Source organism: Macaca thibetana, chromosome 2, assembly GCF_024542745.1.
Source record: "Macaca thibetana thibetana isolate TM-01 chromosome 2, ASM2454274v1, whole genome shotgun sequence".
Classification (NCBI taxonomy): Eukaryota; Metazoa; Chordata; class Mammalia; order Primates; family Cercopithecidae; genus Macaca; species Macaca thibetana.
In genome coordinates, this window is record NC_065579.1 from 84,533,084 (window position 1) to 84,605,172 (window position 72,089).

At 37.3% G+C, this 72,089-nt stretch overlaps 1 protein-coding gene and 1 pseudogene across 1 annotated transcript; both read right to left on the minus strand.

The window, feature by feature from the left end:
- Window positions 1-23,302: 23,302 nt before the first annotated feature.
- Window positions 23,303-23,937, minus strand: LOC126948392 (60S ribosomal protein L17-like). The gene has a single exon (XM_050780149.1). The coding sequence runs from the start codon at window positions 23,855-23,857 to the stop codon at window positions 23,303-23,305; it is 555 nt and encodes a 184-aa protein (XP_050636106.1). The 5' UTR covers window positions 23,858-23,937.
- Window positions 23,938-58,080: 34,143 nt separating this feature from the next.
- Window positions 58,081-59,291, minus strand: LOC126948387 (E3 ubiquitin-protein ligase RNF13-like; annotated as a pseudogene).
- Window positions 59,292-72,089: the final 12,798 nt, after the last annotated feature.

Here is a 72,089-nt window from a genome sequence, read left to right on the forward strand (position 1 = left end):
CAGAACTAATTTTAAGCAATAATTTTCTGCTGCCTAGGAGCGAAATATTTGGAGGTAACATTTATAAAAGTGCTAAAATTTACAATATTAAAAATAAAAAAGGACTTGTTTTCACTATAAAAACAAAAATTTTCTGAGTGGGTGTGTGTTGATGGAGGACAGAAGTCAGGCCAATCACACCATAATTGTTAAGTAATGGCACAGTCAAAAGTGGGCAAACTTTTCTATAAAGGACCAGATAATAAATATTTTACGCTTTGCAGGCCATATACTCTCTGTTGTGACTATTCAGTTCTGCCCTTGTTATTTAAAAGCAGCCATAGATAATAAGTAAATAAGCAAGTATGACTTTGTTCCAATAAAACTTCATTAACAAATAAATAAATAAAATTAAAAGATAAAAATGCCAAAAGTTTAAAACATCAAAAGGCCAACAATAAGTGTAAAATAATAAAGGGTTTGTATTTTAATGTGTAAATAGTCCTCATAAATTAATAACAAAAAGATAAACACACCAATAGATAAAGGAAAAAAGGATAAGATGATTTACCATAAAAGACATTTTAATTCCAATAAATGTAGGAGAAAAAAGTTCAAACTCACTAGCAATAAAAAAAGGTCCTAGTAAAAACAAATGTATCTTTCATTTTTAAAAACAAATTTAGTCAAAACAAATAAAATAGCTTATTTCATTTATAATGTTCAGTGCTAATGAGGCTTACATGATGCTGGTACTCATACACTTTTGGTAGAAATTAAAATGTTCAATGATTAAATTTACAAAAGTTTTGAGAAATAATGTGCTCAAGTTACAAAAGAAGGATTTGAGAAGAATATTCTCACAGTTTGCTTGTGAGAGTATACAGTGCTACAACTCTTCTAGAGTTTGTCATTGAATCATAAATACCTTTAAAAATATTTGTATTTGTTGACCACTATCTAATCTAAGAAGATAAGAAGAAATACAGATAAAAACTTTCATTAATTAATCTATATAGTAGCCTTAAATTAAAAACAACCTAAGCATCTAAAAATAGTAAATGGTTTGATAAATTATTGTAAGGTCACTCAATTGGCTATTTTGCAGCCATTAAAAATTATGCTTCAATAATAAAAATATTATGTAAAATAGCAGTATAATAATTTAAATACAATAAAATATAAATAGTATTTTAAAATAGTTAAGTCATGGTGAAGCACTATTATAGTGAAATATATATTAAATCGTAGAAAATACAATATGACATCAACTTTGAATATCTGAATAGAAAAAAAAGCTGAGAAAACAGCACATTTAAATGCCTTTGAAATACAAAAAGAAATATTTAAATGTTTTAATATATGTTGTTCTATATTTCTTAAATATTCTACATTGAACATGTCAAGATTTTTTTTTTGTTTAGAAGGTATTAAAATGTATCACATGTTCAAAGTCCCAGTTCTCTTTTGAGAAACAAGCCCATCTCTACATTACTCATGGAGGTACGTATTGAAGAATTACATATGGAGATCATGCCAATATACTAAAAAACACATAAGATCTAAAGTACAACAACAAAAAATGGTTTTACATCCCTCTAGTTGACTAAACAGTTATATGTGGAAATCATACCAACAATTTTAGAAAAAATATGTGCACACACAAAAAAGTAGTCTTACATACCTTCAGTTGATTAAGTGCACCTAATGTTTATTACGTACCTATATATTAATAAGTCAATTATTTTTATGCATGTTTTACTCAATCTTCCCAACAAACTATGAGTATTGTCATCTCATCTTTCTAAATGAATAAATTGATGCTCAAGTGAAGTTACATATCTAGCCATCATAGAGTAGCTAGGTAATGCCATTGCCAAATTTCGAATCTAGGTCTGTTAGATTCAAGAGTTTATAACTTTTTACAAATACATGCATGCTGCCTCTGAGGCAATTCACAAAGACACAATTCATCAATAAAATGAGGAATTAATTAAAAGTAAACCATCTGAGGCTGGGCGCGATTGCGCACGCCTGTAATCCCAGCCCTTTGGGAGTTTGAGGCTGGCGGATCACAAGGTCAGCAAATCGAGACCACCCGGGCTAACACGGTGAAACCCCGTCTTTACTAAAAATGCAAAAAGTTAGCCGGGCGTGGTGGCGGGTGCCTGTAGTCCCAGCAACTCGGGAGGCTGAGGCAGGAGAATGGCGTGAACCCGGGAGGCGGAGCTTTCAGTGAGCCGAGATCGCGCCACTGCGCTCCAGCCTGAGCAACAGAGTGAGACTCCGTCTCAACAACAACAACAACAAAAAAACAAAAAACAAAAAAAAACCAAGTAAACCGTCTGGAAAAAAAAAAATCAAACTAAAGTTTTTCAGTAATAGCATGTGATTATTTGCAAAACTTTATTTTGTCTTTTTGCCTGAAGTATCCTGATAATTTGATTTATTTTCTAGTTTTAGTTTAGATTTGTTTCTTCCTATTCCAGAACTCTTAGAACGTATAGGAAGTTGTGAATACACAATGTCAATCACACTGATACCTTAAATTAGCTCAAGGAATGGCTGTCTATCTCTACATGCAAGAGCTAGACTATATGCAGACTTCTGGGGAATAATGACACTTTGATTATTCGTCTTCCATGGGATTTCTTAACGGCTCAAATCACCATTGCCAAGGTCAAAACAATACATTTAGGAAGTTTCAGTTAGTTAAGTATCTTATAAACAGAGGATTAACATATCATGGTCCAAACAGCTGACTGAGCTCAAACTCTGTAGTCTGCCTTTTGGGAACATTTTACAAAGCTCAATTGCTGGTGAATTTCAACTTGCAAATTTCAGAAGAGATTTAAAAGCATCCTAAGACTATATGATTACACACTGAAAATTTTAGAATTTATAATGATGGACACATAAACAGTATTTTTCATTCGGTGTTGTTAAGGAACAAACATTTTGTCATTAAACTTTACCAGAAGGAGAGATGACAGTATTTGAAAACGGCTATGGATAGATCTGAAAATGATATTTTACTCTATCTTATAGAAGCATCATTTTCAGAATCATTTATATGCCTTTTGAGTTGTGTTGCTAGGTTTTATTTGCTTGATATTATTTTTGAGTGTCAGTTTTAAAACACTGTAAGCACATTTGTTACCTTTGTTTGAAAGATTTCTCCCCAAAAATAAAGGGAAATTGCTAGTTTGGATTCAGAGCAGAGATGAGAAAAAGAGGTATGTGTCTCCCTTCCCCATCCCACTATGCTTTCCCAAGACCCATCTACTCTTACCCACACATATACCACAAATACTCATTTGTAATTTTATTCATATCAATAACTTATACTATCAAGTTGCTCTTTTTAAAACTCCATTTAGTTATGGACAAAGCTTATATCAGAACACTTTGAAGAAGAACCTTAACAGAAAATAAGCTTAGTTTATTTTTTGGAATTAGTTTAAAATGCTCTTTGAGTACTGTAGGTATCCTCCCTGGCACAGGATGCAATTGTCTTAAAAAGTGACCTCTTTATATTGAAATTTTATGAAATGCTTTGGAAGCTGTCATTATCTTTTTCAGTCAGAATTATAATTAGGATTTATTTTCAACATAGCATTTTGATAACTTTTTTAACACCATGGCACTGAAAGTGGAGAGCTTCCTCAATGATATTTATTCAGCCTTCGAAGACATAGTCACCTGATACATCCTAAGAAACCTTTGATCATAGTTGAACAAAGTGAAATAATTAACAGGAATTAATTTTAAGTGATTGGGAATTCCACTTAATTGAGAATCTTAAGTGATTTCCAAAACCCTCTGGAAATAAAAACTTTTCACCTGTCCTTAAATCAAGAGATAAAGTATTCATTGACCAATAAAGACTCTCGTCACCATCAGCTAGAAAACACCCTTTGAAATCCCATTAACTCTTTCATGCAGACAACCTTCATTTTCTATTTTATCAGAAAGTTAAATTTGCCATTCTATACTCCAATAAAAGTTAAGTTGTTGTGATCTGATAATTGTAAGAGGTACTATATGTATCTTAATTTATAAGTTTTAAATGCTAAAGCTCAAGGCTGTTCAGATATAACAGGAGTCTGGAAATGAGGTACAAAATGCTGGAATTCAAATTAACCAATAAATATATTTTAATATATATCAGCAGGACTCTAGAGGATTCCATTAATGTTGAAAAATAGAAAGGATTTAGGTTAATTTGGTAAGAAGGCAGGTCAGAACGTTTACAACAGTGGTATAGAATTGTATAGAGATGCAAAATTTTTCAAGAGAGCAGAATTTTTTCAAAAACGCTGACTCTAGCTGTCACAGCCCTGCCTTGGCTAAATCCAGTGGAGAGATAGGAGGACTTTCTAATTTGCTTTCCCTCTATTTTAATAATAGCTGTGCATAAGTAATTTATGAAAGGCCAACCAGGCAGTGGGCAACAGAAAATTAAACTCATTTTATCTGAAAGCAGGTGGATTTCTATATATCATTAGCATGCATAGAATTCTCACAATGTTATTTCTCATACTGATGGAATGTAACCAAATAATATATGAGTTTTTTGCTTATGCACGAGTGAAATTTTTAGATAAAAGTGCCAGCCCCAATGGCAATTTTCTGCAAAACGAAAACTAATTCTGCGAAGCTTCTTATTACTGGAAAGACTCATTTGGCTTGCATTAGAGACTGACATAAGTGACTTTAGGATTTTACTAACAGATTAGATGAGATGTGCCACATACAGTAATATCATTAGAGAATGTAACAGCACTGGAACGCTTTGGGGCACTTATTAAGGGTACCAGCACAAGTAAATTGTTTTCCTTTTTGACACAAGCTTTTGAATTTCTTCCCTCTGATTAGAATGCTTTATTTTTATGGTTGCTTTTTATGATATTTAAAACAACTTTTATTTTATACTCCTGAAATTGCACACAAATTATGTTTTGCATGATTCAGCTCAGTGTTACTAAATGCATTATCTATGCCTTATTTCGTGATTATCACCTAGGCAGAGGGTAGATATGTATTAAGAAAACAGCTTACACAATACTAAAGTCAGAATTCTTCTAACAGAATATTATCCTAACTTACAGCAAAGACTAATCTTCATGGCTCTGAAGAATTTTTGCTATTAGTACCTTTCACTCAGTGTTTGTGTGAGTTCTACTATCAACTTCTAACAAAATCTTAGAATTGGATCATTAGAAATGGTTATTATAATATGAATACTTCTATTGTTCTGTTTAACTACCATTCTAAAATTCATTCACATATATTAAATACTATAGTTCTTTTTATTCTGATTAATCTTCCCTCATCAAAAATTATGGATAAAGCAAAATATTTTTTGCTAAGGTAGGCAAAAATGTGGAGTGGGGATGGAAATGCTTATCACCTTATGAAAGAAGCTAAGGGAAAGGCTGGAAGTATTGGGGGGATGATTTTATGCTCAATATTTTTCCTTTTCTGAGTTACCTTTTCCTGATATAAGTTTTTACCTTTTCTTGGGCATAGAGAAGGTTGGGTTTTTCCCCCCTCCTTTTATACTTCATCATCAGAAAAGAAAATTAATGAGAAAATGAACACATACAGTTACCTAGAGCCACAGGAATGCATTTGGCAAAGTGCTATTCAGTGTCCCAATCTATAGAGTGGTGAGGTTTACAGCCTGTGAGGCCAAACAGATGGGCAACTGAATCCCAGCTCTGCCACTTGACTAACCGCCTAATTTTAAGCAAACGACTTACCATCTTTTAGTTTTTATTTCCTTACCTATAAAACAGGATTATGATAACTCTGACCTCGAAGGCTCTCTGTGAAGATCACATGCAACTGAATCATTCTGCTCTTCATATTCTATCACCATAATAGAAGGGGAGGCACCTGAAAACAAAGGGTGGCCTCATGAGTTGGAAATTATGTCAGACTCATTGTGGTAAATGTTTCAGATTTCTATAGTAAGAACTCAAGAACCCAAAATTGTGTTAGTTAAGAAATAGAATGTGAAAATAATCCATGAGACAATCCTCCTTGAAATATCATGATCTAAAGACTCTTCAATCTAGCAGTGACTGAAGTCAGTCATTTCTATGTTCAAAAGTCATCTCTTCTGAGGACTTGGTTGGTCACAGACACCTGTGTACTCCTAATTCTATTTTTATTAGCATATTTATCACAGTGCTTTGGTATTATTTACTCAAATATCCTCATGTCTTGCACTCTTTAAGGCAGGCACTTTGTCTTTTCAACTCTAATTCTAGCAGCCAGAACAATGCCTGGTACATAGACGTCACTAAAATACATGTCTATGAGCTTTCCATGAATTTATGTTTGAGATCTGAAAAAAAAATTAGTACAAAATAGAAAAAAAAACTTTTAAAATAAATGAATGTATTTAATTAAATTTCTATAAACTGCTCCATTCATATCTTATTACCTCTGAAATTTAATATTCATAAAAATTCATTACATTAAAAAATGTAAGGTGTATTTTCACATCACAAAAATTTCTGAGGATGCAAAATAATTACCAAGAAATTATAATCAATCTTAAGTGAGTTACACATAACCAAATAATTTTGGATATAAAAGGATAAAAATTCTTTCAAATTATTTTTACAGTAAAAAATCTATATATAATTAATATGGAATATTGGTGCATTTTGATGTGATATGATGTGGGGTAGGGCCTATAAAAGTGGGAGTGCCCAGTCCCTCAGAAGTCTTAAACAGCCTGATAACAGTAGGCCAGAATTTAAACAGGCTGGCTCAAGCATAGTGAGACTAATCAAGAAAAGCTTCTTAGTGGAGGTTTCCCTGATCTTCACTATAAAGGTGGAGAGAGAGAGATGGTTTGGAGAAGCGGAGTTAGGCTTCACCAGAACTAATCTTATAAGTAAGCAAAGTAAGAGACTGAGAGTATTTTCCAAGATGCTAGACAAGACCCCTTGACTCATTGCACCTTCATTCCCTCACCTGAGAAACTTTTCCACTATGCTTTTTGAGATCTAAAATTCTACCCAAAAGAATAATTTTATCTAAAACTTATGTCAGCTAGTATATGTAGATGTGGCTGAGAGATATAACCCTTGAAACAATATATTTGATTTAGACAATAGTGTGAGTTTAACATTTTCTTTCTTCTGGTTAGATTTGATTTAAAAAAGAAAAAAGAAAGAAAGAAATACATTTAGTACAGGCAGGCACTAAATGACCAAGTAGAGGTACACTTGGAGAGGAGTGGTAAGCCAAAATATCAGAGACAAAAAATGCCAGTGGTCTACTGTAGACTGCACTTGAGACAGCTCGCATTCCTGGTCAAAACCCAAGATTATCACAAATTGTACTGAACCAGCTTTTGGAGAAATGTGAGTTGTGGGAACCACTGAGGGCTTGTGAGTTATGGAGCAACCTGGTCAAAAAATGAGGATGGAGAATAACCTGAGGTTGAAAAAGAAACAGAGAAATATGTGTAACAAATGGCAGCAGCCACCACATTCTTACTGAGCCACTGCAAGAGGGAAAAAAAATGGATTCATTCTATACAGATGCTAAAGACAGGATAGTTCACCTTAGCATTTCTATTGCTAGTCGTTTTATATATTTTACTTACAGAGTTTAATCATACGTCCCAACTAATAGATGAACTAAAATTGTCTCTAGCAGAAACAGCAGTGTTTTAATAGTCACTCTGAAATATCATGCATGTATAACCTCTAAGGTTAGCAATACCTATTATCTTTATCCAACATCTGGGAAAACATCCTTTTAAGTCACCATATTTTTAAAAGAAATTTAATTCAAGTTAGCAAATAGAATATACACAATAATGCCAGGAGACTGGCAGATCAAAAGTGATAGGAGTATTTGTAATGCTTATCCATCTCAGAAATAGAGGTGGCATGGAAAGACTCAGTCCTATCATTAGGGTTGAGTAAACCAGAATTTCACAGCAAGTCTTTGAGCCCATAACCATTTATAACTAAATTTATTCTTACTTTAAAAATGGAAATCTATGCAGTAGTTGAGAGAAGAGTATTTCTTTTCACTTCATTGTTTTATATTATTTTTATCTGTCCTTTGCTTTCCATGGGTAAAACAGTTAGTACCCAAGATAGTATCAGCCGGTGCCTCCATTATTCCTACAACATTAAGTTTCCTAATTTCTTTTCCCTGTTCTCATCATAAAATATTGAATCTTATACCCTGTAATATTCACAAAATTTCAGCTCAATCAACTGAGCAAAGAATTATTATGCAAGAGTTTGTCTCTATCCTCTAATTTAGGGAGGAGTCGAAGTATTGAATTTCAAAAGACCTTTAGGAATATTATGAAAATGGGTTACCATTTATTCTAGGAGGGCTCATTAAGGGTCTTATTTAAAATAAACAATATCATCCTTTCAAAATCAGGGAATGAAAAAAGTGTATATTTTTCTCAAAGTATGAATGCCACAAGGGTTTCTCACATTGATTCATCGCTTATAGATAAAAACAACTTACGCTGATTTTTCTTGTATATAGAGTAAGTGTAAAATGTTCCACCAAAATAGGTAATGACATTTTTGTGTCCATAAATGTGCATGTAAGTCCAATTATGTATTTGTTGTCATTTAAACATCACCACCATTATTGAAACAGAAGTGCCGGTACTAATTCTTGCTGTCACTTTTTCCAAAAATGAAAATAAGGCTTTTAAGCAAAATGCTAAGGTTTTCAATGTGAATTATTCATTCTTTGCATGGCCTTAGCAGAACACTCTCAGCAAAATAGCTAAACAAAAGCCTACCAGGGTTCTGGTTTCTAATCTGGTTAAGAAATACATTATAGGATTTTTCTTTTAACTTCACAGTTAATGGAAAAGTTTTCCTTTCCTGAAACTCAGCAAAGAGTTCAAGAAGCCTTCTCTAACTACCACAGCCTCCATCTAATTGAAGTACCATGAACAGACCTTGAAAACAGTGGCATTAGTCACACAGCTAAACAAACTACCTTTGATGGTACCAGCCAACCAATCAGAACCATTCCCCAGATGATCTTTGTGGGAATAGCAATCCATTAATAATAACTGAAGTAATGATCTTTCATGCCACCTTTCTTTCATGTAGGACCACTCCACTGGTAATCTCTTAGGGGAACTATTAGCTACTTCAGTGTCCTTCAGAGAGGGCACTCTGCCGGTTCCAACATTTATTTCCACTGTAACTATTTTTTCTCTCCTACAGAAGTGCCTTTTAGAAATTAAAATAATTCTCACTGTGACTCTAGCAGGTAGGCAGGGGTAAAGAAAAGAAGAAATGAGTGGCAGAATAAATGGATTAAGAAGGAAAACACCTTCTTCCCCACACCTAGCTCTGAATTTCAAAGTTATCAAAGATAAGTAATGCACTTAATTATTTTATCCCATAGTGGTTCATCATCACTATTCTTTGTCATTAAGGAGACTAAATCTATGTGTATCTAAATGGTTCATACTAAATACAAATAAAGTTTTACAGGATTTTTTTACCCCGATCTTAATAGCTATGAATATATGCTACAAGAGTGAGGGTAGGAGAGAATAAAAATCTGAGGTAGTCCAAGCCGTACCCCCAGCTTCCTACAATACTGAGCTTCAAGTTGGGGTCTATGTATCATTTGATTTCTCATGTTTAGTGCCTCGCCCTGCATAGGTACTCAATAAATGTTTCATGAATAAAATTTCTCCCATGAAGGGACAAATCAGGCAGAAATCAGCCACACTGCTGAATCTTCTACATTCCACACATTAGCTGCCTTTGCCATTTTCAACATCAGCCTGAACATGGCTAATACTTTATTTTGATTCTATGCTTCACGCTCTCAACCTTCATTCTCTTATAGGGTCTCCTTATATTTTCCAGAGTATAGTTAGATCAACTACCACAAACTCTTAGCAATGGAGGAGATAATTTGGTAAACATTTTCAATTAGCTAAACTGTACAGAATACCTAATATAGTGAAATCTTTACCCAACTAGTATGGTTTGGCTCTGTGTGCCCACACAAATCTCATCTTGAATTGTAATTCCCATGCGTTGAACGTGGGGCCTGATGGGAGGTGATTGAATCATGGGGGTGGACTTCCCCCTCACTGTTCTCATGATAGTGAGTGAGTTCTCACGAGACCTGGTTGTTTAAAAGTGTGTAGCACTTCCCTCTTCTCCCTCTCTCTAGATCCTGTCACCATGTGAACATATACTTCCTTCCTCTTCACCTTCCACCACAATTATAAGTTTCCTGAAGCCTCCCATCCATGCTTCCTGTATAGCCTACGGAACTGTAAGTCAACTAAAACTCTTTTTTTCATAAATTACCCAGTCTTAGGTAGTTCTTTATAGCAGTGTTAGAACAGATTAATAAATCCACCCTTAACCCCAAATCTGTTGACTTAAAATACACTGGTTGATAAAAAAAAAAAAACAACTTCCTCCAGCTTATAAAATATTTTAGCAGTTCCTAACTTTTCACATCACTAGCACCTCTAACATGGTGAATAAATAACTAAAAGATATTAAGAAAATATCAGTGATTCATATTTTTATTCATTAAATGTATCCATATGCAAACCCTGGATTCGGTAGTTGGTTTGTGCAACAGGATGAAAATCTGAGATAGTAACAAGATTTCCCCTTTCAAGAATCTGATTTTACCTTATGATTCTTCTCACTTGGTCAGAACTACACATTATTTCAGGAAAGGAGGAAAATACCTAAAAGAATGCAGAATACAAAGACAGTCAGTTCTTGTTTTCTGATTGCCATAGCAGGTTCTTAGGACTCATTTTTTAGAACATATTTATAATGAAAATTCTCAAACAAATACAAAAGCAGAGAAACTAATATAATTAGTTCCTATATATGTAGCACCCCATTTAACCATTAACTCAAAGCCAATCCTCATTTATCTATACCTACCTAACACTCCCCTTCTGTCTTGAAGTTTTGAAAGCAAATCCCAGACATCATATCATTTCACCCACAAATATTTAGCATATTTCTCCAAAAGACAAAGGATTTTTGGACTCCCTCTTTCTACATCAATCTTTTTGTTGTACACAATGTATTAATTGGAAGAGGTTCATCTTTTAAATATGACCACAATATTCTTATCACACTTAAACATTAAATAATTCCTTAATATCATCAAATATGTAGGGAGTCACATTTCTCCCATGGCTTCATAATGAAACACAAAGCTTTTTATCTGTAAAATCTGAGGTTAAAGAATTTCAAAAATCTAATCTTAAGGATTCAGGACATAGAATTTATCCATTAAAAAGTAATTAGGCCAGTGCAGTGGCTCATGCCTATAATCCTAGCATTTGAGAGGCCAAGGCAGGAGGATCACTTGAACCCAGGAACCAGGAGTTTGAGACGAACCAAGGCAATAAGCAAGACCCTTTCTAAAAAAAGAAGAAGAAGAAGAAGAAGAAAAAAAACTACTGCAAATGAGTAAGTAAGTTGGAAAAAAGAGGAGAGGAGAGGAGAGGAGACATACCATCTCATTCCAGAGTCTAAAGACAGATTGTCATTCCAGAGGCTAAAGAGAGATTGTCCAGACTAGAGAAAGTAAAAGGGTGGGGGAAGAAAGCAATCGTGCTAGATGTTTAAAATGGATTGGAGAATGAGTTCTCCCCTCAACTCTTGATGCCAAGTTTCCAAAATCCTTGGTGAGTATATTGGTCTGCTTAGGTTGCCCTAATAAAATAGTAGACTGCTTAAGCAACACAAATTTATTTTCTCATAATTCTTGAGGCTGGGAAGTCTAAGATCAAGGTGCAGGTTGATTCAGGTTTTGGTGAGTTCTCTCTTCCTGCTTTGCAGATGGCTGCTTTTTCACTATGTCCTCATACAGAGAAGAGAGAGTGAATGAACTCTCTGGTGCCTCTTCTTCTAAGAACATAACACTATCTGGCCGGACATGGTGGTTGAGGCCTGTAATCCCAGCACTTTGGGAGGCTGAGGCAGGCAGATCACCTGAGGTCAGGAATTCGAGACCAGTCTGGCCAACAGGGTGAAACCCTGTCTCTACTAAAAATAAAAAATAAAATAAAAAAATAAATTAGCCAGGCATGGTGGCAGGAGCCTGTAATCCCAGCTACTCAGGAGACTGAGGCAGGAGAGTTGCTTGAACCCAGGAGGCAGAGGTTGTAGTGAGTTGAGATTGTGCCATTGCACTCCAGCCTGGGCAACAAGAGCAAAACTCCATCTCAAAAATAATAATAAAATAAAATAAAAAGAACAACACTATCAGATTAAGACCCCATCCTTATGATTTCATTTAACCTTAATTAGTTCCTTATTCCAAATACAGCCACACTAGTGTTTAGGGGTTCAGATTATGAATGTAGGGGTATGGGAGGGACACATACATTCAGTCCAAAATCATGGTGAGGGCCAAGTAAATCCAGGATTTAGACGCAACCTTGAATTAACTAGGAGTTTAATTTCTGCCTCTTGGTGGCATGAGAACTAGAGATAGATATTAATGTAGACCATAGAAAAAGTGTTTTGACACACCTGATTAGTAGACTGTAAAATTTATTTTATTTTTATTTATTTATTTATTTTTGAGATGGAATCTTGCTCTGTCACCCAGGCTGGAGTGCGGTGGCGTGATCTCGGCTCACTGCAAGCTCTCCCTCCCGCGTAGACACCATTCTCCTGCCTTAGCCTCCTGAGTAGCTGGGACTACAGGCACCTGCCACCACGCCCAGCTAATTTTTTGTGCTTTTAGTAGAGACGGGGTTTCATGGTGTTAGCCAGGATGGTCTCAATCTCCTGACCTCATGATCTGCCTGCCTTGGCTCCCAAAGTGCTGGGATTACAGGTGTGAGCCACTGCGCCCAGTCTCTTTTTTTAAAAAACAGAATCTCACTGTGTCACCCAGGCTTGAGTCCAGTGGTGTGATCTTGGATCGCTGCAACCTCTGCCTCCCAGATTCAAGCGATTCTTGTGCCTCAGCCTCCCAAGTAGGTGAGATTACAGGTGCATGCCACCACACCCGGCTAATTTTTATATTTTTAGTAGAGACGAGGTTTCACTATGTTGGCCAGGCTGGTCTTGAACTCCTGACCTCAAGTGATCTGCCCACCTTGGCCTCCCAAAGTACTGGGATTATAGGTGTGAGCCACTGTGCCCACGCCTGTCTGTCGATTTATTCTTAATCCACTTGATGATTTGGTGACCTGCCCTGCATGGCTGGCCAGACTCTTGGAAGACATAATATCCAATCACATCTCTCTTCTGGAAAAGCTGTGTTCATACCTGGTCCACCCAAATATAAGAACTATTATCCCTGAAAATTGTTCCTTTGGGCCCCACCAAAAAGAAAATTTCCAAATTGTCATTCCTGGAATTGCTAGGTTTCCTGGTTTTAAGTTCCATATAGTGCCACAATAATAGAAAAACAATAATAATAATATAGCCATCTTGATAGGTCTAAGACACTGTTCTAGGCACTTTAGATGGGCTACCTCATTTCATTTTCATAAAAGTCCTTTATGTAGTTGCTGTTATCCCCAATTTACAGATTAGAAAAACAAAGTCACACATCTAGTAAGTGGAAGAACAAAGAGATTGACTCTTCCACGTGTGTAACTCATTGGAGACACACATTTAAACATTATTCTCTGCATCCTTTACTTGATAATTGAAAAAAAAAAAAAGGCTTTTCAGGAATATAGTCTCCAGAAGTACCATTTCCTTGAACTTTTAACTCTTTATATTTTTTATTTTGTATCATTAAACTTCGAAGTACAGAGAATAAAATGTGCTTAAAAATAAATTCTTTAAAATGCTAACATATTAATGTTTTTAACTATAATAAGCTTTGTATTTATTATCAAACTGCTTTTGCAAGCTACAAGTATAGAATTTGACCTGGTATTCATGACTAGGGTTTCTGTAATTCCAAGTCAGAATTATTTTTTTTAAAGAAATTATGAGACAATGGCTGATAATGTTGAAAAAAAAATCCATATTTACAGGAGATTTTTCAAGTGACTTACTATGATGTCTATTCATTGGAAGAAAGCTTTTGAAAAGACAAGTATATAAAGAAGTTATCCTACAGTGAACAGAACAAAGCCCATTAATGACAATGATGTGAACACTCAAGGAATTATTAAAAGGACCTTTCACTTTGAGGGAAAATTAATTTACCCAGAATTTAGTGCAATTGTTGAAATAAGAAAATCAGTTAGAAGGCAGCAGACCTTGTGGCCAAAGTTTTGCCTAAAGCCAGAGCAGTTGGAAGGAATAAGTGCTCTGCTTTTCTCTTTTATATTTTGTCACTGGAGGCATACACATTAGTAGCTCTTAACGTTATTTCTCTAACAGCATAGCTTTTTTTTTTTCCCTGTCAGAACTTAATATAACTAATAGGCCTGGAGACTCATCTCTGTTTTATGTACACACACTTTAAAACTCCTATTTCCTGAGTTTTGGGGAAAATAGCTTTATTTCATCTAATTCTACTTTTTTCTTTTTAAATATATTCGAATATATAGAGCCTTGCACGTAAGAAGTAGTTGTTTACCAGGGACGCTTGTTCTGAAGCAGAGATGGCTTCTCTATCTGGTTGCCTTCAAATTTAGTAGCCACTTTGTCTTTGAAAGTCCATTGAGTAGCCATTTTTGTCTAGGAAAGTTGATTCATACTTCTAACTGATGTAGATTCTTCTCTCCCTAAACTAACCAATGAACCAGGAATAAAAGCAGAATCCAGAGAGGCTGGACAGGTCCCTTGGCCTCATATTTCATTTAATTCCCATTTTCTCTGTTTGTCGATCTATAGGTAAATTGAAACCTTCATCTCCACTGTTTCAGGAAAGAGAGACAGAAAAAAAAGTAGGAAAAAACCCAAGTAACTAGTTCTTGGTTCAAACTTCAAAGTGATCTGACCATATCCATTCAAACAACAATTTAAGAAATGTTCTGGGATAATTCCCACATAAGATGCAACTCCAGTGAATGAGTTGAATGGTGTGTCTACATTGTCTTTAGACCATAAACAGAGAAAAGATGACACTTTGGACTACAGAGAAAGTTTCACACTGAGTGTCCGTGAGATTCATACTTCTCCTTGAAGGATGACTGGTTTCAAATGAAAATAGATGGGCATTCCGATTCAAGAACCAGCCTAAGCAAGGGGCACAGGCAATGAACTCAAGACTCAGCAGTGACTATGTGAGGTCTAGAAGACTCACCTGAGAGGGAATCCATCAGGGTGACCACAAGCACATTAGATTCCCCTATGGATACTATATTAAGTGCTGACTTCTTCATTAATGTCACTGTGTCATGGATGGAAAATGCTTCTCAATTACAGGCAGAATTTAATGTCATTGTTTTGAGAATTTACCCTTAGAGCTTCGCCTCATAAAATGACAACATGCTGCCATCAAATAATATATGTGCTCCCTGCTTCTAGCTAAGGTTCTGTCCTCTAGGACTCTATTCTCCTGCATGCTTCTAAATCATTGCATTGCAGTCAAGCCTTATTTCCTCAAGGATTGGTTCAACCATGTATTAGTCCATTTTCACACTGCTGATAAAGACATACCAGAGACTGGGTAATTTGTACAGGAAAAAGTGTTTAATGGACTTATAGTTCCACGTGGCTGGGGAGGCCTCATAATCATGGTGGAAGGCAAGGAGGAGCAAGTCACGTCTTACATGGATAGCAGCAGGCAAAGAGAGAGCTTGTTCAGGGAAACTCCCATTTTTAAAACATCAGATTTCATGAGACTTATTCACCACCATGAGAACAGCATGGGAAAAACCTGCCCTCATGATTCAATTACCTCCCACCAGGTCCCTCCCACAACATGTGGGAATTCAAGTTGAGATTTGGGTGGTAACACAGCCAAACCATATCAAACCATAACTTTGTATGTGAAATTTTCCTGACATCTCCAATCCTAGAAGCACTGTCCCTCATTCACTATTAAGTGGTATGCATAACTTAATTAACATTACCATATGGTTGTATGCATCTTTTCACCTGTATTTCCTTCTGACTGCACTGTTGATCTTCCAGGACATAAACAACATCTTATGCATGTCTTTCAGTTCTTAGCTCCAAGCCCAATGCTTGACATACATTAAACACCCAATTTAAATTTCTTTTTCAGGGTAAAGGGGTGGGAAGAATGAACTTTCCTTGTAAGTACCTAGATAACCTCAATTAGGCAGGTCAGAAGCTGTGAAGGTAAATGTAAGAATAGAGAAAGGAAGCATAGAACTTGTTTTCCCAGACAAGCACTACTATATTAAATTATAACTAAAGCATTTTGACTTTCAAGTCTTCCTTACTCCATTTTAGGGCTTCAGCCTCCAGGATCCCTGGCACCCTTCTGACATCCTTGGCGGATGTGAGTTTCTCACCTGGACTTTCCTCCCTAGGCTGAATCCAATGTCCCACAAAGTTTTCTATTCCTTCCCCACAAACCCACATTCTATTCTCTGCATTAGCTTACTGCTGTCTGCTAGCATATCTAAAACTTTCACATGTAGAGATAGGTAATTGTGTTCCCAGTGTGTTCTGTAGATTGAAACCTCCTGAGATGCTACATGAAAATATATTTCTCAATTAAATTTGGAAAATGTGGGTGGTACACTGGATCACGCCTATAGTCCCAGCACTTTGGAAAGCCAAGGCAGTGAATCACTTGAGGCCATGAGTTTGAGACCACCCTGGACAACATGGCAAAATCCTGTCTCTACTAAAAATACAAAAATTAGCTGGGCACGGTGGCACATGCCTATAACCCCAGCTACTTGGGAGGCTGAGGCAGGAGAATCGCTTGAGCCCAGAGCTGGAGGCTGCAGTGAGCTGAGATCACACCACTGCACTCCAGCCTGGGTGACAGAGCAAGACTGTCTCAAAAAAAACAAACAAAATAATTGGAAAGGGTTTATACAAAACCTCCCTCTTATAGACTCAAATGTGCATTAACATATTAAAGGCTCAGAGAAGTCTTACACTAAGGGAACTTTGTTGATTTTGTTTAATATTTGACCATGAACCCGTTTTGTAAACTATCACCTCTTAAGGTGGTACAGGACCCCTGTTCCACAGAACACACCACAGAAAGCACTAGGTAAGGATTAGCAATTCAAAGTGGCTTATTTGAGTAGCAATAGGTGTTTTCTGAAGACAATAGTTTAACCAAACGGCCTGCTGCTTTAGTAGAAATTTCAGGTGCCTACTTGCCACGGAACTTTTGGATAAATAGTCTCTAGAGCACTTCAGATCTTAACATGATGGAGGAATTTTTTTACATGTTTATCAAGTGTTAAGCAATGTGCTATATGTGTTCACATATGTTCTTTCAGTTAATCTGAAAAACAATCCTAGTTATATTTTCACTCATTTTAAAAATAAAGAAAGTGAGCTCAGAGGTTACATAGCTTGTCCAAGAACACACAGTTAGTAAGTGGTGAAGACGGCTCAAATCCAGCCCTTGTAGCATTGAGTCTCGTATCAAGGTCTTCATGCTACCTGAATTTCTAGGTCAGTATCTCTCAAAGCCTCGTCCTAGGATGCTTGTCAGAAATTTAGATTCCTAGGATCTATCCTAGGTGTACTAAATCAGAGTTTTAGAGATTGGATTAGGAACAGATGTGTTTAACAAGCTCCTCAATGGATTATTACATACTCAAAGAACCACAGTTCTTGGTGTACGTTATTTTCTACCACGTTGTACTAGCATCATCCAACTAATTAATAAGTTAATATATTATAATGTTGTACCTCACTCATATTACCCTACTGTCAAGTCCAACACAATAAAGTCTCCATCCTACATTGTCCTCAAATGTTACCAGATAAGTCCCTTGAGTAAGGCAACTCAGTATATCCTGAAAATGAATCAGACAACAAATGAATCTTCTGATGCATTGTTTTTGTTGGTGTTACAGGTGACACCCACCACTTCTAGAGGTTATCTCAGTAAAATAACTTATGTCTCAGATGGCCAAAAATTGAGGGCAAAAAATATCCAATGAAAGGCAGGGTTTGAAATTAATCAAAAAAGCTCAGAAGGCTTTTGACTTTCCTCATTTAAGAGTGATAAAAAGATTTTGCTTCTTCCTTTCAGCTGATGCCTTTTATATGCTACTATCTTCCTCTTCACTAATTCCCTAAACAAACCAGTTGTCCTTTCTGTAAAATAGCCTCTCATAAAGAGCAAAAAAGCCAAGTAACTGTCTTTCTTTTCTTCTCTGGATTGTGTGAAATATTTTCTGCTGTACAGTGAGGTGCCCTAGCCAAGAAATAGTGAAAAACAGCCAGAATGTATATAAAAGTGTGTGTGTGGTGGGGAATTAGAGAGTGAAGAAGAGGGAGAGAGAAAATGGAAAGGCCCTTTTCCCTTTTGTTTTTTGTTCCTTAGTTAGAAACCATCTCTGTTTTTATCTCTTGTGTTTCCAATTAATTATTATTGTTATAGACTTCACATAATGTAACTGATATATCAGGGCTCTGTACTTGCATTTAGGAGAAAATTAGTAAGGTTCAAAGTGAAGAAATAAGTAACCAAGGTAAAGAATGGATATTAGAATAGTTGACATGTAGACAGAGACTGGTAACTGTCTACTCTGACATTCATTCTCACCTTCCTCCTTATTAATAAAACTCCAGTGCTCAGCTGGACACATTACTGCCCACAATACAGAATACAATCCCAGCCTTTCTTGCAGCTAGGTGACAACATATACTTAAGTAATGGCTTTCGAAATGCAGCTGGAAGAGATCTGCAGCAGCTTCTGGGAATCTCTTTTGCCTTCCATCTTACACATCTTCTCTTTATTCCCGCTGGTTGGAATGCAAACATGACTGGTGCTAGAACTGCCATTTTCAGAAATGAGGTAAGCTTAAAATGGCAAAGAAGCAAGAACAAAGGAGTTGGGATCCCCAATGACCATGGAGCCACCAGATCAACCCTGGACTCATTATCTCCAGAATAATTTTACTTGAAAAGGAAATAAACTTTTAATCTTGTTTATGTCTTTATAACTTTGGGTGTGCCATCATATGCAGCTGACCCTATGCTGACACAGGCTCTGTTCACTCAAGGACTGCAGACAGCATGACTCTAGTCCTGACTTTGTTTTGATGTAAATCAAATAAAAGTGATTCTATCAATAATGATGTTTTTGTGTAAAAATATTAAATCCTAGTTATCTTAAGATGTTCAACTCACAGCTACAAAGCTGTGTGATTCCATGATTCTTCAGTGAAATGACATGAGGGCCACAGGTGGTACAGGAGATTGCAACAAACTGCGCACATTTATACGTGACTTAGGCAACTTTTTCTCACATAGGGCATGTCAAGCCTCTGAGCCCAAGCTAAGCCATCATATCCCCTGTGACCTGCACGTATACATCCAGATGGCCTGAAGCACCTGAAGATCCACAAAAGAAGTGAAAACAGCCTTAACTGGTGACATTCCACCATTGTAATTTGTTTCTGCCCCACCCTAACTGATCAATGTACTTTGTAATCTCCCCCACCCTTAAGAAGATTATTTATAATTCTCCCCACCCTTGAGAATGTACTTTGTGAGACCCACCCCCTGCCTGCAAAACATTGCTCCTAACTCCACCGCCTATCCCAAAACCTATAACAACTAATGATAATCCACCACCCCTTGCTGACTCTCTTTTTGGACTCAGCCCGCCTGCACCGAGGTGAAATAAACAGCCATGTTGCTCACACAAAGCCTGTTTGGTGGTCTCTTCACACGAACGCGTGAGACAGGGCAAAATCTAAATTGCTCAATTTTAAGTTAAAACTAGATGACTGCTATTTCTAAAGTTTCTATATACTGACTTTTTCTTTTCCATTTTATTTATTTTTTAAATTCAAGTTTTATTTTAGATTCAGGGAGTACATGTGCAGGTTTGTTATGTGGGTATATTGCTTGATGCTAAGGTCTGGGGTACAAATGATCCCATATGCAGGTAGTTATCATAGTACCCAACAGTTAGTTTTTCAACCCTTTCCCCACTCCCTCATGCTATAGTAATCCTCAATGCCTATTTCCTTATAGCAATGGTCATACCTGATCAACACCGAAAACTTGGAATACACAAATGTTTCTCCTTTCCCTTGTTTCTTCTCACTCTTTGTTTCTCCCAGGGGTACACAGCAAAGACAAGGAGAATGTCAAAATCTAGAAGTTCTAGGAAACCCAAGGGGAAAAAGGATTGAGGTTTTCAAATGTGCTTGTCAATTGCCATAGACTGGGCCGTGGTTTGAAGAGGAGCAGTTGGCATGTCTGTGTTTTCAGAGCAAGTCTCACAGTAGCACCTTCCTCTGTTGTTGTTTTTCCTTAAGTTTTCCAGCTCTTTCTTCTTATGTAAATATATAAGTCCTAGACCCCATTTCACGCCTTATTATTCCCAAATGGTAAATGCATTAGGCCCTTTGATTCATCTGTGGAGAATGCATTTTGAAGCAAAGCTTAATACCCTAAAATGGTTAGTTCATGGGGTTTTAATTTTAGGAATATCAGAAAAGTATTAATTCATAGTCTTCAGTTGGCACAAAAACTCAACGGATCTCCTCATGGAAAATACCCTCTCCCGTCCTTTGCTCAAAAGTGTGCAGGAGACTTAATGGAAATCAAAATCCCTTGTAAAACATGTGTGTTGCCCTGTTGGCTCCCTGGACCACAGTCTTGAAGAAAACTGTCTCCATAAGGGAAGCAAGTCCTTGAGGTCTTTTGGTGGCCAGCCAAAAGAAACCTCATACCATGTCTGGGTCTTTCAAAATGCTTTTATTAGAGACACAGTTTTAGTCCCATGGCCAAGGGAAGGTCTGAAGACCCCAAGTTTCTGCATTTTATTTTCTGCCCTGATTAGAACATCCTGATTAGTCAGATTATTTTATAAAAATAGGATTGTCAGATCCACATCGCAGAAATATTAACTTAAAATAGATAATGATTCATTAAAACTGCATAGTGCTAATGATAATTTGTAACTATTATTAACCAATGTGCAATTTTCCCCTCTATCTGCATAAGCATAACTTTTAAGCAAATGATCTTAACAGAAAGGATAGTTTCATAGTAAAGGGATAGTTGGAAAATAATTACTGAAAAACAAAGCAAACCAAAAAACAGAAGGAATGTTACTGCTTCTCTAAATGTTCTCAATGTAAAATTAAATTTCACCAATAAAAATTCTAATAAACAAATTTGGGAGAAAAAACAGCAAACATTTTTAGTAAGTTAGATGTCTTTCAATTACTTTAAAAAATGTTTTCTATATGATCTTATCACTCAGTATAATACCCCACCTGGCTATCAACTACAGAAACAGGATTCCTTAAATGCTTCCTGGCAAAAATCAGGGCTTAGCCTGTTTTAGAACTCATCCTAAGGTTGGTCTAGGTAAGAGCAATTTTAAAGTCATAGTTCATTATCTTAAGTACTTAATGCTCTGACCTTGGACTCACTTTCTAGCAACTGCCCTTCTATCTTGTTTCTATGACCAGGCCTCTACTTAGAACCCCTGAGCTGGTCCTGACTCCATGTGTTGTACTGTACTCTTGACTCCACACCCTGCTTGGTTCGCCCCAATTATCTGAGGCCCTGGAGGCTTGTTCCTGAATGTCAGTCAGCCTAGAGATCAGGGCCAGTCACCTGCTTCCTCTTTTGCCTCATGCTTCCACCTGAATCTCCATGTAATTCCTAGTCTGGGAACCTCTGTTTGTCTTTGAGAACCTACCTCCTGCTGTATCACCTAATGTTGCTGTCTGATCAGACTATTACCTGTTTATGTCTCCATGCTCTCTGAACATTGTGGCCCATCTAGGTAGACTTCTTCTGAGTGCCTGAATCATTCCAAAGGCATATACGCTTTCCAGGTCCTCTCTGCCCTGCTTGGTCAAACTCTAAGCTATCCACCAACCTCCAGTCTGAGCACTGATTTCTGAAGTTTTATATCTTAATATTTATTTATTTTCTAGGGATGGGGTCTTGCTATGTTTCCCAAAGTACAGTGGCTATTCACAGGTGCAATCCCACTACTGATCAGTATGAAAGTTTTTACCTACTCTCCTGACCTGAGCCATTTCATCCCTCCTTAGGCAACCTGATGGTCTCGCCTCCAGGAAGGTCACCATACTGATGCCTAACTTAGTGCATAGCACAGGATCAGCATAGCACACTGCAGCTCAGAACTCCTGGGCTCAAGAAATCCTCCCTCTTCAGACTCCCGAGTAGCTGGGACTACAGGCATGCACGATAATGCCTGGCATATTTTAATATTTTTTTGCATATCTCTAGCAGTATCTAAAAGCTCTATCTGTTCTTTTTTAATAAATTGCCACAAATTATCTGGCCTTGGGGCTGAGTTATTAGGAGAGTCCTAAATATGGGAAAAGCAACAAGGGTGAATGAGGACAGAAAAGCTATGAGAGAGGTGCTGAGGAAAAGGCGCTGTACCAGGGTGACAGAGGAACAAGCGGGAGGCCAGAGGATTCTGTTAACTGAAAGGAAAAGCTGAGATTCCAGAATGGGACAGGCTTCTTGGGGTGAGAAGGGAGGTTAAGAGGAGAGAGATATTTTGAATCAGAATGGAGTAGGAATCTGTCTCTTTCATTGCCTTAGGGTCCTGGTAATGACAGATATTTCTACATTAGAGGCAAGGCACTTGATAGGAAGCTATATAGAACTAGTGGAGGTTTTATTGTTGTATTTGTTCCCTCAATGCCAATTTCCACTGCAAATTAGGTGGGTTTTTTTTTAATTTCACAGGTGAAAGTATATAGTCTCCAAAATGTAGATAAAAACTGGCAACGTTTGATGAAAAAGTTATGTGACCTTCAATTTATTCAGCTTCTAAGAAAAAGAACCAGAAGTCAGAATAATGGTGATTAGATCCAAACTCTAGTCCAATTCCTGTCTGATCTCATAGAAGCCATTTCACCTCTCTGAGCCTGAACTTCTCCATCTGTAAAAAAAGTTAGTGCTAAAATACGTCTTACTGTGCTGCAGAGTTCTTGTAAAGCTACAAAATAAAAGCCACCATTCACCCACTTCTTACCCTGGGCCAGACTTCAAACTCCCTGATATAGGAATGTTAGCTCATCAATCCTCGCAACAGTCCTGTAAGATAAAAATCCATTTTCCAGATGGATAAACCGAGGCTTCCAAAGGTTCAGCAATTTGCAGTTAGACCTTTAATCTACACTTACCTGATTCCGAAGCCCTTTCTTTTTTTTTTTCTTTCTTCCTCCTTTTAATTACATTTATTTTAATGCTGAATTTACTCCTGTGCCATAGGTTTTTGTTTCTTCAGTTTCTTCTGGGATACCTTTTTCTTCTGGGCAACCTCCTCTTCTGGTTTAGGAACAATCTCTTCCTTTGCAGTAAGGATCATCTCAATGTGGCAGGGAGAGCTCAGGTATGGGTTAATCCAACCATGAGCTCTGTAGGTCCGTTGGCACATCTTAGGTGCTTTGTTCACTTGGATATGCTCGATGACCAGAGAATCTACATCTAAATCCTTCAGTTCAGCATTACTCTCTGCATTTTTAAGCATGTGTAGCAAAAATTCAGTACTCTTTTTGGGCCACCGACTTCGTGTCCAGCCCCACTGCTTGGCCTGGGCACACCTGCCAACTCCACCATTGTAACGTTGGAATGGTACGCACTGTTTCTGTAAAGTGACATCTTTCAGATACTTCGTGGCTTTTCGAATATGCATACCCTTGATGGCCTGGGCAGTTTTCTGAGTGTTCTTAAAGTGAACACGAAGATTGGAACCTCTTGATTTGCATGATTTCGTGGGGTTGTCCGGGTCAAGTGAATAGCGAACCATTTTCACAGATTACCTCAGGCCACTTAGGGAAAGAGGAAGAGCCCGAAGCCCTTTCTTTTAACTAGGTGCTAAACTGTGGGAAAGGATTAGCAACTATAACTCATATGTAAGCACATGAAAGGAAATATTAATAAGAACCCCGTCTTCCCTGCAGCATGCCTTGCTTATGTGAATCAGGCAGTGAGCTTCTTGTCACTGTTATTTTCACTGCAAAAGAAAAAACAAGACTACTGTTTTAAAAAAAAAAATAAACAATACAAAAGTATAAAGAGTAAAAACTTCATTGAATGCATAGAAGCAGAGAGTAGAATGGTGGTTTCTAGGGGCAGGGAAGGAGGAGAGAAGGGAGAGGGGTACATGCTGGTCAAAGGATACCAATTTTCAGTTAGGATGATAAGCTTTGAGGATCTATTATATAATATGGTGACTATAGTTAATAATAATGTAGACTTGAAAATTTCTCAGAGAATAGACTTTAAATGTTCTCATTACAAAAAAATAAGTATGTGAGGTGATGAACATGTTACTTAGTTTTATTTCACAGTGTATACTACATATAGCAAAGCGTGTTGTTGTACATTGTAAATATATAAGATTTTAGTTTGTCAATTATACCTTAATTTAGGAGAAACAGAAAAGTAAAAACTCTCTCTCACACACACACACATATACACGCACACACAGCAACCTGCCAATCTCAATTTTGCTCTTCCACATTCTACACATATACATACATAGAGAGGCTTTCACAAATAGAATTACACTACATGTATTATTCTGAGATTTGCCTGTTTTTCACTAATCAGTGACCCTCTTTCCATTTATAGATCTATCTCATTCTTATTAATGACTGCATAGTATGATGTGTCATATTTATCATCCTAATATTGAGGAACTCTTAGGTTTCCAATTCTGTTATCATAAGAAATGTTATAATGAGCACCATTATACGTATACAGTCATGCACTGCACAACATTTCAGTGAACAGACTACATATGCAATTATGAGTATAGTACTGTATGTTTACCATGCCTTTTCCATGTTTAAATACACAAATACTTACCATTGTGTTAGAAATGTCTACAATCCTCAGTACAGTAATACGCTGTACCAGTTTGTAGCCTAGGAGAAATAGTCATATATACCACATATGGCCTAGATATGTGGCAGGCTATATATCTGGGTTTGTGTACATGTATTCTGTGATGTTTGCATGATGCCAAATCACCTAGCAATGCATTTCTCAGAATGTATCTGCATCCTTAAGTGATGCGTGACTCTATCTTTGGGTTCACATGCAAAACATTTCTATGGAATTGTTTTTAGAAATGAATTACTGGGCCAGGTAGTTTGTACATTTTTAACTTTGATGGGTACTGCATGTTCTCACTTATGAATGGAAGTTAAATGAGAACTTATGAGCACAAAGAAGGAAAACACAGACACCGGAGTCTACCTGAGCGGGGAGAATTATTAAGTAACATGTAAAACAAACCCCCATGACAAGTGTTTACCTATGTAACAAACCTTCACATGTACCCCCAAACCTAAAACAAAGATTAAAAAGTTAAATAAATAAATAAATAAATAATAAATAAATAAGTACTAGTATTAGAAACTTTTTTTGATGGGTATCATATCAATCTACATTTCACCACCATGTACGCGTAACCTTTTCTCCACATCTTCATGGATACTAGACATGAGCAGGCTTTTAAATTTCTGCTAGTTTGATGGACAGAAAATGGTACCTTGCTCTTATTTGCATTTCCCTGAGTGCTAGTGAGATTATGCATTTATGTTTACTGCCGAGTTTGATTTCATCTTCCAAGAATGAATTGCCTCTCCATATCCTTTGCTCAATTTTCTATTGAAATTTTTTTTCTTTTTATTGTTGGATTTGTGGGATAACTTACATATTGTGGCTACTACTCCTTTGAATATTGTATGAATTGCAGATATGTTCTTCCAGCCTCTGTTTTGTATTTTAACTTTTTAGAAATGGATCTTCATAGAAAAGATTTTTATTTATATGTAAACTTGTCAATTCTTTCATTTATGACTTGGCAGTTTTATGTTTTGCTTAGAAATGTCTTCCCTAGTTATAGATCACACAAAAAAAAAATTCTCTTGTATTTTATTCATGATTTTTCTGGTGTTAAGCTGTTAGCACGGTTTTTTGTTTGTTTATTTGTTACATTAAATCATTAATCCTTCTCTACTATTTTGTAAACAGTAAAGATGTAATTGCATTTTTTTCCCCAAATGGGAAATCAATAGTACTACACTGATTTAAAAATGTGTTTTTATCATAACATCAGAAATATCATATCATTCTGATGTGTACACTGAACTTGTTGTAGACTTTGTATGCTGCTCCACTGATTGTTTTGTTTGTTCCTGCATGAATACCCCTTTGCATTTTAGCGTATCTTCACTAGCACATCTTCATAATATTCTTCGCTCCTGGTAAGGCAAATCTCCAAACATGTTCTCTTCCTAAAATTTCTTAGCTATTTTAAGTAATAATGCCAAGGTGCCCATATATATCCTACATGCCCATTTAGTTTTGGAGCTTTGCCAAATTCATTTTTTAAATTGTGCTGCTTCTGATGAGAACATCACTAATGCATATCATGCCAAAAATGAAAAAAGAAAAAAAAAAAAAAGCACACCACTCTTTTTGAAGCTACCTATAGTAGCAAATTCAAGCATTACACCATTATGGTAAAGTCATTTATATCCCTGATTGAGTAATCCAGAGAACTCCAGTCCTCTACATCTTTCCCCCTTTTCCCAATCATATGATAAGAGATAGATGTTTCCCAAATCTTGTTCCTTTGGAGAGGAAGAAAACTGATTAAAAATCCTGATTTTTCATACATGATAATATAACACACTGGCCATATAATTTGGAGCATTATTTAAAAATAATGATATATAATAGACATATTTAAGTAATTAGAGCCAGAGTAGTCCAGTGATTTAAATTATGGGCTTTAGAATCAGACAATTGAATTCAAATCCTAAATAGTGGTAAGTTATTTAACTTCTCTAGAGACTCGATTTCCTCATCTACCTAAGGTTTACATTTCTTACTTTATCATTTGTATGGATTAAAAATATTATGTACAAATCATTTACATATTGCATCACTTAGGAGGTACCTAATAAATTGTGATTATTATTGCTAATAGGTTTTTCTGTTGTATATCTTGCATGCATATAGCAGTTTTTTCAAAGTGCTTTCATAGATCTTTTCTCTTCATGTTCCTTTTACAGGTGAAATATGGGCAGAGGGACACTAAAAGGGAGGGCTGCTGGCAATCATTCATTGCTATTGAAGGAAGCGAGGGTGAGCTTGAGAAAACACTGTACACTGAGGAATCTCAAGGACTCAGCTTCCCTCTGCACCCCTAGTCAAGATCTGAGAGGCAGAGCTTCTTTGAGAGCATTTGAGTGCTAGAAATTTATGAGGTTTTTATAAGATTACCCACTTAAAATAGATCATATTTAATCCCATTTAGGATCTGGTTTAGATGAGCTTTTCTATATAACCATTGTGAATGAAAAGTACTATCAAAATTCTATCTTCCCCCTTACATTTGCACAAAATCAGCGGGAAATAAAGATGCATTTACATTTTGCATCATTTATTTGATCTTCATTTTAGTCCAATAAGTTATATATTAAAAAATCTTCAGTGTGTCTAACTCGCTTACCTGCTAAATTAGCCAATTGCTTGCGATAGGCAACCTTTTTGTAGGTGCCACTTAGGAGTAAGCTTAAACGGCCAACTGATGCTTTCAGTTCAAGCAGTGAACAATTGTATTTTTTTCTACATTGTAAAAAAAATTCATTTCCTATCTATTTGCTCAGAATGACTTGCCTAGATATTTTGTTTGTACCTCTAAAGCATTCATCAATGTGCTCTGGTATATATGCAAGTTAGCATAGAATAACAAAGGCAATAAAAAAAATAAACCTTGATTTGCTCATAATTAGGTTATTCTGGGACCAAGTCAGAGAATATGTCTTTTGGGGAGTGAGGTGCAAAAAACATGCTATGTGCCTTAATTATTGTGTATTTAAAAGTAGAGTATTACTTTCTGGGACTTAATGTCCAGTATAGATCCTTGTCTTTTGAGTCATAAGATTATATGAAAACTGACATCAGATGGAAAAGGCAGACCAAATAATACATATTTTAGAAGTTTGCAATATAGTATTGGAATTGCATTTGAATCTATAGATCATCTGCGATCATTTGTTTTGTGGATGACAATGTAATAAAAATACAATTTAAGGCCAATTCTTAAGTGGACAAAGCAATAACCATATTTCAATAAAAAATGGACACTTTTTAAAAAATTAATAAAAAGGTCACTTGGTACATGCATGAACATCATGAACATATATTTTTATATTTTGCATTTGCAAATAATGAAAGCTCACATGGGTTGTAATAATTGTTACTGGCTTATAATATTGGGCAAAGCACAAATACAAAATGTACTTGAAGCTCAGCTTTAAGTAGATTATGAACATTTAATATAGAATGTTATCATAATATTCAGAGCACCAAATTGCAGACTTCTGTCACCCACTTTCAAGCATGCTTCTGAAGATCATAGTTAATTCTGCTGATTTATGGTAATGCTGCAGCATTATCGTCCACAGCATCAGAAACCACTAACAAGCTTAGCATAAGCTTGGGCTGAAATGGTTTGAGGTTTAAATTTCTGTAACGATTATAAAGTAGAAGGAGTAAAATCCCACTTCAGCATAAAAAAAAAAAAGTACTGCATTTCCACTCGGTATCACAACCATCCCCCACCTCCCAGTAGCCTTCCCCCACTGCATGAAGAAAAGTAACTTTTAATGGACTGGCATTTTAAATTTTCTACATAGTCTTTTCTAAATGGTAGTATTTCTGATTCAAATATATAATGCTCACAGTTTTTCCTCGGTGAGAACTGCTCTAAAAGAGGTTTCCCCACTCCATCCTTCTAAAATGATTGCTCTTTTTAAAACAAATTCCCTTCTAGAAGCCCCTTTTTTGAACATTAATTTACATTACACTCACTTTTCTAGAAAATGGTTAGAAATCAGAACATTTTAATGGCCATTATCCTCATCTGGCCAAATGATTGTGTCGTACTTAATGTGTGGCCCTTAAGCAGATGAGGCCCACTTATTGTCTTCTTCCCCGCTGTTGAAGTCAAAAAAGGCTCCTGGCTTGAATCAGCATGGTTAAAAAAAAAAAAAAAAAGGAGGCGGGGGACTGTCTACCAAGACTGCTCCCCAAAAGATGAGTGCCTCCTTGTCAGTGAACACAATGAACAAACGCTGATGGAGGCAAAAGATTTGTGGCGTCTTCAAGATGAAAAAATGCAGTAACATCAACACCATCCCTGCTGAGAGACAAAAGAGCAGCTACTCTGGTCACAAACTGATTTCCAAGCGAGTGAGCTAAAGGAACAATTCTGTGTCACACACTTGTGGCTGTTATCTCCTGCTTGGAATAGGACAGAAATAGATTCAACAAGAATTGGCTTCGTGTTTTCTACAAGAAAATCAATTCATGCCGCCCTTCAGATCTTTAGCAAGTGTCTTTTTATGAAAAAGCAAACTCTTCCCTTTGGTTTTGGGGGAAATAGCCACAATTGAAAAATAAAGGAGTGGGGAAACATATGTTCCACAAAGGTGCTAACAGTCTGGGGTGGAGTGGATTTTAGCACCGGTCCATCCATGAATCCTTCCTGAAAGAATCAGAGATGGTCCAGCAGCATGCATCTCCCCAAACTCTAATTTAAAAATCAACCTCCAAATAAGCTGCCACTTAGTATACGTAGATAACACATAGGTAAGGAAAAAAGAATAATAATGTATATTGATTTATTGTTTATCTCTGCATTAAGGAATATTTCATAATACCCTTTCTTATTTGAGAGAAAAGATGACCAAATTTTAATATCTCTTTAGGGAAAATCTAGTTCAGAAAAAAACTGAGATTTCTAAAATTTTTCTCTCAGTCTATAAGGGCGAATGTTTTGTATTTGGCTGGAGGAGGTGTCTCTTCAGAGTCTAAGCAGAAAGCATTGAACTCTGGCGATGAGGACTAGCAGTTGATGGTATGAAGGAGAGTGAAAGAGTAGAAGGTTCAAGCACAGTCAGGTTGCTGAGGAACTAAGGAAGGAAGGAGCTGGAAGGGTTGTAGGGGTTTGCTACACAGATGGCAAGGGTACCTAAGGGAACGGAGCCTTCGTGAATCCAAATGGGCTTACCAAGACAGAGCAGTGAGGTCAGTCGGGAATTTTCAGTATAAAGTGGGTGATAGGTCAAAACAAACAAACCAAAAAAACAAACCCACGAAGGAAAGTAACTCGTAATTTCAGTCCTTTTAGAACCCAGCGCTAAGCGAGGAAACCACAGGTCTCCGAAAGATTTGGGATGGTTCATCTTCTGAAGTTCAAACACTGACTCCTCACTACGGCTTTCTTTTCAGGATGTCATTCTCCCGCCTCCACACTCACTACCAAACAAACATAGAAATCTACTACTGTTCTCCCCATGCACTCCATTTTCTTCCAATCTGAGAGCCATTTGTGTGTATAATTGAAAATTAGCAGTGCAGCTGTTTGAAGAGAGTAATTTATCACAGCGCATTGTTCCTGCCTGACACTTTAGACCTGGCTCTAACAAGCCAGTGGTTACTGGGGGTTGAGCTACAGAAAGTGATTCGGCTGTAATGCTGCGTTTCCCCTGCTTTGTTGCTAATTGTAGCCTCTTTTTCTCCATTGAATTGGGAGTTGAGTAAAAGAGCTTGTTTGCTCTGTGCGGTGAGGCTGCCAGGGCCGCTTGGGCTATTATCACAAGATACTCTTGATCTTTTGAAAAGCAGGAAATAGAATTTTTCTCCAACAGGGAAAGTAATTTGCGATGCGTCCATTAGTTCTTCATTAAAGCAAGATTAAATTGCACGGCAAATCACATCTGTGTTTGGATGATTAAAGGGTGGCATTTTAGAGGCCAAAACTAATTACTAGTCAAAATGAATGGGAGTGAAAAAACAGTCATGTTTTTACATTAGATAGTGTGGCTTGTAATTAGATTCAAGCTAATTCCACTATTTCTTCTCTTTTAATGAGATGAGCCTGTCCTCATCTTTTTCTAGGCCATGCTAACAGCCCCAAATGTATAATTTTGATAATCCTAAGAGTTTACTTTATTGAAATTTCTTTGCTACCTGCCACAAGTGACTGTTCTCTCCAGTGGTACTTCATTATACAGAAACACAAGCTACTCAGAAATGTAGTTTACAATGTAAGTCATTCCTAGAGGAAAAAGAGTAATCTTAAATGAATATGTATAAATGTATATATTTAAGAATGTGTATTTTTAAATGTTATTGAAATTAACCATCTCCAGAAATTTGTGCTAAACAAATCCTTCTCAGTTGGGCAACTACAAGTATTTTTAGTAATGTGGAATAAAGAGTAAGGTATTTGCATGCAACAGAGTGTTGAAGTGTTCTAAATTCAGTGTGCATTGGGTGTTGGGTTTTTTTTTTCCTTGCTTTGTGATATAATTTTTCCTCTTATCTTCTGGATGTTTTTACCTTTTCCTATGACTAAGGCATGTTATGATGGATTCCCTTCTAGGTTCAACTTTTCTTTTTATTAAAAACACACATTAGGCCCAGCACGGTGGCTCACACCTGTAATCCCAGCACTTTGGGAGGCCGCGGTGGGGATGGGGGTGTGGATCACAAGGTCAGGAGTTCAAAACAAGCCTGGCCAAGAGGGTGAAACCCCATCTCTACTAAAAATACAGAATTTAGTCGGGCATGGTGGCAGGAGCCTGTAATCCCAGCTACTCGGGAGGCTGAGGCAGGAGAATTGCTTGAACCAGGGCGGCAAATGTTACAGTGAGCCAAGATCGGACCACTGCCACTCCAACCTTGGTGACAGAGTGAGCTCCATCTCAAAACAAATAAAAAACACCACCACCAACAAAACACATTAGAAATTAAAAGCATTGCACTAAGAAAAAGAAACATAAAATCTGAGACTCTTTAAGGAATCCTTCTGATATTCCTCAAAAGTAGATTAAATTTGCTCTCAGAAGTTTTCAGTTTTTGATGGTGGGAAATGGTAATTTCTGAAGAAAACCACAGATCATATTTAGATGAGTCAAGAAGCTATTGAAGGAAAAAGAGGAGTAAATAGGTATTTACTCTGAACTAGGTGCTCTTGGACATACTGCCTTATCAGAAACACCTTAAAAGGACCAGAATCCTTTTGGCTTTCAGGACTCGGTATTTGAATACACCAGGTTTACTAATGCTGGTAAAGTAGACAACACAGTTTTGCCTTTCAAGAAATTAACTGGACTTTGACATCAGAATTCCCAAATCCTGAGATCATGCCGCTGCACTCCAGCCTGGGTGACAGAGCAAGACTACGTCTCAAAACAAAACAAAACAAAACAAAACAAAATTCCCAAATCTCTCATAATGAAGGCATTATTTTAACAATACTCTTTGTGGAAAATTTTCCATTGCATCTTCAAAGATTGCACTTTCTTCCTCAGTGTATTTCCAGAGCCTCACATCCTTTACGGCAATAAGATAAATAAGTAATTGAACACAAAAGATAAATAAATGAATGATTAGGGAAATCAATTTTTACAAATCACATTTTCCTTAGTACTTTTTCAGTGAAATTTATGAAACATGGGCTCTTCTTCCTATAGTAATATTATAGCATGCATATTAATATAGGAAGAAAATCATAGTATACAGCATTTTAAAACAAGTGGTTTACATGTGATGCCAAAACCGAAATAAGAACAGGAACATGATTCCTGAGATCTAGAAACTGTACCAAATACATGGGTTTTAGATTAACCATTTATTTGTCCCTTTACTCACTTTTTCATTCATTCCATTTTTAGATGAATTTTATTAGTTTAATTCCATTCTTTAACTTTTCATGCTACAGTTTACATACAACCAACACTTTATACATGATTTTTCCTAAGACAATAATAATTCCTATCCCTGTTCCTGTTTGGCATCTTTTTTCCTATTTCAGTTCCCCGTTCCTAATCTGCATCTTGTCAAAAGTGCCACAATGACACAGACAGACATTCAAAGCCTTTTCTGGTACAAAGCAGGAGATGTGCACAGCAACAAATAGAGGCAGTCACAATGGGATGTTTCTATACTGGTTGTTCATGTGTGTGGTTCTTTGACTGCACTGCAGGTAACTAGAGATCATTTCATTTGATAACAGTACAAGAAAATGGTTAAACCAAAGTTTGTGTTCCCTGGTTCTACATGAACCACTGTTGCTCTTACTAGCCATCTCAGGACAGGGTTCTGAGTTTGAATGGTTTCTCAGCCAAGTGTTATTAGAAAGGCATTTGTAGTCACCAGCCTTCACTAGACCTATGGAGTGCTCCTTTTCCGGGCACTTCGAGGTGGTGCATAAGTAACACGAGACATGTTTCTTACTTTTAAAGAATATGAACTAAGGATCTTTGTTAGTGATTTTAAAAAGAACCTACCGGCCAGTGCGGCAGTTCATGCCTATAATCCCAGCACTTTGGGAGGCCAAGGCAGGTGGATCACGAGGTCAAGAGATTGAGACCATCCGGGCCAACATGGCGAAACCTCGTCTCTACTAAAAATACAAAAATTAGCTGGGCGTGGTAGTGCATGCCTGTAGTCCCAGCTACTCAGGAGGCAGAGGAAGGAAAATCACTTGCACTCAGGAGGCAGAGGTTGCAGTGAGCCGAGATCACACCACTGCACTCCAGCCTGGGCAACAGAGCGAGACTGTGTCTCAAAAAGAACCTACCACTTACTACACATAATATTGAAGTCTCTTTATTATGATTAAGATCTTTGAAAGCTATGAAGTGACAATAACAGTTGTCATTCTAGAAACATTCTACAAAAATTTATTGAGGGTCTACTGGGTGCCAGGAACTGTTCTAGGTGCTGGGGATATAGCAGTGCATAAAACAAAGTTCTTCCCTCATTGAGCCTATAAAACATAGAAACAAGTAGCAATAATAACTTTAACATTGTTTTAATTAAGGATTAAGAGGCCTGTAAAACACAATATACGGGAGGAACATTATGTGGCTTATTAAGCATGCCACACACATTGTCATTTCTTTATGAAGTCCAATTTAGATGCAAAAATCATTACAAAGGTGTGGCTTTGTTTTCATCACTGCTGCTCACTTCAACTCACCTGGGAGACAGGGACAATGACTGAATGAACTGTGAAGAAGGTGGAAGACCAATTGTCCTTGTGTTGGGTAGCAACAGGTTGAAGGGAAGACCAAATCACCTTACTCCTTGCTGCCATTAACTCTCTCCTCAGGGATTGAAGGCTGATTGGGAAAGACAGATCTCGGTAAAGGGTCAAATGGGAACTAGGCAAAAGTCAGAACTTAACTATGTATTTTTAATAAGGCCCAGCAAGTTTCCCTGAGGTCCAACAATTTGGCAGAGTTCCAGAATCCTTTCTGTGTTTCTGTGTTTGTTCCAAGCTGTGAGACTAAAGCACTCCCTGCCTGTCCTCTGCAGCTCATCTTCGACGATACAGGATGGCTGCCAGGAAAATTCATCCTAAAGCTTTCTGTGCTGTGTTCTTTCCAACTACCTGCTTCCAAAGGAGAACTATCTGTTAGTTCTCAAGCACAAGTACCACTTAAGATCCTGAAGCCCATTTGGATGTGATTATTTTCCAGTTATTAGCTTAATCAGAAGAACTGTGAGCACAAATAACTGCTCTGTGTATCCTCAGAGAACAAAAGGACATAAGCATTAAATTGTGGCATAAGTAACTTGTTTTTAGAAATATTTTTAAAATGTAATTATTACAATGCCTGGCTACAGTGGACTGTGGGGAGGGGTTGAACTCAGTAAACACTGTAACAAGGACTGCATCTCTCAACTTGAACCCCGGATTGTTTGATTAGACACAAAGTCAACAGGCTAGGATGAAAAACTTTCTGAACCAATACTCAAATTATTTCTTTTATTTTTTAATTTCCCTTTTATTTACTAGTCTCTCAAGGAGTGGAGGAAGTAAGGAAAGGAAATGACAAAGATAATATCCAGGCAAGTACGAGAGTCTTCCTGTACTAACTATAGTCTAGGCAAAACTTTGTCACCAGTGAAACTATTGGCAAGTCTCAAGGAAAAGACATTAATGTGACTTTCCAAGGCCAACCTGCTAGGGTACATACTGGGCAGGGAGAGGGAAGGAGGTTTAAATGTGTGGAATTACTGTTAAAGGAATGGAAGCCAAAAGTGCTTCAGCCACCCTAGCATCAGTTACACTATCTTATACTTTGGACCAAAAGAATATTAGCTGTATACATACAACCAGATAGAGTTAAGAATGTGTGTGTGTATATATAATATACAGTTATATCTAGAAATATGTGTGTGTTTGTGTGTGTATGCATGTGTAAAATGCTGTATCTAGGATTAAAGATATAGATATAAATCTAGATAGATCTAGCTGTGCACATTGACCTAGTGGTGAGGAGGGGAGCAAATATGGAAGACGTTCTAAGGTTTTTATTTTAACATTTTGGCTTGTATTAATAGCCTACAATGTCTATGCTTTACTTTTTCTTCTTTAAGAGCAGAAGGAAGGTGGTTTGTCTCTCAGACCACACTAAAGAATTGGAGAGCATCCTGTGTACCAAGCTTTTGGTGGTAGTGGACTTGGGAAAAGCCCACCACTAGCTCAGTTTCTTATGCTCTGGGAAAAGCTCTCAGGAAGTAATCTCTTCCTCCTATATACCCCGCCTCTTTCCCCGCTTCTGTAGGCCTAACCCAGAGTTAGAGTCTGGGGACAGACCTGGCTGGAGCCTGGAACAGGGTCCCCACTGCTTCCACTGTGCAGAACAAAAAGGGCACTGCAGGGACACTCAGTGATGCCAGAGGAATTGACCAAACCCACCAAAAGCTGCCCTGACCTTCTCTTAACAAACAGTCTGGAGTGAGCAATATCCCTGTCTTCAAAATAACTTTTAAAATGCATAACAGAAAGAAGGCAAGTGTGCACAGAATAAAAACCAGCTAAAGGAGAAATGACATAGCGCTGGCTCAAACATTGTGTGAACCAGTTGCAGAAAGAGAATTCCAATATATTTCTTATGTATTTCACACACATTAAAAGGAGGGCTGGAAGGACATTACACAGATTATAAATTCCACTTGTCATTGGTCTATATAAATGAGAAATAAATAGTTGTGTCAGCATTTTTGTCCATGAATACAAAAAAGGGTTTCAATCCTTTGATCTCTAATTCTCACAACTCTCTGTTGAGCAGCTGAGAGAGGTGTTAAGAGAAGTAAAAGCGGCCGGGCGCGGTGGCTCAAGCCTGTAATCCCAGCACTTTGGGAGGCCGAGACGGGCAGATCACGAGGCCAGGAGATCGAGAGACGATCCCGGCTAACACGGTGAAACCCCGTCTCTACTAAAAAATACAAAAAAACTAGCCGGGCGAGGTGGCGGGCGCCTGTAGTCCCAGCTACTCGGGAGGCTGAGGCATGAGAACGGCGTAAACCCGGGAGGCGGAGCTTGCAGTGAGCTGAGATCCGGCCACTGCACTCCAGCCTGGGCGACAGAGCAAGACTCCGTCTCAAAAAAAAAAAAAAAAAAAAAAAAGAGAAGTAAAAGCAACTTTTTCAAGTCACATACAGTTCAACTAGTTTAAAACAAAAGTCTATCAAACACAAATCCCATACACATTCTCCTCAACACACAATTTCTCCAAAAGAAAGCTACTGCTTTATGTAAACAAAGTGAAAATTATGATGATGATGCAATTAAATGTAATTTTGGCTATTATTTATAGCTAAACAGAGTAACTTCCAGAGTAGCTCAAGTTTTGTCCTCTGTGGCAGAGACACAGGGCAGAACTGAAGCAAGACTCTACATAGAGACTGGGGAAAAGTAATGTTCAGCAACCTTACAAAGTGTAAGGTAGAAAATAAAGCAAATTATTTTGTTAAAAAAATAACAAAATTATCTATATTCCCACATTCAGAAATAACTACTCTTTACATTTTGATTTATTTCCTTCTAGCTTTTTAAAATGTGAATGTTTTCTTTGTTCGCAATTAGGCTCTTACTATACTAACTGATTTTTGTGTTTGCTTTAAAAGTTTTAAAGATAACACAGGCAAAAACAGTGAAAAACTAAATGCTTTCAACAAATGACGGTACTCATTTATAAATAATAAAACAGATCTGTATGAAGTGACTTGTAAAGTCGTCTAGGACATGTAGTGAAGTGGAAAAAGCAAAATACTGAACAACATGGAGTGTAAGATCTCATTAAAACGAAAAGAAAGTCTATGTGGCTATGTGCATGCATGTATAAGTGTACATGTATTACCCTCTCCCCATATATGTTTGTGTGGACATAGAAAGAAAGACTAGAACATCGGTTGTCTCTGTTATAGTAAGTATATGTGCCATGAACTGAATGTATATGCCCACCATAAAATTCATTTGTTGAGACTCTAACTCCAGTGTGGTCATATTTGGAGTAAGAAAATAATTAAGTTTACATGACGTCATAAGTGTGGGGTCCTGATTTGATAGGATTAGTGTCCTCATAAGAAGAGAAACCAGAGAACTCGCCCTCTTCCTCTCTCCTTGTGCATATACCAAGGAAGTATTCTGTGAAAACACACGGAAAGGGCAGCCATTGACAAGGCAGGAAGAAAGCCCTCATCAGAAATTGAGCCCTGCCAGAACCTTGATCTTGGACTGTCTATCTTCTAGATCTGTGAGAAAATAAATTTCTGTTGTTTAAGCCACCCAGTCTACAGAATTTTGTTAAACAGCTCAAACAGACTAAGACAATATACTTCCTTTGAAATACAAAAATAAAGAACAACTATTTTTTAAAAACAATCCAGACATTTTGGGGAAAAAGAAATGAAAAATCTTACCCTAAATTTCGCTCTTCTAGGATCAGTCACCGTTAACAGGTACAGAACCTTCTAGTCTTTCCTCTGTGTATACAAACATATTTTTTCTTTTATCACCATGAGACCATACTCTTCATACCATTTTAACATTTGCTGTAAGAAAAAAAAAATTATCACAGCTTTCCATTCTTTTAATATTCTTGTCTAACATTATTTTTATATGTTCTATATACAGAGAAGCATATAGAACGGTGCTTTGGCTTGAATGTGTCCCCAAAACAGTGTGTGTTGGAAATTTAATCCCCAAGTGCAACATCATTGAGAGGCGAGGCCTAATGGAAACTATTTAGGTCATGAGAGCTCCACACTCATGAATGGATTAATGCCAATTATAAAATAGCTTGAGGCTGAGGGTTCAATCTCTTGCTCTTTCTCATCCTCTTTTCACCCTTCCACCATGGGCTGATGCAGCAAGAAGGCCCTTGCCAAAAGCAGACCCTTCAATCATGGACCTCCCAGAACCATGAGCCACTAAATTTCTGTTCATTGTGGATTACCCAGTCTCAGGTATTCTGTTATAGCAACACAAAGTGGACTAAGACAGATGGATATACTATAGCTTGTTTTAAATAGAAAGAAGAGACTATTATTTTGCTGGTCACAACAGTTCTATTTCCCACCCTCCTGCAACTTTTCTAGACCTTACCCTGATTTCCCTCCCTCTAAGTGACCAGTGATGAGCTATAGGACAATGTCATAAGCAGCCACCAAAAGAAAATCATTCACTGTATGAATCTTCTTTTTTTTTATTTTCATTTATTTTTTTTTTTTGAGATGGAGACTCGCTCTGTCGCCCAGGCTGGAGTGCAGTGGCCGGATCTCAGCTCACTGCAAGCTCCGCCTCCCGGGTTCACGCCATTCTCCCGCCTCAGCCTCCCGAGTAGCTGGGACTACAGGCGCCCGCCACCTCGCCCAGCTAGTTTTTTGTATATTTTAGTAGAGACGGGGGTTTCACCGTGTTAGCCAGGATGGTCTTGATCTCCTGACCTCGTGATCCGCCCGTCTCGGCCTCCCAAAGTGGAATCTTCTTGATAACATGCTAGTGGTTGCAGATCTCTTTCATAGAATATCCTTCTATACATTTGTCAAATAAAAACAAATCTGGACTTAGTAAGAAGAGACTTTATTCAAAAAGATTATTGTAAGGGGAGATTACTGTAAGGAAACTATTGCAATAGGGGGAGGAGGACTATTGTAACAGGAAGAATGCTCTGACCATGAGATCTGCAAGCATCTCAAAAGTTAGGCCAAAAAAAAAAAAAAGATTTTTTTCTTTTTCAGAGAGGAATAAACAAAGCTAGGAAGAGCCAGGTATGGGAAAGTAGAATAAAAGATGGTGCAATCAGATAGTATATGAGAGAATGTCTGACCTCGAGATCAGCTTATTCTAAAGGGGCATTGTATGCTAGCCCAGGCTGAGGGTGGGCCAAAGTTCAGGGTCCTGGAGAAAGGAAAGAAGCTTAACCAAAGTTTGAATACCAAGAATTTTGTTCCAATTGATCAATGGGACAAGCAGTTTAGCTTATCATTTATGAGGCTAAAAAAAGAAATTTTGAGGATCTATGTCAGGCCTTGTTATAAGTAAACAAAGGAGGCATCTGTAAGTCTTTTTATATTATTATTATTTCTTTAAACAGAGTCTCGCTCTGTCACCCAGGCTGGAGTGCCGTGGCACAATCTTGGCTTACTGCAACCTCCACCTCCCTGGTTCAAGCAATTGTTGTGCCTCAGCCTCCCCACCACACCCAGATCACTTTTGTATTTTTAGTAGAGACGGGGTTTCACCATGTTGGCCAGGCTGGTCTCGAACTCCTGACCTCAAACGATCCACCCACCTCAGCCTCCCAAAGTGCTGGGATTATAGGCGTGAGCCACCATGCCTGGCCTCTGTAAGTCTTATTAAGTCATTTTCCAGAACACAAAGAGTGGGGGGATTTCTTACCCTTTACTGTTTTTCTGGCTCAGGTGAAAGTAAACATTGTGAAATTTTGCAAATAAGGTTAAAGTTAGTTACTGGGTACCCTCAGTATTGTGTTGGGCATATTCCATAAATATGTTATAACAATCCCATAAACTACATGCCATAGTCAGTCCTCATTTTCATAAATAGAAACTAGCTCAAGGAGGTAACATTCTCAATGTCACAAGACTAATGAGTGAACACAGAATTTACTGAAACTCAATTATCTGTAATTCACTCAGTTCTCAACACTGTACTGCTTTCATGAAAGCTACATGGAAAATATTTGTAACTGGAAAGTTGGTAGGTTCCTTGGTTATCTTTAAAGGGTAAATGTAAACCATCAAATTATCTTGGAGTTTATATAGTCTAAGTGGAAGGTGACTTGGAGAAATGAAACTTATGTGATAGAAAAAAATACAGATTTTCACATCAAACTACCTGGCTGTGAGTCCTAGCTGCATCATTTCCTGAGGAAGAAATTTTGGGTGAGTTACTTAATTTAGTTGAGTCTCAGCTTCTCCACCTTTGTGGGGAAGAAGTTATAACAATATCTGCCTCACAGAAGTGTTTCAAGATTTCTCTAATTTGTTCAAGTATATTTCCTGCTTTGCAAATTACAAAACACCAGTACAAAATTAGTGAGTTACCCTGTATTTTCCTTCCTGATTATTGACCAACCAGACTTCAGGGGGTGCTATTAACAAGATTAAAGCTCATTGAAGTTAGCTAGAATGTTCTATAGAGTTGTTGACATGTTAAGTTGAAGCTGTTATTTACTTCTACAGATGAATATGTAGAACATTTCTAACAGGAGAATGATCCAGAGCTAATAATTTAAACCTGATAGGGTCACCTGAAATTGCGGTGCTTCATATGCAGAAGATGTGTGAAACAATTGGATAAAAAGAAACAGGGAAGCTTACAGAACACTTGACCAATAACACTGTGTATAAAAGCTAGGAGTGCTTTACTGAGATAGTGAAAAGATATGCCTCTAGTCATAATATAGCAATGCACTCAACCCTCATTACACAGTGCTGCCTACAAATGTTGTTAGAGTTTATTCTAACTCTGTTTCCATTATAATAAAGCCCCACTTTTGAGGATTTGTAATTCTGCCAAAATAATTTGCTACAGGAGTGTTTCAAAAGACCTTTTTTATAACACTTTGAATAAACCCCAACATTAGAAATTCTAAACAATAAAGACACTGCCACTTCTAAAGCAGTTGTTGATGGATGAGTGTTAAATTTTTGGTCACGTGGGCTTTATTTCTATTATATGAAGTTCTTCTAGATCACATCTTACTTTAGTTAATAGGCACTAATAGGAAATGGAGGGCTTCAAAACAGGTTTCTTTGGTACACTTTTTATTAAGAGAATGAACAAAAAAGGCATTTGAATATAAAGAAAAAAAGCATGTTTGCTAGGAAGTCAATCTAGCCCTGAAAATTTAGATTTACAAAATATGAAAATTTTACTTTGCCTAAACCATATAATAAAAGCCATGTGCCTAGGGAAGTTCATTAAATTTTTTAAAGTACTAAGGGAATGATGGGAAATACTGTAATAGATCGCTTAATCCAGGATTTTCAAACTTTGTTACCAGGAACATCAGATGTTAACAGTTGGCCCACGCCCAAACAAAAAAAAACTAAAGAAAATAAACAGGCCAGGTGCAGTGGCTCACGCCTATAATCCCAGCACTTTGGAAGGCCAAGGTAGAAGGATCACCTGAGGTCAGGAGTTCGAGACCAGCCTGGCCAACATGGCAAACCGTGTCTCTACTGAAAATAACAAAAATTGGCCAGCCATGATGACATGCACCTGTAAGCCTAGCTACTCAGGAGGCTGAGGCAGGAGAATCACCTGAACCCAGGAGGCAGAGATGGCAATGAGCCGAGATCGTGCCACTGCACTCTAGCCTGGGTGACAGAGTGGGACCCTGACTCAAAAAGATAAATAAACGAATAAGCAATAAACAATGAAATGAATTCTCTTAGTTACATAAATTTGGCTGCAAAAAAATAAGCCCTCTTTGGAAAGCCAGAGAGCAATAGCATATTGAAAAGTTAGAGAGCATCAGCATATTAAAAATCCTGAGAAATACATTTAACCTTGTTTAATATGTTTATGTCAGTATTTCCCACATTCATTTTTACTATATGGCTTTTTTTTTTTTTTTTACAATCAACCACTGTTAATCACCAAACATCAAGAATCAGTAATTTAATCTACAGAGTAGAGATTCTCTTTGACTGCTGAGAGATCATTCACTGTATCAGAATCCCCTGTTAACAATACAAATTCCAGGATCCCAACCCCAGACTCACTCACTCAGCCTAAGGAGTAAGAGCCCATTCTGCATAGTGACACTCTCCCCATCCCTGGGATTATTATGCACATGAAGCATGGCAGCCACTGACCTGTTATCCAATAGGATATCCCAAAGGTGTAAAATTGGTGGGTGCTGTTTTCTGGGATAGAATGGACACATTTTTTAAAGATAAAAATATATTTTACTAGGAGCCATTCTGTAGAGGACATATAGTCAAGTAAGTGTAATGCAAAAGGTGTTCTGCAAAGTGACTTGACAGAAACATAGAAAGGCCTCTGGTTGAAAAATCTCTTGTCATCAGTCATGACAGTCAAAGTTTCAATATCAGAAATTCCGTTGTTCTTGGAAGTGAAAATTGAAATAACTTTTCTTAAAAGCTATTGTAAATTACATGGCAAGGGACTCAAAAATATAAAATGGCTTTAACTTAGTGATCCTACTTCTGGGAAAAAAAACACTTAAATTCAGAAAAAAACTTTTTGTACAAAGAAGTTAATTGTAAACTTATAATAGGGAACCTAAACCTCTGACAGTGTGTAATAAATTAGTGTATATTCATATAATGTAGTATTAGGTATTTATACTAAAATTTATAATAGCACAAAAAACACATTGTAATGCTAATTTTAAAAGCAAAGATAGTAGTCATGAATAGGAATTAGGGAGAGGAGAAAAGGAGGCAAATCATCTTTTAGTTTTAACTTTTAAACTGTTAGGATTTTTTGTTACAAACAACATGCATCATTTTGACAATTTTTTAAAAAGTGAGATTAAAAACAGTCTTAAGAATATAAAAAAAATACACCAAAACTTAATAGTGCTGATATGTAAGGAATAAGATTTGGGGTAATTTTAATATTTGTTTTCAATCTTATGTTTTCCAAATTCTTTCTTATAAATGTGTACTCCTCATATAAACATAATCTGAGCATTATTCTTTTAAAATTCTACCAGTTTGAGATAGATTACATTACAAATGGGACTAGAAATTGGCAAAGCACTTTCTGAAGACATCTGACATGAAAATAAATTCCTTTCATAAATATAAAACATAACATAAATCATAAACATAAACATAAATCATATACATAAAATAAATTTCATTTTTAAAAATTTACTGGGAAGTGTTCAGCAGAGAAGTAACCTTATCTAGGCCAGACATGGTAGCTCAAGCCTATAATCCTAGCACTTTGGGAAACTGAGGTGGGCAGATCACTTGAGGCCAGGAGTTCAAGACCAGCCTAGCCAATATGGCAAAACCCCATCTCTACTAAAAACACACACACACACACGCAAAAATTAGCCGAGCTTGGTGGCACAGGCATGTAATCCCACCTACTCAGGAGGCTGAGGCAGGAGAATTGCTTCAACCCGGGACACAAAGGTTGCAGTGAGCCCAGATGGTGCCACTGCACTCCAGCCTGGGCAACAGTTTGAGCCTCTGTCTCACAAAAAAAAAAAGTAATTTAAAAAAGAGTAAAAAAAGAAGTAGCCTTATTTAGTGCACTGTGCAGTAATTGGCCCTCTAAAAGAATGAACACTGTTTGGAATCTCTTCCAGAAAACTATAAATGGAAAATTGGATGCAATTCCTAAAGCTTGAGAGCCTAAAGGAGGGACCATGAGAACCGGGTCTTGTACCTGTGAGGAGAGAACGCACAGGGCAGTAGATGCTGTTATCTCTGAGAGTATGCATTAGGGCTGATTCCAGAAAAGCTGCATACTAGGGCTTGACGCGGTGGCTCATGCTTGCAATCCCAGCACTTTGGGAGGCCAAGGCGGGTGGATCACTTGAGCTCAGGAAGTTCGAGACCAGCCTTGCCAACATGGTGAAACCCCGTCTCTTCCAAAAATACAAAAAATTAGCTGGGCATGGTGGTGGGTGCCTGTAAACCCAGCTACTCGGGAGGCTGAGGCAGGAGAATTGCTTGAACCCGGGAGGCGAAGGTTACAGTAAGTCAAGATTGTGTCACTGCACTCCAGCCTGGGTGACAGAGTGAGGGGAATAAAGAAAAGAAAGAAGGAGGAAGGAAGGAGGGAGGGAGGGAGAGAGGGAGGGAAGGAAGGAGGGAGGGAAGGAAGGAAGGAAGGAAGGAAGGAAGGAAGGAAGGAAGGAAGGAAGGAAGGAAGGAAGGAAGGAGGAAGGAAGGAGAAGGGGAAGGAAAGAAAGAAAGAAGGAAAGGAAAGGAAAGGAAGAGAAAGAAAGGAAGAGAAAGAAAGGAAAAGAAGAAAGAGAGCGAGGGAAGGAAAGAAGGAAGGAAAGAAGGAAGGAAGGAAGGAAGGAAGGAAGGAAGGAAGAAATTAGAGTCAACAGGCTTTTTTTTTTTTTTTGTAACTGCTGCTGAAACCAACTGACAGGAATAGGAAGCAAAGGCAGAACAGGAAGCAAACCAAGAAAAGTCAAGTCCCATCTTCCTCCTCCAGTTTTCCTATTTCCCACTAGCACTGCCTACTGGCAGAGCCTAACAGGAAAGCATTTGATCCAGCAGAAATGTAACTGCAGAGTCTTCAGCCCTAGTATCACAAAGCGAAGAAGGGAAGGTTTGGAGCTGAATGACAACAGCTTAATAGTAAGCATGCACAATATGTTATATAAAACAGGCAACTTGAAAATGATTCAAAAACCCAACTATGTCAACCTTTTGTCTTAGGAGTCCAATAATGGAGAAATCTTTCCCTAGCTTTCTACAGTCTTTCCTGTATTTAACACACAATGAAACAATCAGATACTTTCCAAAAAAATTTGATGTCTTAACCACTTGTCAAAAAGTAAAAAGAGGTAAAATTAATTTCAATAATATATATCATTTAACCCGATATATATAAAATATTGCAATTTTGATATATGATCAATATAAAAAATGAGATATTTTACATTTTTTCCTTGTACTAAATTTTTGAATTCAGTATATTTTACACTTATGCCACATCTAATTTGTTCTAGCCATATTTCCAGTTCTCCATGTCACATGTAGCTTGTGACTAACTTACTAGACAACATAGTACTAAAGGATGAGTTTCATCCAACCAAGAGATGACTGAAAAAATATCAGCAAAAACTGAGTGTCTGTGTGTGTGTGTGTGTGTGTGTGTGTGTATGTATAATTATGGCATATTACAAACAAAAAATGAGGACAAAGGAGGAATAATGTACAAATACTATATATTGTGAAAATATTTAATTATTACAAAAATGGGAGAAAAAGAGAGGGAAAGAGACAAAATTTCTATGCAGAAGGGTCTTTTGATCTCAGCTTTAACATTTTATGTCAGATAATTCTTTGTTTTGAGAGTTGTCCTGTTTATTATAAGACATTTAGGAGCATCTCCAACCTCTACCCATTAGATGCCAGTAATATCCCCTCAGTGTGACTACCAAAAATGTCTCCATTGCCAAATGCTTCCTGTGGGGCAAAATCACCCCAGTTGAGAATCTCTGTTGTATAGGTAATAGGTAGAAGAGTTAAAGGAGACTATTAAAACCTAATAAATCAGACATTAAAAAATTACATGCAGAAATAGAGGTGAATAGGTACTGTAACAGATAGTACAAAGTACAAAGTACAAAGGTAATCACCAAAACAAAAATAAATATCTTCATAGATACTGAAAGTAAATATAAAGGAGCAAAGAACACACATCTCATAGAGAAACAAAGCAAACATTGTACGACACAAATAATTATGTATATATTATATCAAAATTGAAAGCAAACATACCAGTCACGTCAATAAATGTAAATAGGCTGAACTCCCCTACTAAAAGGAAAATATTTTCAATTTGGCTCACAAAGCAATTGCTGTATATAAAAATCACATTAAGACAAAATGATTCAGAACTAATAAAAGGATGGATAAATGTACCAGGCAAATGGAAACAATAAGAAATCTATAGTAGCAACTATGATATCAGAACTCAAGCCAAGAAAGCAGTATACATAACAAAGAAGAGAATGTTTACATGCTAAAAGCCAAAATTCACAAGAATATATGTTATAAATTTCTTATAATTTGTATTCTTATAACCAAATAATATAGCAATCACTTTTATAAAGCAAAAGCTATAGAGATGCAATGAGACAGAGATTAAAACACTAATAATAGAAGACTAACAACTATTATCAACATAAGGCACATCAAGTACTGTCCTATCAGTATGGATATAGAAGACCTAAACAACACAGTCAGTAAGTTTTGTCTGATGGCTATATATCAAAATTTGTGCACTGATTAGAGAGAATAGCATTTTCTCAAATGCTTATTAAACACTACAAAATTAATTCAATATTAAGCCACAAAGAAAACATCAGTAGCTTCTATAAAGTAGACATATTAAAGCAATAATCCATGATCACAAAAACAAATTAGAAATTACTAATCAGGTAAAAAAAAAAAAAAAAAGGAAGATCCTTTCACCTGGAACTTTAAAAAGAAACACCTATTTAGCAACTCTTGGGTAAAAGAGAAAATATAATCCAAAATTACAGAATGTTTAAAAAAATAATAAAAACGAAAACACTTCATAGCATAATTTGTTTGAACACATTTACAGTAGCAACCAGAGGAATTCATAGCACTAAACACTTAAGAATAGAAGAATGAAAATAAGTAAGTTATATTTCCAACTCACAAATGAGGTAGAAAAAGCAACAAAATAAACCAAAAGAATTTATAAACAGGAAAATCAGGAAGGTATGCAAAAATTCCTAGGTGGAGAATAGAAAAACAGTAGAACTAATTAATATATCCAAATCCTGCCTCTTGAGAAAAAATGAACAAAACAAATTGCTAGTTCTCATGGTAGAGAAAAATCATATATAAATATACAGTATAAGAAATTACAATGAGGGGCCAGGCACAGTGGCTCATGCCTGTAATCCCAGCACTTTGGGAGGCCAAGGCAGGCGGATCACTTGAGGTCAGGAGTTTGAGACCAACCTGGCCAACATGGTGAAACCCTGTCTACTAAAAATCAAAAATCAGTAGAGCATGGTGATGGGTGTCTGTAATCCCAGCTACTCAGGAGACTGAGACAGGAAAATTGCTTGAACCTGGGAGGTGGAGGTTGCAGTGAGATGGGATCATGCCACTGCACTCCAGTCTAGGTGACACAGTGAGACTCCATCTGGAAAAAAAAAAAAATTACAAGGAGGAAATAACTATTTAAATAAATAAAAAAAAAAAACTCATTAAGATGTTAATTTGCAGACCTGTATGCAAATAAATTTAAAAACCTAGAAAGGAATGATAATTGCTAGAGCAATATACATAACCAAAACTGATCCCAGCAGAGAGAGTAAAGGCTTGAATAAAACGATTTCTTTAAACAAAATAATGTTATCAAGGAACTATCCCGCCAAAAGCACTGGGCTAAGACAGTTTCACAGGGATTTTTTACCAAACCTTTAGAGAACAGAGACTACTAGTGCTCCATATATTGTTCCAGAGTAGGGGTCCCCAACCTCCAAGCCGTGGACCAGTATTGACCCATGGCCTGTTAGGAACTGGGCCACACAGCAGGAGGTGAATGACAGGCGAGTGAGCATTACTGCCTGAACTTCGCCTTCTGTCAGATCATCAGCAGCATTCACTTCTCATAGGAGTGCAAACCCTATGTGAACTCCACATGTGAGGGATATAGGTTGTTCTCCTCATGATAATCTAATGCCTGATGATCTGAGGTGGAACAGGTTCATCTGGAAACCATCTCCTTCAACTCCCAATGCCTAGTGTGGAAAAATTGTCTTCCACGAAATCAGTCCCTGGTGCCAAAACTGTTGGGGACTACTGTTCCAGAGCATTGAAAATGAGCTAACCTACTTACTTCTTTTAAAGAAAGAAGTAGAATATTGATAATTATATATAAAAGTACTAACAAATGAAAACTAAAGACCAGTGAATATCCATGCGAAAGTGCTAAGTAAAATGTTGGCCAGCAGTGTCCAAACCTAAGGAAGAAAATAACACACCATGATCAAGTATGATTTACCTCAGAAATACAAGGTGTATTCCACATTATTAAGTTCACCAATATAACAAGCTATCTTAATAGATCTGAGGGAAAAATGTGTTTATTGTTATAAATACTGAAGAACAACTTTGACAAATTCAACACTCATTTCTGACAAGAAAGTTACTCCAGAGAATAAAAATTGGTGGATATTTTCTTAACTACCTAAAATACATACACCTTAGCCTTAAAAATGTCTTAATGAGGAAGCACTTGAGGCATTTTCACTAAGATTCAGGAACAGGCAAGAAGGCCAAATATCTCCATTACTATTCAACTTTGTAGTAGAGGTATTAGTCAATGCACATAAACAAGATGAATCAACTGAAGGCATTAGAATTGTTAAAGACAAGTAAAACTACCTCTATTAAGTAGATGATATGCCAGTACACATAAAAACCCCCAGAAATTTAAAGGTAAAACTGGCCCAACAATGAAAGAATGAATAAGTCAGGACATAAAATTAACATTGAATAATCAACAGTCTTCATCTACACAAATAATAACCAGTTGGAGAAAATAATAGTAGACAAAATTCCAATAATGACACCAATGGAGAAAATTACATATTTAGAAATAAACTTAAGAAATGTGCAAGATTTGTGAGGAAAGTTTAAAATCAATCCTGAAAGTCACAAAAATAGATGAACAAAAAGGCATTTCCTCTTGTTGGATACTACAATGCAGCAGCATAAAGCTGTCAGTTCTCTCAAAGTGAATTTATTAATTTGATGAAATTCCATTAAATATAGTAATAGCTTATTTATGAAGCTAGATAAGTTGACAAAAAGGTTGATAGGGGTACTTTCAGTTTCAAATCTGACTTGTAAAGAGCTTGGAGATTGTCACACTGTGTTTACAAGAAAAAGCTGTACAAACTGAAAAATCAATTATTTTTCTTTAACCCATTAGAAAACTGAGGTTGTAAGGCAAACTGCTACCCCCAAATCTGGAGAAGCAAGTTCATCTAGAGAGACACAGCTGAGATCTACTTACCTGGAACAGAAGTCTCTGGGTCCATAAACTAGCAGGAACTTTCAAATGGTAGTTTTGATTAACTGCAGGAGAGTAACTATGAACTCCAATTAGAATGAGAAACTCCTGGGGACAGTAGTCTGGGGGTCTTGAATTCTGTGAGCTTTCCTTTTAGGAACTTTATCAGGTTCTCAAAGACAAGACTGAGAAAGACACCCTCATGACTCTGACACGGGGAGGGAAGAGTAATCATTGTGAAATACAGAAATATGCCCAGAGCTTTCTTTGTAACAAAGGTTTACTTGAAGGAAAAAAACATTGCCAGAGTCATGATGAAATCTTTCTTGGTCTAATCTGTGATAACCTGTGAGGTTCCTATCAATACAGCATTCCTCCCACTCCAGTAGCCTCTGGCTTTTCTGTCTCATCTAAAGGGGTTTAAAATAATGTTAAAAGGTGTCACGAATTACAGGCAATGAACTGGGAATGTCATAGCTAAAGAAGGGAGCAGGGATGAAAGGAGAGAAAAACAGGTGAAGGTCATAGCCCCAAAAGAGAGGACCACTAAAACACTGAGATTTAATTGGAATATTATAGAATGCTCCCATCCCTCCACACCTTACCACCATGCCACCACACAAACAAGATTACAGTACAATTACAATTGGATTATAGCTAACGGAGCAGCAAGATACAGACTCTGAAAAGTACTTAGGAAGTCCCAAAATCAAGAAGGGAGAAAAAACAAAAACAAGGGACATATTTGAAGCCTCTGATAACTATAGCTATAGGAAACATAAACATAGACCCACTCCTAGGCAGGTTAACATAAATTTTCACATTAAAGGCCCATTTACCTCAGTTCGTATTATCTGATACAACATGTCCAGCTTTTAAGACGTGACAAGGCAAAGAAAGGCAAAAGGCAAGAAAATAATCAGTCTGAAGAGACAAAGCAAGCATAAGAACCAGACTCAGATATGACACAGATGTTGGAATTATCAGACAGGGAATTTAAAATAATTATGATTAATATGTTATGCACTCTTGGGAGACAACATTCAAGAAAAGATGGGTTATTTAAGCAAAGGAATGGAAACTCTCAGACTCAAAGGGAAAGGTTAAAAGTAAAAAGCACTGTAACAGAAGTGAAGAGCATCTTGGATGGGCACATCAGGAGACTGGACACAACCAAGGAAAGTATCAGTGAGCTTGCAGATAGGTCAATAGAAACTTCCCAAATTTAAATGCAAAGAGAAAAGAGGAAAGAAAAAGCATAAAAACAGAATATGCAAGAACTGTGGGACAGTTCAAAAAGGTGTAAAATACATGTAGTATAGGAATAAAAGAAAATTATCAAACAAAATCATAATGATAGGGGTATGTCAACTGGACACAGGAGCCAACTGAAAGAGTCCTCAGGGGCCAAAGTTGAAACAATTTCAGCAGCAAAATAAAGAAATATCAGATTATAGCCCAAAATATAGAATAAATTTCCATGAGTCTATCCTGATATTTAAAAAATTGAATAAATATATGGGGAAGAATAGATAAATCTTTAGAGCAGAATTTCAAATAATTTATGTAGATACTCGATCTTCATGGAAGAGGAGCATAACTCCCCAATATTTAACTGTCGTCTATATATAGTGACTTCCTTATCAGGCGTAGTATGGAAACGGTAACCTCACAGTGGAGAAACATGACAAAAACTACCTCTGCCAAGTGTTCAATGTTCGCATCAACAGTGATGTCATGTTGACAATATATGGTAAGTATGTCACTTTCCATCTTTGGTTTTCCTCCCTCAAACCCAAACCCAATATAATCACGAGGAAAGCATCAAACAAATCCCAATTGTGAGATCTTCTATAAAATACCTGACCAAATATTCTTAAAAACTGTCAAGGTCACCAAAAAAACAAGGAAACTCTGAAAAACTACCACGGCCAAGTGGAGCCTAAGAAGATATGACAAATAAATATAATGTGATATCCAGGATGGAATCCTAGGACAGAAAACGAACATTAGGTCAAAACCAAAGAAATATGAATAAAGTATGAACTTCAGTTAATTACCAATAACAATAATACCTTATTATTATTGGTGCAATTATCATGACAAATATACTATCCTATTTTAAGATGTTAATAATAAAGGGAAACTGTGTGGAGTATATCGGGAATTTTCTGCACTATTTTTGAAATTTTTTATAAGTCTAAAACTACTCTAAAATAAAAAGTTTATCTAAAATAAAAAGTTCATATGGCCAGGCGCGGTGGCTCACGCCTGTAATCCCAGCACTTTAGGAGGCCGAGGCGGGTGGATCACCTGAGGTCGGGAGTTCAAGACCAGCCTGACCAACATGGAGAAACCCCATCTCTACTAAAAATACAAAAATTAGCCAGGCATGGTGGCGCATGCCTGTAATCCCAGCTACTCGAGAGGCTGAGGCAGTAGAATCGCTTGAACCCAGGAAGTGGAGGTTGCGGTGAGCTGAGATTGTGCCATTGCACTCCAGCCTGGGCAAAAAGAGCGAAACTCCATCTCAAAAAAAAAAAAAAAAAAAAAAAAAAAGGTTCATATGAAAAAACAAATATGCAAAAATTGTCAGGAAAACACTAAAAACAAATCTACAAGGGATACTAATCCTGTTTAGACTTAATCCTACATTAAAACATACTATAGACTACATATAGTTAAAGCAATGTGGTACTGATGCATAGTCTAACAGAAATTAAATAGAAAGCCCAGGAGAAGACACAAATATATGTAGAAATTAAATATATGATAAAGATGTCATCTCAAATCACTGGAACAAAGATTTAATAAATAGTGCTGGGTCAACTGATGAATCCTGTGGAAAAAATAAAATTAGATGCAGACTTCACATCAAATACAAGAATAAAATTCACAAATTATGAAATATAAATATTTTAAAATATAATTAGACAGAAGAAATGGAATTCACTAGAAGAAAGCATGCGTGAATTCCTCTTTAAATCTTATTGTTAAGAGAGGTTCCTATGACTCAAAATCCAGTGGCAATTTTTTACATTGAGAAATTTGAGTACAGATTTAAAAATAAACATTTTTTGCCAGGCATAGTGGCTCACGCCTGTAATTCCAGCACTTTGGGAGGCCAAGGTGTGTTGGGGACAGGCCCTCAAATCTGGCTATACACAGGCCCCAAAACTGGACATAAGCAGAATCTCTGCAGCACTGTGACATGCTCGTGATGGCTATGACGCCTATGCTGAAGGTTGTTGGTTTACCAGAATGAGGGCAAGGAATACCTGGCCCATCCAGGGCAGAAAACTGGCTTAAGGCATTCCTGAACCACAAACAATAGCAGGAGTGATCTGTGCCTTAAGGACATGTTCCTGCTGCAGATAACTAGCCAGACCCATCCCTTTGTTTCCCGTTTTAGTTAATCAATAATCTACAGAAACAATGCTTATCACTGGCTTACTGTCAATAAATATGTGGGTAAAACTCTGTTCAAGGCTCTCAGCTCTGAAGGCTGTCAGCCCCCTGATTCCCACTCCACACTCTATATTTCTGTGTGTGTGTGTCTTTAATTCCTCTTGCACTGCTGGGTTAGGGTCTCCACCACCGAGCTGGTCTCGGCAAAGGCAGCCAGATCACTTAAGGTCAGGAGTTCGAGACCAGCCTGGACCAACATGGTGAAACCCCGTCTCTACTAAAAATACAAAAATTAGCTGGGCATGGTAGTGGGTGCCTGTAATCCCAGCTACTCAGGAGGCTGAGGCAGGAGAATTGCTTGAGCCTGGGAGGTGGAGGTTGCAGTGAGCTGAGATTGTGTCACTGCGCTCCAGCCTGGGTGACAGAGCAGGGCTCCATCTCTAAATAAACAAAGAAACAAATAAATAAATAAATATTTAAAAATAAACCTTTTTATTGCAAGAAATACCATTAGTAACATCAAAGACAAACAATAAACTAGGGGAAGAAAGGGCACCTTCAGTCCACACTGGAGACTTTCTCTTCCCAGCAAAAAAAAAAAAAAAAAATTAAATTAAATTTTAAAAAGACAACTGACAAACTAGGAAAAAATACTTGCAACATTACTGTAATAGAGATATTCCTAAGAAACAAACAAAAAAAACTTTAAACATTTTAGAAAAATATTTAGAATAAAAGAACTCTCATGACTCAACAATAAAAACACAACCTAATTTTAAAAGCCATTTGAATAATACTTCATTAAAGAAGGGATATAGCCCAGGCACAGTAGCTCACACCTGTAATCCCAGCACTTTAGGAGGCCAACAAGGGCAGATCATTTGAGCCCAGAAGTTCAAGACCAATCTGGGCAACATGGCAAAACCCTCTCTCTACAAAAAAAAAATTACAAAAATTATCCAGGCTTGGTGTTAAATTTGCAAATTAAAAACGAAAATAAAGAAGATACACAGAGGGCAAATAAGTACATGACAAGATGTTAGACATCATTAATCATTGAGAAAATGTAAATTAAAACCACAAAGACATACTATACATTTGCTAGAATTGCTACAATTCAAAAGAATGACAGTATCAAGTCAAGACAGGGATGTAGAGCAACTGGATATCTCAAACATTATGAATGAGAATGCAAAATAATATAGTTCATGTGAAAAATAGTTTAACAGTACCTATAAAGTTAAATATATTATATGAACCAGCAATCTCATTTGTAACCATCCAAAATAAATAACAATATGTGACCACACAAAGACCTATGTGGAAATGTTTATGACAGCTTTATTCATAATAGCCAAAAACTAAAAACAGCAACATATAAACATACTGGTAAATGAAGAAACAAATCGTAGTACATCCCTGCAATGCAACACTACTCACCAGTAAAAACGAACAACCCACGAATACATGTAACATGTATGAATTTTAAAGCACTGTGTTAACTGAAAGAAGCCAGACACAAAAGGCTACATACTTTATTGCCAATTATATGACATTCTGGAAAGACAACAGCATATAGAGAGAAATGAGATTCATGGAAGCTGGGGGTAAAAAGAGGGGATTGTGCAAAGAGGCATGAGGAAATTTTTAACAATAAAAATCTGTTAAAATTTTTAAAAAGACAAAGGCTAGAATAACCTTTGTAATGTTGGAATAAATTTGAAAAATAAAACAGAGGTGGGGAGAGAAAAAGACAAATTAAGAGTTTCTTAGACACAGATCAGGGCAGGAGGGCAGATGGAAAAGAAGAGATACCTGATGACTAGAGGCTGAAAGAAGGTTCTTCGGAGAAGAGATGGTTCATGAAGCTTTTTCTGGAGAAATTCTGAGTTTTTGTGGGTAAAACTTTATTTTGTATCCCCAAAAATCTTCAGGAATAAAAGCAAATGTCTCATTGGCATTGGCTCTTTTGGATTTCTTGTGGATGCATTAAGGTTAGCTCCTGACTAAAACAGAGTTAGTTTATGCACATTAACATGGTTAGTCAATATCCTGCTTTTGTTTCAATGTCTCAGATCAAAAAGATCTTCAAGTCTAAGGTTGCTGAATTGGCCTGGCATTTTCAGCACGCATAATTCTGAAGAGAATGACCATTTTGAAAAGCTATAGTCTTTTATCCCCTTTTATATCAGGTTTATTTTATCAGAGAAATAAAAGTAGAGAGGTTTTACTCATTTCAGGGAACGCCTTAATAGTATTCTAATGTCTATTGTGATGATAAAAATGAAAAATTAGAGATAGGAGGAATTGCTAAGAGTGTTAACTACAGTGAAGACGGTTGAGACAAAGTGTACATGCAACAGATTTTGTTTTCAATTTTAGTTATTTTTCTTTTTTCCCCCTCACATTCACTTCATTTCTGGAAAGCAAGTCCTCTCCAAATCTGCTTGACACCAAGTCTTGAACACAGAATTACTTTCTTCTGTTTTATTAAAATACTGTTAGCACCTTTAATGCTAAAGTTTTTTTCTTGCTTCATTTGTAAACATAAATAAATACATAAAGTTATGTGTAATTGTATTAGTCCGTTTTCATGCTGCCGATAAAGACACACCTGAGACTGGGCAATTTACAAAAGAAAGAGGTTTAATTGGACTTACAGTTCTACATGGCTGGGGGAGCCTCACAATCATGGCAGAAGGCGAGGAGAAGCAAGTCACATCTTTTTTTTTTTTTTTTTTTTTTTTTTTTTTTGAGACGGAGTCTCGCTCTGTCGCCCAGGCTGGAGTGCAGTGGCGCAATCTCGGCTCACTGCAAGCTCCGCCTCCCGGGTTCACGCCGTTCTCCGGCCTCAGTCTCCCGAGTAGCTGGGACTACAGGCGCCCGCCACTGCGCCCGGCTAATTTTTTTCTATTTTTAGTAGAGACGGGGTTTCACCATGGTCTCGATCTCCTGACCTTGTGATCCGCCCGCCTCGGCCTTCCAAAGTGCTGGGATTACAGGCGTGAGCCACTGCGCCCGGCCGCAAGTCACATCTTACATGGATGGCTGCAGGCAAAGAGAGAGCTTGTGCAGGAAAACTCCCGCTTATAATAACCATCAGATCTTGTGAGACCTACTATCATGAGAACAGCATGGGAAAAACCTGCCCTCATGATTCAATTACCTCCCACCAGGTCCCTGCCACAACACATGGGAATTCAAGATGAGATTTGGGTGGGGACACAGCCAAATCATATCAGTAACTTTAGTAAATTTACAATTAATGTTTAGGCAAACTATACTTTTAATATTTCAAAATAAACATTTTTATTAACTCTAGTTTTGTACAAAATGATTACAAAGATATATACTAGATTATATAATTATATATAATACATAATAAATATATACTAGATAACATATATCTAGTATGTTATAAAACACACAGGTATATATTCCTTTGAAACATGTGTTATATAACTTAAATTATATCTACGCTTTCCTTTTTTATTTTGATGGAGGGTAAATCTTTCTTTTGATATTTATTGTCCAAAGGATATTATATTGCTTTACATTCTCAACCCTCTGAACCTCACCCCACTCTACCTTTTTCTCTCCAAATAGCCACATTGTCTTTGGATACATCAAAGAAATCTGGATATACCATAAAGCTGATAGATGAGGAACATAAATAAGAGGCTCCAGAAACATGGCACCATAAGATTAACACAGGGACCACCAGTGACCCTCAAAAATAAGACTTCTTTTTTAAATTAAGATTTCCATAACAATTATTATGTTATAAATAATTATATCAAAAACCATTTGAATTATTTTACTTATTTCTTTATTAATCCAATTTAATTTCATAACTCAATTACTTTAGAATGCTGATACTAGGAATTTGCAGTTGAAGAGATAGCACATTTCACCAAAAACAATCCGAGGCTTATGGTTTTTTACAAGCAAAGTTTTTGCATGAAATTTTATTAGTTCATTTTGTTGAATGTACCTTCTTGAATTTCAGGGGCCATTGGTCATGTGATAGAAAAATCTTTGACCATTGTGTTGTAGTCTTCATGAACAAATAATTTTATGTTTTTGTTAAGTATACTTATTGCTAAATGACATGATTTTATTTTTCTTTCCAGCTTTTATTTTAGGTTCTAGGATACATGTGCAGGTTTGTTATATGAGTAAGTTGCATGTCTCTGGTCTAGTGTACAAATTACTTTGTCACCCAGGTAGTGAGCACAATACCAAATAGGTAGCTTTTCAATTCTCTTCCACCTCCCATCCTCCACCCTCAGGTAGGCTCTGGTGTCTACTGTTCCTTTCTTTGTGTCCATGTGCACTCAATGTTTAGGTCCCACTAATAAGTGAGAACATGGAGTATTTGGTTTTCTGTTCTTGCGTTAATTTTTTTTAACTGGATTGTAGAGTGGAAAACACGTTTATTAACATTCAAACTCCCCTCATACAAGGCCATATAAAAATTGTATAAGTATTTTGATTATACATTAGTCTACATTTTCTACATAATTACAATGATGTATAATACAATTTAGCTTTTCATAATACATTGTTTCAAGACATCATTAGTTGTGTTAAACATAAGTCACTTACTTTCAAATCCAATACTTGAATAATTTCCTCTGTGCATAGTTTAGCAGGGCTAATTAGCATAAGATGCCATTTATTAAGAGCTACATGATCTGAGCGTTAACAGTTGCTGAAGTTTGGTATTTTTATGCAGCATTTTCTTTTTGCTTTGATAACAATACCACAAAACTCTTAAGGATACTGAAATTTAGTAAGTAAAGTTCAGAGACATTACTTTAGTTATTGAATCAAATCTCCACATAACACTATAGTAATTAAAACGTTTAAAAAAAAAAAAAAAAGTGTTGAAATCTGCACTGGTATAGACTGCTCCTGTCAGGATAAGACTCTTTGGAACAGAAAGGGAAAAGACTGCTTTGAGCTTCAATGTGCCGATAGGAGGAAAGACACTGAATTACCTTGTTGCCTCTCACTAATGATGGAAGGTCGGGTAAATGCCAGAACATATTCCAACTCAAAAACTCTAGGTAACTTTATGGAGGTAGAAGCTGCGTTATTTCATGCTAGGTAGCTGTAGCACTGACCTCACGTACAAAATGCAAAACACTTAAATACTGTGATCTAGGTCTTAATTGAAAGCTATACTGAAGACTTTTTGTTGTTGTTGTTGTTTTGGCTATACTTTCATTCCAAAAGAAGAGCTGAAATGATGCTTGAGTTACAGCACCAGTCTATTATTATCAGTGAAGAAGTACACTCTTGCAGATAAACACCAGATCAAAAGTCCTTTTTCAGCAATTTTATTAAATTGTAGAATACTAAAAAATAAGTTATTTCTATGGAAATCTTTGAAGGGAGTAAAAAAATCAAACTAAAGTATATACCTAAACATTTTAAAGGGAAATAAACCAATCATCTTCTGAAAGTCAAACAGTATTTGCTATGTTGTAATCCCATTCACTATTAGGCTGCAACTGGACCACAACATTATGTTCATTAGTTTCGTTTTCTTCATCACTATTGTTGGTATCTTCATTGTCATCTTCCTCATAGTCTAAAGATTTGGTCATGTTCTGATGCGAGCGGGATTCTGACAAAGCCCCAAATGACTGGGCACTGACAGAAGCTAAAAGTCTAACTAAAGGAGTATGTTCTGTCACTTCATTTTATTCTTGACTACCATCTGTGTCAGAGTCTGAATTGCCTTGAGAAGGAACTTTTTGCTTGCACACTGGACAGGTTTTTTTGGTTTTTAGTTAGTCAAGGGTCTACACACTTGCAGTGATAAGCATGGGAACAGGGAAGGATTCTGAGCTTGTCTCCCTCTTCCTGCTCATCTGAACAAATGGCACATACATCGTACTCATCTCCTTTTTTGAATTTATGTATAGGGAGTTTCTTAAGTTGATCTTTATGAAGTCTGTTTCTTCTAGCTCTATGTCTATCCTGGAAAAAATTTGTGATCCAATAGAAATGAAAGCATATTTCCATAAAACAAATGTCCATGTCAGCTTTATTTGTAATAGCCAAAAACATGAAAATGACTATAAAGATGAGACAGATGCCTACTATGGTAAGGAAGGCAATTAGGTAGCATTCCAAGGGAAGACTAAATTCTGGAATTAAGATAAGGTGGCCCCCTTTTTCATATGTGAATTCATCTTTCAGAGAATTAGCTGATGATTCACCAATAAAGACAGATGGAATGTCAGTTGTCTTTAGTACCTCAATGTCGTTGGATTCCATGCTAATGAGGTCAACAGAATCAACATCATGAACTATGGCTGCTTTGTATTCTGCTCTCTGTGCATTTAAAATCTTTGTATCAAAATTATAATCAAGTCTTCTGATTAACACAATGAAAGTGCCAGATGAATTATCTTTTACTGGTGGAGGCACTATGGGTTTACACGCATTCTCTGGTTTTGAGTTAATCAAAAAACCCTTTAAACTTTCAGCTGGAAGTCTATAACCAAATCTTGCAGGAAGGTCATCAAATGTCAGATGTATTTTCAAAGTTATATGCTAAAATGTCTGCTTCTACAGGCAGTAGGTTTAAGAATGCAAAGAGCTGGACAGTCAAGATGGTGTAGACTTGTGTGACTGACAACATAAGCATCCCTGTGGAGAGCAGCATCTTGTTGTAAAATCACCTGGAAGTCCAGCCCTCGCAACACAAACAGTCTTGCCGGCCACGTTGCAGGAGAAGTCCCTACCTTGACTTCATGACTGAATATCTGCACTGACCCCACAGCCCAGAGTAGGAGCAGGGATGACAACACTTCTTGTGTTAATTTGTTAGGAATAATGGCCTCTAGCTGCATCTTGCAAATGACATGATTTTGTTCTTTTTTATGGCTGTGTAGCATTCCATGGTGCTTATGTACCACATTTTCTTTATCCAGTCCCCCACTGATGGGCATCTAGGTGGATTCCATGCCTGTGCTTTTGTGCATAGTGCTGCAATAAGCACATGCCTGTGTCTTTTTGGTAGAACAGTTTATATTCCTTTGGGTATATACCCAAATATTGGATTGTTGGGTCAAATGGTAATTCTGCTTTGAGCTCTTTGAAAATTCACCAAACTGTTTTCCAAAGTAGCTAGGAATTAATTTACATTCTCACTAGTAGTGTATAAACTTTCCCATTTCACTGCAAACTCACCAACATCTGTAATTTTTTGACTTTTTAGTAATAGCCATTCTGACTGGTGTAAGATGGTATCTCACTGTGGTTCTGATTTTCATTTCTCTGATGATTAGTGATGTTGAGCATTTTTTCATATGGTTGGCCACATGTATGTCTTTTGAGAAGTGTCTGTCCATGTCCTTTGCCCTTTTTTTTTTTTTTTTTTTTTTTTTTTTTTTTTTTTTTTTTTTTGAGATGGAGTCTCGTTCTGCCAGGGTGGAGTGCAGTGGTGCAATCTCGGCTCATTGCAAGCTCCGCCTCCCAGGTTCATGCCATTCTCCTTCCTCAGCCTCCCAAGTAGCTGGGACTACAGGCGCATGCCACCATGCCAGGCTAATTTTTTGTATTTTTAGTAGAGATGGGGTTTCACCATGTTAGTCAGGATGGTCTCGACCTCCTGACCTTGTGATCTGCCTGCCTTGGCCTCCCAAAGTGCTGGGATTACAGGCGTGAGCTGCAGTGCCTGGCCCCATTTTTTAACACGACTGTTTTTTGGCTTGTTGATTTGTTTAAGTTCCTTATGGATTCTGAATATTATACCTTTGTCAGAGGAATAGTTTGCAAATATTTTCTCCCATTCTGTAGGTTATCTGTTTATTTTATTAATAGTTTCTTTTGCTGTACAAAAACTCTTTAGTTTAATTAGGTCCCACGTGTCAATTTTTGGTTTTGTTGCAATTGCTTTTGGAGTCTTTATCATGAAATCTTTGCAAGGATCTATGTCCAGAATGGTATTTCCTAGGTTTTCTTCCAGAATTTTCACAGCTTTATGTTTTACATTTAAGTCTTTAATCCATCTTGAGTTAATTTTTATATATAACATAAGGAAGGTGTCCCATTTTTATCTTCTGCATATGGCTAGCCTGTTATCCCAGCATTTATTGACCAGGAACTCCTTTCTTCATTGCTTATTGTTGTCACTTCTGTCGAAGATCAGATCATTGTAGGTACATAGCTTTATTTCCGGGTCCTCACACTTGTTTCTTTGGTCTATGCCTCTGTTTTTGTACCATTACCATGCTGTTCTGATTACTGTAGCTTTATAGTATACTTTGATATCAGGGAGTGTGATGCCTTTGGTTTTAGTTTTGTTTTTTGGTTTTTCGTGTTTTTTTTTTTTTTTTTTCCTTGGAATTGCTTTGGCTATTCAGGCTCTTTTTTGGTTCTATGTGTATTTTGGAATAGTTTTTTCTAATTCTGTAAAAAACGTCATTGGTAGTCTAACAGGAATAGCATTGAACTGTACATTGCTTTGGACAATGTATTAGTCTATTTTCATTCTACTGATAAAGACATATCTGAGACTGAGTAATTTATAAAGAAAAAGAGGTTTAATGGACTCAGAGTTCTACATGGCTAGAGAGGCCTCACAATTATGGGAGAAGGCCAAAGGCAAGTCTTACATGGCAGCAGCAAGAGAAAATGAGAGCCAAGCAAAGGGGGAAACCAGTTATAAAACTGTTAGGTCTTTTGAGACTTATTCACTACCACAAGAACAGTATGGAAAAAACTGCCCCCACGATTCAATTATCTATCACTGAGTCCCTCCCACAACACATGGGAATTATGGGAGCTACAATTCAAGATGAGATTTGGGTGGGTACACAACTAAACCATATCATTCCACTGCTGGCCCCTCCTAAATCTCATGCCCTCACATTTCAAAGCCCATCATGCCTTCCCAACAGTCCCCCAAAGCCTTAACTCATTTCAGTATTAACTCAAAAGTCCACAGTCCAAAGTCTCATCTGAAACAAGGCAAGTCCCTTCCACCTGTGAGCCTATAAAACCAAAAGCAAGTTCAGTTACTTCCTAGATAAAATGGGGGTACAGGCATTGAATAAATACACTCATTCCAAATGGGAGAAATTGGCCAAAACAAAGGGGTTAAAGGCCTCATGCAGTCTGAAATTCAGTGGGGCAATAAAATCTTAAAGTCCAGAATGATCTCCTTTGACTCCATGTCTCACATCTGGGTCATGCAGATATAAGAGGTGGGTTCCCATGGTCTTGGGCAGCTCTGCCCCTGTGGCTTTGCAGGGTACAGTTACTTTTATGGGCTGATGTCGAGTGTCAGTGGCTTTTCCAGGTGCATGATGCAACCTGTCAGTGGATCTACCATTCTGGAGTCTGGAGGATGGTGGCCCTCTTCTCACAGCTCTGCTAGCCAGTACCCTAGTGGGGACTCTGTGTGGGGGCTTCAAGCTCACATTTCCTTTCTGCATTGCCCTAGCAGAGGTTCTCCATGAGGGCCCCGCCCCTGCAGCAAACTTCTGCCTGGACATCCAAGCATTTCTATACATCCTCTGAAATCTAGGCAGAGATTCCCAAATCTCAATTCTCGACCTCTGTGCACCCACAGGCTCAACACCACATGGAAGCTGCCAAGACTTGGGGCTTGCGTCCTCTGAAGCCACAGACCGAGCTGTACCTCGGCCCCTTTTAGGCATGGCTAGAGTGGCTGGGATGCAGGGCATGAAGTCCCTAGGCTGCACATACCGGGGGGGCCCTCGGCTTGGCCAAGGAAACCATTTTATCCTCCTAGGCCTCCAGGCCTATGATGATAGGGCAGACCATGAATGCCCTATGACATGCCCTGGAGACATTTTCCCCATTGTCTTGGTGATTGACATTTGGCTCCTCGTTACCTATGCAAATTTCTATAGCTGGCTTGAATTTCTCCTCAGAAAATGGGTTTTTCTTTCCCTCCACATCATCAGGCTACAAATTTTCCAAACTTGTATGATCTGTTTCCCTTTTAAAACTGAATGCTTTTCACAGCACTCAAATCACCTCTTGAATGTTTTACTGCTTAGAAATTTCTTCCACCAGATACCCTAAATCATCTCCCTTAAGTTCAAAGTTTCACAAATCTCTACGGCAGGTGCAAAAGGTCACTGCTAAAACATAGCAAGAGTCACCTTTACTCCAGTTCCCAACAAGTTCCTCTTCACCATCTGAGACTATCTCAGCCTGGCTTTCATTGTCCATGTCATTATCAGCATTTTGGTCAAAGCCATTCAACAAGTCTCTAGGGAGTTCCAAACTTTCCCACATTTTCTTGTCTTCTTCTGAGCCCCTTACACTGTTCCAACCTCTCCCTGTTACCCAGTTCCAAAGTCACTCTCACATTTTCAGGTATCTTTACAGCAGCACTCCACTCCTGGTACCAATTTACTGTATTAGTTCATTTTCATGCCGCTGATAAAGACATACCTGAGACTGGGTAATTTACAAAGAAAAAGAGGTTCAATGGACTCACAGTTCCATGTGGCTGGGGAGGCCTTATAATCCCAGTGGAAAGCAAAAGGCATATCTCACACACAACAGGCAAGAGTGAATGAGAGCCATGTGAAAGGGGAAATCCCTTATAAAACCATCAGATCTCATGAGACTTATTCACTACCATGAGAACAGTCTGAGAAAAACTGCCCCCATGATTTAATTATCTCTCACCGGGTTCCTCCCACAACAATTGGGAATTAAGCAAGCTACAATTCAAGATGAGATTTGGGCGGGGACACAGCCAAACTATATCAGGAAGTATAACCATTTTAACAATATTGAATCTTCCTGTCCATGATATGGAATTTTTTTTATTTGTTTGTGTTGTCTCTGATTTCTTTCAGCAGTGTTTAGTAATTCTCATTGTAGAGATACTTCACTTCTCTGGCTAGCTATATTTCTAAGTATTTTATTCTTTTTGTGGCCATTGTTAATAGGATTGTGTTCTTTACTTGGCACTCAGTTGGGAGGTTATTCATGTATAGAAATGCTACAGATTTTTGTATCATGACTTTGTGTCTTGAAACTTTGCTGAAGTTGTTTGTCAGACCTTAGGAGCCTTAGGGCAGAGGCTATGGTGTTTTCTAGGTATAGAATCATATCACCTGTAAACAAAAATAGTTTGGCTTTCTCTCTTCCTGTTTGGATGCCTTTTATTTCTTTTTCTTGCCTGATTGCTCTGGCTAGGAATCTGGTACTATGCTGAATAGGAATAGTGAAAGTGGGCATCTCTGCCTTGTTCCAGTTCTCAAAGAGAATGTTTCTAGATTTTGCCCATTCAGTATGATGTCAGTTGTGGGTTGGTCATAGATGGCTCATTTTGAGGTATACCTAGTTATTGAGGATTTTTAACATGAAAGAATATTGAATTTTATCAAAAGCCATTTCTGCATTTACTAAGATGATCTTTTTTTTGTTTTTAGTTCTGTTTATGTGATTAATCACATTTATTGATTTGGGTATGTTAAACCAACCTTGCATTCCAGGAATAAAGCCTGCTTGATCATGGTGGACTAGCTTTTTGATGTGCTGCTGGACTTGGTTTACTAGTATTTTGTTGAGAATGTCTGCATCTATGTTTATCAGGAATACTGGCCTAAAGTTTTCTTTTTTTGCTGTGTCTCTACCAGGCTTTGGTATCAGCATGATGCTGGCCTAATAGAATGCGTTAGGGAGGGAACCCTCCTCCTCAATTATTTGGAATAGTTTCAGCTGAATTGGTACCAGCTCTTCTTTCTATGTCTGGTAGAATTCAGCTGTGAATCCTTCTAGTCTAGGACCTTTTCTGGTTGGTAGGATTTTTATTACTGATTCAATTTCATAATGCCTTATTGATCTGTCCAGGGTTTCAATTTCTTCTTGGTTAAATCTTAGGAGGCTGTACATTTCTAGGAATTTATTCATTTCTTCTAGGTTTTCTAGTTTATGTGCATAGAGGTGTTCCTAATAGTTTCCAAGGGTTTTTTTGCTTCTATAAGGTCAGTGGTAATGTCCCCTTTGTCATTTCTGATTGCATTTATTTGGATCTTACCTGTTTTTCATTATTCTAGCTAGTAGTCTATCAATCTTATGCTTTCAAGAACCAACTGTTGGTTTCATTGGTCTTTGTATGGATTTTTATGTCTCCATTTCATTCAGTTCAGCTCTGATTTTGGTTATTTCTTTTCTCCTACTAGCTTTGGGATCGGTTTGCTCTTGTTTTTCTAGTTCCTCTAGGTGATGCTAGGTTGTTAATTTGGGATCTTCCTTTTTTGATGTGGGTGATTAGGTGATTAGTGCTGTAAACTTTCCTCTTAACTCTGTTTACAACAGATGAGTTTAGGTCCTAATATATCTGTTTTAGATCTCAAATATCTTTGATAATTTTCTGCCTCACTTATCTAATACTGTCACTGAGGTGATTAAGTCTCCTACTATTATTGTGTGGTTATCTAAATCTCTTCATAGGTCTCTAAGAACTTGATTTATGAATCTGGATGCTCCAGCGTTGGATGCATATATACTTAAGATAGTTAAGTCTTCTTGTTGAGTTGAAACTTTTATCATTATGCTATGCCCTTCTTTGTCCTTTTTTATTATTATTGGTTTAAAGTCTATTTGTCTGAAATAAAAATAGCAACTCCTGATCTTTTCTGTTTTCATTTGCTTGATAGATCTTCCTCCATCTCTTTACTTTGAGCCTATGGGTGTCATTGCATGTGAGATGAGTCTCTTGAAGACAGCATACAGTTGGTCCGTGCTGCTTCATCCAACTTGCCACTCTGTGCCTTTTAAGTGGGACATTTGTCCTGTTTACAATTAAGGTTAATATTGACATGATGTGGATTTGATCCTATTATGTTGGTTTTGGTTTCTATGTAGACTTGATTATAGTTGCTTTATAGTGCCAATGGTCTATGTACTTAAGTTTCTTTTTGTGCTGGCAGTAATGGTCTTTTTGTTTCCATGTTTAGCATTCCTTTAAGAACCTCTTATAAGGCAAGTTTAGGGGTGATGAATTCCCTTAGCATTTGCTTGTCTGAAAATTATTTTATTTCTCCTTAGTTTGGCTGGATATGAAATTCTTGGTTGGAATTGATTATCCTTAAGGATGCTAAATATACATCCCCAATCTTTTATGGCTTGTAGAGTTTCTGCTAAAAGTCTGCTGTTAGTCTGATGGGATTCTCTTTGAAGGTGATCTGCCCCCTCTCTCTAGCTGCCTTTAATATTTTTCCTTTTACTTTGACCTTGTAGAATCTGATGACCATTTCCTTGGGGATGGTCATCTTGGATAGTATCTTGATGGGTTCTCTGAATTTCCTGAATTTGAATGTCAACATATCTAGCAAGGCTGGGGAAATTTTCATGGTTAATATTCTTAAGTATGTTTTCCAAATTGCTTGCTCTCTCTCCTTCTCTTTCAGGGATGCCAATAAGTCATATGTTTGGTCTCTTTACAAAATCTCATATTTCTCAGAGATTGTGGTCATTTCTTAAAATTATTTTTTCTGTGTTTTTAAATGACTGAGTTGATTCAAAGAACTGGTATTCAGGCTATGGGATTCTTTCCTCAGCTTAGTCTATTCTGCTGTTAGTATTAGGTTGGTGCAAAAGTAATTGTGGTTTTTGCCATATAAAAGTAATGACAAAAACTGCAATTACTTTTGCACCAACTAATACTTCTAATTGTATTAAGAAATTATTGTAGTGAGTTTTTCAGCTCTATCAAATCAATTTGATTATTTCCTAAAATGGCTATTTTGTCTTTCAGCTCTTGAATCCTTTTACTGTATTTCTTAGATTCCTTAGATTGGGTTTCAATTTTCTCCTGAATTTCGACGATCTTCATTGCCATCCAGATTTTGAATTCTATGTCTGTCATTTCAGCCATTTAATTCTGGTTAAGAGCCATTGCTGGGAAGCTAGTGCAGTCATTTGGAGGTAAGAAGACACTGGCTTTTTGAGTTTCCAGAGATCTTGTGCTGGTTCCTTCTCATCTGTGTGAGCTGATGTTTCCTTAATCTTTGAAGTTGACATTCTTCCAGTGGGGCTTTTTGCTCTTATATCCTTTGATGCCTTTGAGGGTTTGACTGTGGTATCAGTTGGGTTTACTTCACTGACTTTATTTCTTAATAATTTCAGTGGGCCAAGGCTCAGCTCAGCATTCGTAGGCTGTGTGCTCCAACCCTAGGGGCTGAGACCAGGCCCACAGCTTTTTTTCCTGGCTCCTTGAGGTTGAGTACCTTCTGTGCTAAAAGATCTGAGATGTTGCTGCTGGCAACACCACTCTGATGTGGGGGGTGCCTGCAAAAGCACTTCATTATCGGGGGATGGCAATAAGGTCAAAGCACATGCAGACAACAGCTGAGCAGCAGCAGGGTGGTGGACTGTGCACATGCATGTGCTAGTTGTAGGACAGCAGCAGTGCAGTTCACACACACATGTGCATACACCAGCAAAGTGTTGGGGGAAGGCTGCAAGCAGATGTGCACTGGCTGGGTCCATCTGCAAAAGCTCTCTCATGGTTAGGCAGTGTCTACCAGCAAACAAGCTATGGTGGTGGCCACTGAGAAGCACCCCAGTTAGGCATCTGAGGCTGTGCTGTAAGTGAGTGCAGCCTTGCATGAACCCTGGGAGAGACCAGCAGACAAGGGACACCCAAATCAGACTGGCTCTGTCCCATGTGGCAAGATAGACCTGTTCTGTCCAGGTCCAACAATCAACAAAGGCCAAAGCTACCTGAAGGAGCATGGCAAGCCTTGGGGGATGGGTGTCCCTGTCCATGCTCTACTGCAGCTATTCCTGAGCCAAACTATGTGAGCTCCATGCAGGCTGGACTCCTGTTCCTGCCAACTCTCCAAGCAGCTCTCCCTGCCAGCTCAAATGTCCACGGGGCCATAAAGTCTCCTGCAGCTAGGATTCCAGAGGTCTTTGGTAAGAATGGGCCAACTCCATACCTATTTAACTCACATTTTCCCCAGGAGCTACTTGGGATCAGAAACGAGATCTAGTGCTCAGCAACCCAATGCAGGGTTCCCAGCTTCTTCATCCTTCAGTCTACCATCCGCATCATCCTCTGTCCACATTCAATGCCTTCCTTTCAATAACCTGCTTGGAGTGTGCCAGTTTTCTTGCTGGTCTGGTCCCCCAGTGGGGGAAGCTCTTCCTGGCTGTGTCTAGTTGGCTCCTCTTTTTGATTACTCTGAATTTAAAACATAGTTTTGATTAGAAAATTGAATCCTTCATTTAGAGTAGTTACAACATTTTCAGTTTGTAGACCTCCATTTAGGGATAGTTGTAAGTATTTCAATTTATAGATACAAAAATAAAAAGTATAGAGTGGCTAATAGACAACTAGGATTTATGCTTACAGCTTTGCACTCTATCTCCCGTAAATTTTGGAGTTTTTGCTTTCATAAACATTTACTAGTGCCCTCTGGTGACAATATATATAAGAATAAATATGTGTAACACAGGCTCCTCTTCTCATAATGCTGCTTTTCTTTAGAAAATGGAAATTGAGATTATTTAGATAAAAATGAAACTGACTTCACTCTTCCTGGCCTCCTTCCACGGAATGAAACATGTGAATTTATATATTTGCCTCTTTTCCATTGGTTTCTATTTCTCATAATTCTAAACATTGAATAATCAGCTTGGAAATTATGCAGCAATACCAAGAATATTCCCTTGTACATCTTATATCTTCAGCTTTTGGGGTTTTTTTCAGCCTACTTTCATCTTTTTATTTCCTTCATGAGGAAAGGAAAGGACAGGAAGACATAAATGTGCTTATTTATATCCCTACTTCCTTTCATACTGCAGAACACCCACTGACCTCAGGCTACCCTCATATGAATACATAGCGTCTATTTGCAATGCACCTCTCCCCCACTCCCTGTAGTCCAGTCTGAGTCTGGTCTAGCAACAACAACAACAAATGCCTCAGAGCTACCACAAATGAACAGTGGCTACAATTCTGATGGAAACATTATAAAAGATTTTTATTTATTTGTCTTTCTCTAATAAAGATTCTTCTTTTAATATTTAAAAAATTCCATTGAATGATTGGAAAGACAATGAAGGTTATAAAATTACCATTTGCGCCATTATAATTTTGATGAAGATGTTAATAGTAACTTTATCCACCTCTTCCAAACAAAGACAGAGAAAAAGATAGGTGGCCTGGAATCTTGAGGAGGGGGAAGTATGAACTATTATGGCCTCTCATGAGATAAGCCTCTTCTAAAATGTTATTAGTATCCTTTAATCCTTTGGCAACAGCCTGTGGCATTCCTTAAATAACTGGCCCACCAGTAAAACAGTCATATACCTTCTGTATGACAAGTGGGCCTGCCAGTCTGTTTGCTTCTGTCTCATTCATCTGTTAAACCATATGGTTTGATTTTCCTTAGTGTGGTTAGGACAGAGTAGGGAGATAGAAGAATACTGGGAACACAAAATCCTTCTGTGTTGTTTTTTATTGTTTCAGCTTTATATTTGTTTTAAAACCTGCTTTACATAGTTCTGGTTTTTGTTGGTGGTGGTTTATTGTTTCAACTTTATATTTGGTTAAAAACTGCCATGGACTTTCTTACATTTAAAGGATCAGTGTAAAGTCTCCCAGTGCCCAATGGATTTCCACAAAACATTAGTCCTATGAAATGCTCCATGAAATAAAGATTCTGTAGCCATATAAACTTGGGAAACAGTACAACTATATCTCCCTTCTGGAGATTCACAAGGCAAGGTAGAAAGTTAAAGTTTCAGAGTAGTCATATAAGAAAGAACACAGCTTAATTTTGTTAACTCAGTGTTACCCAAGTTTACCTGACCACATTGTTTTTTTATGTAACACTTTGGCATCAAGCTAGTGTTCAAAGACTATACTTTTGGAAATGCTGACTTTAAAGTCTCATAAGCCAGCAGGTTTTATTATGTACTATTTCAGTATAATCAGTTATTTTCCTATTTAACTTTTATTCTATGTACATGTTTGTTTGTTTACAAGTTCATAGAAATAAATCTAGACCAGTAGTTTCCAACCACAGATCATCTTGCCCCCCAGGGACACTTGATGATGTCTGAAGATATGTTTGTTTGTCACAACTTGGCAGTTGCTAATAATATCTAGTTGGTGTGGGGTCAGGGATGATGCTAAACATCTCACAATGGATAGGACAGCTCCCCATAACAAAGAATTATCTGGCTTATATGTCAATAGTACCATGATTGTGAAATTATCATCTACACAGTGGTTAACTCTGAGAAGTGGGATTGCAAGTAGGGGTCAAAAGAGAAAGGTTCATTTTTGATTTTATACAAGAATACTTTATTTACTTTTATAGTTAAAAATATAATTAATTAATGTATATATATTATAGAAAAGTTTAAAAATACACCAAATATAAATTTAAAATTACCCTGACATAAACATTGTTGAATGCTGTTAGAAGTACTAAAACATGAATGTACATTCTAACTCCACATCCCACCCAGATTTCTATAAATAGAAAAATACTATTAATAAATCCACAAAAGCCTAGAATTGTGTCAGTCTCAAAAGCGTATAAAAATCTCTGAAATATAGGAGGCAAGGGAGCTTACTGAAGGAGGAAATCAGAGCTCCAAATTAATAGATGTGCAGAAGTAGCTTGAAAGGTACTTCAAGTCAAAGGTAGCATACATGGGGAGCTGGAGGAGGTCTGTAGAAAAGAGCAAGGTGATTTTGGGGAATCCACAGAAAGCGCAGACAGTTTATCTAATGCTGAGCAGCCCATTTACCTAATGCTGAGCAGCAGAGGACTTAGGTCCCAAACCAAAGCAATAAGTATGAAGCCTCTTTAGTCCTGCGAGACAGGTTAGTGCCCAGTATAGATGGAAACTCTCTGAAGTTATGATGAGCCACCATTCCTAGAATATCTCACTCACTCTAGAGCCCATACCACCTCTCCCCAACAATCGTTAGAGGTAAGTTAAAGTTTGAAAAAGAAATACACACATTCATACATAGAACAAGAGAGAATCTAAAATAAGATTCTAAAAATATGTGTACATTAAGAATTTGAGGGCCAGGCACGTTGGCTCACACCTGTAATCCCAGCACTTTGGGAGGCTGAGGCAGGCAGATCATGAGGTCAGGAGTTTGAGCCCAGGCTTGCCAACATGGTGAACCCCCTCTCTATAAAGATACAAAAAATTAGCCGGGTGTGGTGGTGTGCACCACCAGCTACTCAGGAGGTTGAGGCAGGAGAATCACTTGAACTCAGGAGGCGGAGGTTGCAGTGAGCTGAGATTGCGCCATTGCACTCCAGCCTGGGCGACAGGGCAAGACTCTGTCTCAATAAAATAAAATAAAATAAGAATTTGAGAAAATAATTTTAGTCTTCACAATGACAGATGCTACAGCAAATTCCCATTAGAGGAGTATGTCTTCACCTGAGGCAATTGGTGGAGCCTTCAATTTGTTGAAATACAGCAGTTGACCTAGACTAAGGTGTAATTTTAAATTTAATGTAATATAGTTATGATGGGTGCTGTGAAGATGTTTTAGGAATATCTCAACCAATTTTCCTTACTTACATATTTTTCTGTGTATAAGAGTGATATGTAATAAAACCTATCTTGAAATAAGTCAAAAATTATTTCCATAAACATAAAATTAAAAATCAAGGTGAAAAAGTATTGTGTCATAGTTTCATTGATAGTATTTTTGTTCTTTCACAGTGACACATAAAATAATGACATCTTATATAACATAAAATAGATATAAAAGCCATAACTTAAATATTAGCAAACTATATCCATTAATATATGAAAAACATATTATATCTAAGTTGGCTTTAATTCCAAAAATGCAAGATTGTTTTAACTTAAGAAATCAATTAATATAATTCACCCTATTAGCAGATTAAAAGAGAAAAAGCATTTGATCTTCTACCTAAGTGAAGAAAAAAGGCTCTTCGGAAAATCTAACATTCAGGCATGATAATACTCATGCTGACTAAGAATAGAACAGAATCTCTTTAACCTAGTGTGATGGTTAATACTGAGTGTCAACTTGATTGGATTGAAGGATGCAAACTATTGTTTCTGGGAGTGTCTATGAGGGTGTTTCCAAAGGAGATTAACATTTGAATCAGTGGACTGGGAGAGGCGGACCCACCCTCAATCTGGGTGGGCACAGTTGCCAGTACTGCTAGGATAAAAGCAGGCAGAGGAACGTGGAAGGACTAGACTGGCTAAGTCTTCTGGCATCCATCTTTCTCCCAATCTGGATGCTTTCTGCCCTCAAACATCAGACTCCAAGTTCTTCAGTTTTTGGACCTATATCAGTGGTTTGCCAGGAGCCCTCAGGCCTATGGTAACAGACCAAACACTGCACTGTCAGCTTCCCTACTTTTGAGTTTTTTGGACTCAGACTGCTCCTCAGCTTGCAGACAGCCTATTGTGGGACTTCACCTTGTGATCATGTGAGTCG

Coding starts and splice junctions, on each gene's coding strand:
- LOC126948392 (XM_050780149.1), bottom strand. CDS start 23,857: ATGGTTCGCTATTCACTTGACCCGGACAACCCCACGAAATCATGCAAA.